General features: G+C 41.3%; 2 protein-coding genes across 2 annotated transcripts in view; both read right to left on the reverse strand.

Moving 5' to 3' along the window:
- The window catches only part of LOC100674257 (ceruloplasmin-like), an 18,482-nt gene extending 16,977 nt beyond the window's left edge, over positions 1-1,505 (reverse strand). Inside the window, 1 exon segment of the mRNA XM_064275384.1 lies at positions 1,406-1,505. Coding sequence (XP_064131454.1) covers positions 1,406-1,505 — 100 coding nt within the window.
- Positions 1,506-26,698: 25,193 nt separating this feature from the next.
- TM4SF18 (transmembrane 4 L six family member 18) lies at positions 26,699-48,042 on the reverse strand. Its single transcript, XM_064275582.1, has 5 exons — positions 46,701-48,042; positions 43,113-43,202; positions 34,026-34,168; positions 28,744-28,924; positions 26,699-27,723 (listed from the first exon to the last, which is right to left on the reverse strand). The coding sequence occupies exons 1-5, from the start codon at positions 46,875-46,877 to the stop codon at positions 27,709-27,711; spliced, it is 606 nt and encodes a 201-aa protein (XP_064131652.1). The 5' UTR covers positions 46,878-48,042; the 3' UTR covers positions 26,699-27,708.
- Positions 48,043-72,089: the final 24,047 nt, after the last annotated feature.

The raw sequence follows: 72,089 nt of genomic DNA on the forward strand, positions 1-72,089 counted from the left end.
ACATCGGAAGGAAAAGCATTGGTTTACACCTTGAATGGCACACAATGCAACATTATAGATGAACCCTGGGAGAATGTGTCATGAGAACAAAAAATAGTGATAATCCAGGGAGGAACAAACTCTTATTTATATAAATATAGTCCTTATACTAAACAAACAAACAAAGTGGCCCTAACAACAAAAGTGTCCTTAGATCAATTGTGGGAAATCCTTTCCCAGCATTTTATCAACAAGTAATAATTAACAACTTCAGCCACTGATAGTAACTTTTTTAATGCAAAAGTATTGCTTACTGATCTTCTGAAAAATATTTTCCATTGAGCACATTTCTACCAGTAGGAGCGTAGTTCCAAGCAGTTTCTCTAATGCCTATGTTGTAGCATCTATCTTTCGCCCGACCTAGAGAACTAATAAAAATCAGAAAGAAGGCCAGCTGGAAAAGGGTCTTCATTTTCAAATCGTAAATCCAAAGAAGCTAACTGAGTAGGGCTTACGTTCCTTTTATAATTAGGGCTTTCTTCCTTTATTTGTGTCTATTTACATAAAGATCAGGGTTACATAAGAGCTCATTAACATATACGACATTTCCATTCCAAATGCATTTAGTTTTCATCTGCCAGGACAGGTGAAATGTTGCACAACTCACAGGGGATACTGGATATTGGCCCAGTGTATACTACCAGTTCAGTGTTTGGTTGGCTTACTGGATAGATGGGTTACCTAGCTCATCCATCATTTCCTGATGACCATTTTCTACCCCTGATAAAGTCTCTGGACGGCACAAATGGTTAAGTGCCCAACTACTAGCCAAAACGTTGGCAGATCAAACCCACCCAGAGGCACTCGGAAGACAAGCCTGGAGATCTGCTTCTGAAAGGCCACAGCCTTGAAAACGCATCGAACAGTTCTACTCTGCACACTGATGGGGTCTCCGTGAGTCAGAATTGGCTCCACAGCAACCAACACTTTCTATCCACACGTTATAGGAATAGTCCACTGACAGTCTCCAGCCTCGGTTTTTTCACTTTTCCAGGTCATTCTACATACCATTCCCGGATTAATCTTTTTTTAAGTATTACTTTTGTTATGCTGTTCCCTAGTTGGTAATTTAAATTCCTTGCCATTTAAGATGTTCTTTAAATTCTTCTCAAATTCCTTGCCATATGACTATCCATAATCTAGCCTCTACCTGGTATTCCAGGCTTGTCTCCATAGTACACTTACAGGATCTCTTCCCTTCGGAAAGGTGTCTTATTAAGGAAACGGTGTGAGTAGGGGAGAACGCACCGAAGTCAGATAGTTCTGAGTTTGAGTCTTGACTTGTCACTTAACAGCTGAGTGACCAGGGTCTAATCGTGGAACTCAATTTCTTCGTTTAGAAACGGTAACAGCATTACTTACCCACTTAGGAAGTTGTGCAAATGAATGAGGCCGCGCACGCTGTGGAGGAGCTGGGGGACACAGTCAGCACTTGACAAGGGTGTTTTTGTCTCCTTTTGCCCCATCGTGATAGCTTTCTAGATGCATCTGACCTCACTCTCCAGCCTGACAGGCTCTCCCTTCTTCCCCTCCTTTCCTTGGCTTATCCAAATTTTCTCCCACTCCTCAAGCCTCAAATGGAGTTCACCTCCTCAGGGAAGCCTTCCGAACCACCTTAGCCTAACAAACATCTTCTTCCTAAAGTCACCAGCTGGAGCCCTGGTGGCACAGTGGTTAAGAGCTCAGCTGCTAACCAGAAGGTCTGCAGTTGAAATCCACCAGTTGCTCCTTGGAAACCCTATGGGGCAGTTCTACTCTGTCCTACAGGTTCACTATGAGGTGCCATGAATCAACTCAATAACAACAGGTGTTTGGTATCACGATCTAGGGGAGTAACGGTGGTTCAGTGGTAGAATGATTGCCTTTCATGCTGGAGACATAGGTTCACTTCCGGGCCTCAATACACCCCATATGTAGCCACCATCCATCTGTCAGTGGAGGACTGCGTGTTGCTATGATGCTGAAGAGGCGTCAGCAGAACTTCCAGACTAAGACAGACCAGGAAGAAAGGACTGTCGATTTACTTTTGAAAATCAACCAGTGAAAACCCCAACGGCAGCATCTGCAACTGACCGTGGAGATGGTGCAGGGCTGGGCAGCGTTTCATTCCGTTACGCATAGGGCCTCCAGGAGTCAGGGTCTGACTCCATGGCAGCTAACAACATCATGGCCTAGCAATTAATCACACACTGCTTTGTATTGTTGCTTAAATTTGCATGTGATGTTTTCTCTGCTCCACTAGATTATAACTCCTAGAGAACAGAGGCCACTTTTTGTCCTAAAGTTTAATGGTTACTCTTTTTTAAAACAAATAAATAGAGTGCCTTGCCCAAGGTTACAATATGTAAGGAAAGGAACTGGAATCTTTATTTCTTCTTGAACTGCCCTGTGTATTATCATATATTAGGGTATCTATTAGTATTATAGGTCCCTAGGTGGCAAAAACACTGTTCATTCAACTGCTAGCCTCAAGGTTGGCAGTTCAAACCCACCCAGTGCTATTGTGGAAGAAAAGTCCTGGTGATCTGCTTCCATTAAGATTATGGCCAAGAGAAACCCTGAGAGTATGCCCCCAGACACCCTTTCAGCTCAGTAATGAGCTCACTCCTGAGGTTCACCCTTCAGCCAAAGATTGAATAGGCCAGTGGACCAAAACAAGACTAAAGGGACATACCAGCCCTGGGGCAGGGACTAGAAGGCAGGAGGAAACAGGAAAGCTGGTAATAGGGAACCCAAGGTGGAGAAGGGCGAGGGTTGACATGTCGTGGGATTGTTAACCAATGTCATAGAACCATGCGTGTACTAACTGTTTGATGAGAAGCTAGTTTGTTCTGTAAACCTTCATCTAAAGTATGATAAAAAAAAAATACACCTAGACAATAATAATTTAAAAAAATAAACAAATAAAATTTAGGGCCAGATTAAAAAAAAAAAAAAGATTAAGGCCAAGAAAACCTTATAGAGCAGTTCTACTCTATAACACATGGGTCACCATGACTCAGAATCAACTCGACGGCAACTAACAACAACAACATTACTATTAGGTGTTAGTATCTAGAAGTCTACTTCTTTCAATTTAATTGCAGCCTAATTTTTCCTATTATGAATTTACCACGGTGTACTTTTTGGGACACCAAATAAAGTCATGTCGTTTTTGTCATCTAGTGCTGCTGCTATAACAGAAATACCACAAGTGGATGGCTTTGGCAAACATTAGTTTATTCTCTCACAGACTAGGAGGCTCAAAGTCCAAATTCAGGGTGCCAGATCCAGGGGAAGGATTTCTGACTGTTGGCTCTGGAGGAAGGTCCTTGTCATCAATCTTCCCCTGGACAAGGAGCTCCTCAGTGTAGAGACTCTAGGTCCAAAAGACAGGCTGTTCTCCTGGCTCTTGTTTCTTGGTGGTATGAGGACCCCATGTTTCTCTGCTAACTTCTCTCTTTTATATGTCAAAAAAGATAGACTTAAAACACAGTCTCATCTTGTAGATTAAGTCCTGCCTTATTATCATAGCTGCTGCTAATCTCACCTCATTAACATCATAGAGGCAGGGTTTACAACGCATAGGAAAATCACATCAGATGACAAAATGGTGGACAATCACACAATACTGGAAATCATGGACCAGCCAAGTTAACACACATTTTGAGGGGACACAATTCAACCTATAACATACATCTTTCCTATGAGTACGTATAGATATTTAAACACACTTAGGAAAATGCCTGGAAGGGTACCTACCAAACTAAAAATAGCTCTAAGAAGGAAAGAACATTATTATATTTTTAAATTTAAAAAAATTACGAAGAAAATACATTTATATATTAAATCAAAATCAAGAAAATGCATTAAAAATAATGATGCAATAATTCTTCCTCCTGGAGCCCTGTTGGTGACGTGGTTAAGAGCTCAACTAATAACCAAAAGGGCAGTAGTTTGAATTCACTAGCTGCTCTTGGAAACCCTATGGGGCAGTTCTACTCTGTCCTATAGGGTCTCTATGAGCAGGGTTTGGTTTTTGGTTTCAAGCAACAGTTGCTAAAGTTTACAAAGGTCAGAAATGCCAGGCTGTCAAAACTTCAGGCTAGTCACATGTGAATCCTTCGGTGCGTTTCAAGAGGAATTTGGGTAAACATTCCACTACTTGGGCGGATTTTAATGTCACCAGCAGATGTTGGATGGAATTCAGAAAAGCTAGGCCTGGAGGGAAACACCCACAGGAGAACTAACAGGAAAAGGGAGAGATTCACAGCCTGTGCTCTTTGGGAAACGGTTGAAAGGGCTCAGAAGAAGACGAGATCAGACATGATGAGTCACACAGGGAGGGATTAGAGACGGCTTCTCTGGTCTCAAGGAGAAGAAACAATTGGGTTGGAAGCTGCCTTAGTTTCTTAGTGCTGCTGTAACAAAAATACCACAAGTGGGTGGCTTTAACAAACAGAAATTTATTTTCTCACAGGTTAGGAGGATAGAAGTCCAAATTCTGGGCACCAGTTCTAGGGGAAGACTCTCTCTCTGTAGGCTCAAGGGGAAGATCTATGTCTCCTTCAGCTTCTGGTCCTTGATTCTTCATTTGGCGATCTTCATGTGGCATCTATCTGCTGAATTTGTCCTTGCTTTTGCTGCTTCTTATATGTCTCAATAATTATTGGCTTGAAACACACCTTACACTGATATGATCTCATTAATATAACAAAGAAAACCCTATTCCCCAAGTGGGATTACGTTCACAGATACGTTGTTGTTGGATGCCGTCTCTTATCAACGCTTGTACAACATAACAAAACACTGCCCATTCCTGCACCATCCTCACAATCATTGTTATTTTTTGAGCCCATCGTTGCAGCCACAGTGTCAGTCCATCTCATTGAGGGTCTTCCTCTTTTTCAATGACCAAGCTTGATGTCCTCCTTTGATCCCTTCTGATAACATGTCCAAAATATGTGAGACGGAGTCTTGCCCTCCTTACTTCCAAGGAGCACTCTGACTATACTTCCTCCAAGACAGATTTGTTTGTTCTTCTGGTAGTCCATGGTATATTCAATATTCTTTGCCAACACCATAATTCAAAGGCATCAATTCTTTGGTCTTCCTTATTCATTGTCCAGCCTTCACATACAAATTAGGTGATTGAAAATATCATGGCTTGGGTCAGGGGTGCCTTAGTCTTCAAAGTGACATCTTTGCTTTTTAACACTTTAGAGAGGTCTTTTGCAGTAGAATTGCCCAGTGCATTATGTCATTTGACTTCCTGACTGTTTCTTCCATGAGCATTGATTGTGGATCTAAGTAAAATGAAATCCTTGATAACTTCAATCTTTTGTTCCTTTATCATGATGTTGCTTATTGTTCCAGTTGTAAGGGTTTGTTTGTTTTTTTATGTTGCGGTACAATCTACACTGAAGGCTGTAGTCTTTGATCTTCATCAGGAAGTGCTTCAAGTCCTCTTCAGTTTCAGCAAGCAAGGTTGTGTCATCTGCATATCACAGGCTACTAATGCGTTTTCCTCCAATCTTGATGCCCCTTCTTCATATAGTCCAGCTTTTTGGATTATTTGCTCAGCATACAGATTAAGTAAGTATGGTGAAAGGGTACAACCCCAACACACACTTTTCATGACTTTAAGCCATGCAGTATCCCCTTGTTCTGTCTGAACGACTGCCCCTGGTCTATATACAGATTCCTCATGAGCACAATTAAGTGTTCTGAAATTTTCATTCTTCGCAATGTTATCCATAATTTGCTTTGATTCACACAGTCGAATGCCTTTGCATAGTTAATAAAACACAGGTAAACGTCTTTCTGGTATTCTCTGCTTTCAGCCGAGATCCATCTAACGCCAGCAATGATATCCCTCGTTCCACTTCTGAATCTGGCTTGAATTTCTGGCAGTTCTCTGTTGATGTACTGCTGCTACTGTTTTTGAATGATCTTGGGCAAAATTTTACTTTTGTGTGATATTAATTATATTGTTTGATAATTTCCTCAATCTGTTGGATCACATTTCTTTGGAATGGACACAAATATGGATCTCTTCCAGTCAGCTGGCCAGGTAGCTGTCTTCCAAATTTCTCGGTATAGATGAGTGAGTGCTTCCAGCATTGCATTCGTTTTCTGAAACATCTCAGTTGGTATTCCGTCAATTCCTGGAGCCTCGTTTTTTGCCTGGACTTTTTTCTTCAATACCATCGGTTCTTGACCATATGCTACCTCCTGAAATGTTTGAAAGTCATCCAGTTCTTTTTGGTACAGTGACGGTGTACCATCTTCTTTTGATGCTTCTTGCATCGTTCAGTATTTTGCCCACAGAATCCTTCAATATTGCAATTTGAGACTTGAATTTTTTCTTCAGTTCTTTCAGCTTGAGAAATGCAGAGCGTGTTCTTTACCTTTGATTTTCTACCTCCAGGTCTTTGCACTTTTCATTATAAAACTTTACTTTCTCTTCGTGAGCTGCCTTTTGAAATTTTCTGTTCAGCTTTTTTACTTCATCATTTCTTCTGTTTGTTTTAGCTACTCAAGAGCAAGTTTCAGAGTCTCTTCTGACATCCCTTTTGGTCTTTTCTTTCTTTCTTCCCTGCCTTTTTAATGACGCTTTTGCTTTCTTCATGTATGATGGTCTTGATGTTCCACAACTCGTCTGGCTTTCAGTCATTAGTTTTCAATGCATCAAATTTTTTCTTGAAATGGTCATTAAATTCAGGTGGAATATACTCAAGGTGGTATTTTGGTTCTTGTTGATTTCTCCAGCTTCAACTTGAACTTGCACATGAGCAATTGATGATCTGTTCTGCAGCTGGGCCCTGGCTTGGTTCCAACTGATGATAATGAGTTTCTTCATTGTCTATTTCTACAAATGTAGTCGATTTAATTCCTGTGTATTCCATCAGGTGAGGTCCACATGTATAGTCGCCGTTTATGTTGTTGAAAAAAGATATTTGCAATGAAGAAGTCATTGGTCTTGCAAAATTCTATCGTGCAATCTCCAGTTTTGTTTCTTTCACTAAGGCTGTATTTTCCAACTTCTGATCCTTCTTCTTTCTTTCCAGCTTTCACATTCTAATTGCCAGTAGTTACCAGTGCATCTTGTTTGCATATTTGATCAATTTCAAACTGCAAAAGTTGGTAAAAATCTTCGATTTCCTCATCTTTGGTACTAGTAGTTGGTGTGTAAATTTGAATAATAGCCATATAACTGGACTTGTAGGCGTACGGATATTATTCTATTATTGACAGCATTGTACTTCAGGACAGTTCATGAAATGTTCTTTTTGGCGGTGAATATGACGCCGTTTCTCTTTGTTATTCTTGGCATAGTAGGCCCTATGATTATCTGATTCAAAATGGGCAATACCAGTCCATTTCAGCTCACTAATGCCTAAGATATTGATCTTTATTTGGTCCATTTCATTTTTGATGACTTCCAGTTTTCCTAGATTCATACTTCATACATTCCGTGCTCTGATTATTAATGACTATTTATAGCTGTTTCTTCTCATTTTGAGTCATGCCACATCATCAAACGAAGGTCCAAAATCTTTACTCCATCCAGGTCATTAAGGTCGACTCTACTTTGAGGAGGCAGCTCTTGCCCAGTTGTATTTTGAGTGCCTTCCAACCCGAGGGGCTCATCCTCTGGCACTATAACAGACAATGTTCCGCTGCTATTCATAAGGCTTTCACTGGCCAATTTTTTCAGAAGCCTATCATCAGCTCCTTCTTCCTAGTCTGTCTTATTCTGGAAGCTCTTCTGAAACCCGTCCACCATGAGTGACCCTGCTGGTATTTGAAGTACCAATGGCATAGCTTCCAGCATCACAGCAACCTGCAGGCCACTACAGTACGACAAACAGACACGTGAGGTTCACAGGCACAGGCGCTAGAATTTACAGCAATATTTTGGGAACACAATTCAATTCATAACAGAAGAGTTAGACTTAGCTCTGCATAGGGAAGAGCATTACAAGCTTCTCTGTCACAATGGCCTGGAAGGTGCTGTAGGAAAGACAGCGAAGGAACTCTTGAAATGGATTTTCAAATCTCTCTTCAACTTGAAATTCTCTAACTTCCTTCTTTATTCTCACAGGAACATTAATTTTCCTTCGGACTGTGCATAATAGAGGACTCATTCAGCTGGCATTTTTTTTCCTCAGTAGGTACCTCAACAAGTGCAAAAAAGAAGCCTGGTGTTCTCAAATCAAACAGATCTACCTCCGTTACAGATCTACCTCTACCACTACTGTCTGCGTGATTTGGGACAAGTTGTATAGTCATCTGAACCCTAACCTTCTTGTCTATAACGTGAGATTAATAATAATTAACATTCAGGACTTCGTAAGAACCTAATTCCAAGCTTGACACAGAGTAGGCGTTAAGAGAAAGTTAGCACCTTCCCCCAGAAGACAAAAATGGTGTTGGTAGGTAGTCGTTGTTGTTGTTGTTTTCCCTCTCAGCAGATGACTAGGAAAACAGGTCATTATTATTGTTATTATTTGTTTTTTGGCAAGCGCTTTTTTTTAGGTCGGGTTATATTTTATACCTTGTCAAGATGAAATGTTTTTTGCAGCCCTCTCCTTGCCTTCCAGCATAGCCTTCAATAGACGAGCCTTTTGCTACAGCAATATTTGGAGTTAGACACTATCGTTTGACTATTTTCTTGGATGGTAGCCCAAGAACATAAGGTGATTTACTCAGCTTTGTTGAATTTGGCTTAAACGTGTGAGCCCAAACACCCTGAATTTGGCTTAAATGTGTGAGCCCAAAATTGGGGTTCCTTCCTGTTTTTTTTTTTTTTTTTGTTGTTGTTGTTCCAGAACTTAAAAAAAGTATAAGGAAAAATAGAGCACGTAAATATGTGTGTAAGACCCTACTGATAACAGCACCTCATGTTTGTAAAAACTTTACAGTGCACGAAATACTTTATAACACAAAAATATTACCCCACGCAATCCTCACAACACTCCTCCCCACCACTCCATATCCCTATTTTATAGATGAGGCATCTAAAGCTTAGAAGTTCAAGTTAACTTGCTGTAGGATGCATACTTACCAAATTATATTGCTGGGGGTCCGACATAAATCACTGGATTCCAAGTCAAATGCTCCATATACTCTCTTGTCAATCACCTTCAATAGTTTAAGTGTGTATACTTGTATATTATCAACAAATACTAAGTTTTGCTCAAAATTTATGTCTCTAATTGCATTGCCCAGTGAGGCAGACCAATGAGATATAAATTATGTGGAAGCAAATGAGTAGCTTAAAGACGATGGGGAAGATGTTGACAATTTTTACATTCATTTCTAGTCTTTGTGTTACTTCTGCTAAAATCCACAAGTACGAAGAAATTTACATCTCCAGCCTGGCTCTCTTTGCCTAACTTCAGACTCAAGTATATACGACGGTCATGTCCACTTAGTTGTTTAATACAGAAGTCCTCAAATGTGTATATGCAGATGAATCATCTGGGGATCTTTTAAAATGCAGGTTCTGATTCAATATGTCTGGGGTGGGTCTTCAAATTCTGCATTAGAAGTTGTTGCTCTCATCCTCACAATAAGAAAAATGGGGCAAAATGAAAATTGATGGCTCACCTCGGAATCATCAGAGAACGGACTTTGGGGGCAAATCTGGAGAGATGGGAATCTCAAGAGTCACAGCTGAGACCTGCTTACAGTGAGCAGAAGCCCCTGGAACCGTAAATTGGTGAGAATTCTTTTCCTTTATTGTACTTCAGATGAAGGTATACAGAACAAACTAGTTTCTCATTAAACAGTACACATAATGTTTTATGATATCGGTTGCCAACACCACAACATGTCAACACTCTCCCTTCTCGACCTTGGGTTCCCTATTACCAGATTTCCTGTCTCCTCCTGCCTTCTAGTTCTTGCTTCTGGGCTGGTGTGCCCCTTTAGTCTTGCTTTGTTTTATGGACCTGTCTAAATTTTGGCTGAAGGGTGAACCTCTGGAGTGATTTCATTATGGAGCTGAAAGGGTGTCCAGGGGCCATACTCTCAGGGCTCTCCAGTCTCTGTCAGGACAGAAGGTGAAAATTCTTAAATGGTAATTTTGACAATTTGCTGGAGGCTGAGTGCAGACTAGTGTGAATGTGAAAAACTTCTGGGGGGCTACAATTTAGGAGCTCACACTTTGGAGGTTTTTATCTACAGAAACCCCACCAGATTTTTACGATGAAGATCAGAAAAACATTCCATCATGGCTCTAATGGGGTAAGGGAAGAGTAAACCTTGTGAAATAGGCCCAGAGCCTTTTTTGTAACAAAAGCCTACTTCTCAGGGGGTAGCCCCTGGATGGTACAAACAGTTAAAGCGCCACTAGGCTGCTAACCAAAAAGATGGAGGTTCAAGTCTATCCCAATGCATCTTGAAAGAAAGACCTGGTGATGTACTTTAAAAAAAAAAAAAAATCATCGGTTGAAAACTCTAGGGGGCAGAGTTCTACCCTGACCCACACGGGGTCACCATGAATTGATCTGAGGGAAATGTGGTTAGTTGGTTTACTTTCCAGGGAGGAAGACTTTATCAGAGCCTTGTCCCAGAGTCACGGAGGAAGGGTATTTCTCTCATCCAGTCCACTCTAGCCCCCCTATGTCACCTATGTGCGGGGAGGGAGAGCTATAAAAGAAAAAAACACTTATGAAGGTCAAGAGCCAGAGACACAAACCAGCTGAAAGACTGAGATTTAATTGGAAGATTATGGCATGCTCGCCCTTCCCCATAATTTACCATCACACCAATAGGGCTTCAGCATAATAACAGTGGATTACAGCTGAAAGAGCCACAAGACACAGACTTGCTCTCAGGAGGAGTACTTAGGGAAGCTGAAAGTCAAGAGGGGAAATGAAAACAAAGACTCCAAAGGAATTAGAAGCCATTGGTACCTATAGTAACAGCAAATGTTAAACAAAATATCAATAAACTTCATCACTATAAATCCATATACCAAATCCATCTGTAAACAAAAAATTATAAGGCAAGCCAAAAGGCAAGAAAAAAAAAAACAACCAACCAACCAAAAAAAAAAACTGCCTGAAGAGACAAAGCAAGTACCATAACCATGAACCATGTTCTGATATGACACAGATATTGGAATTATCAGACAGCAAATTTAAAATAACTGTGACTAACATGTTAAGGGCTATAATGAAAAATGAGACAGCATGTAAGAATAAATGAAAAATGTAAGCAGAAAGATGGAAATTCTAAAAAAGAATCAAAAAGAAATGCTAGAAACAAAAACACCATAACAGGAATGAACTATGCAGCAGAAATGGGCTCATCAGTCTACCTGACATAGCCAAGGAAAGGATTAATGAGCTTGAACATATGCCAGTAGAGACTTCCAAACCAAAATGCAAAAAGAAAGAAAGAATAAATAAATAAAGGTACAGAACATTCAAGAACTCTGGGACAATTCCAAAAAATGTACATACATGTAACTGGAACACCAGAAAGAGAAAAAAGAGAATGGAGCAAGAGAAATATTTCAAGTAAAAATTGGGAAGAACTTACAGGGTTGCTACGACTAGTGACAGACACCAAACTCTAGATCCAGGAAGCTCAGAGAACACCAAGCAAAATAAAAAAAAATTTTTAAAAATTAAATTTTTTTTTTTAATAAATACTAAAAAAAAAAAAAAAGCCTACACCTATGCACATTATATTCAAACTGTAGAACATTAAAGACAAACATAAAATCTTGAAAGAAGCCAGAGGTAGAGGTGGATGGGGTGGAAAGCAGATTGCTAGGCCTGTCTTCTAAGGTGCCTTTGGGTAGATTTGAACCACTGACATTTCAGATCCTTAAAAATAATCTGGCATAACAATTTGTAATAAAGAGGAAAATCCCTGAGGTACAGAAAAAATAATCTGCTTTCCCAGAACAGCTCACTGGTTAGCAACATGGGAAATTTTATTAAGAACATAGGCAATGAATCCAGAATGCCTGGGTGTTCAAATTCTACCCTAGGCTTCTTTCAAGATTTTCAAGAAACATTCTGAAGGGTTGTGACTGTGACACATTGTAACTGTTTTATTAAGAAATACACCAGAATGTGTATACCCAAAGGAATGCAGATGTTTGCAGTCATCTCCCTGGGAAGTTATACAGATGTTTTAGTGATGGGGCCATGGTTCCTGTCCTTTGGTCTCCTCCTTTGGAATTGCCATAAAATTCTGTGGCAATAAATCTTTTTACTGTTCTTGGGGGTGGCAAATACTTATCTACTGAAGATTTCATTGATTTTAGAAATGAAATATGTAAACATGCTGGGTGATATACTTGAAGTAACAGAACTGAACTCTGTGTTCTTGTGTGGCCCTATTTTACTTACGGCTGTACCATCACTTCCTGACCCTCTTCACGCATTTTACTGCCCTATCTTAGATTTCTCATGACATCCTTAGCTCTTGACACAAGGCTAGGCCCATGGAAACCCTCAAGAAGTATTTGCTGAATGTCGAGTACAAGAATCAGGCACAACTCCTTTATGACTGCTATCCGTACACACAGTGAAGTAGAAATGGATCACATTTGAAGAACAAAGAAGATGAAGGAAAAAAAAAAGAAAAACACCAATTTTCCAATAGAGCTTTCTTTGTTGTTGTTGTTGTTAGGTGCTGTCGAGTTGGTTCTGACTCATAGCAACCTGATGTACAATGGAACAAAACACTGCCTGATCCTGTGCCATCCTCACAATCGTTGTTATGCTGGAGCTCATTGTTGCAACCACTGTGTCAATCTCTCTCATTGAGGGTCTTCCTCTTTTTCAGTGCCCCTCTACTTTACCAAGTATGATATCCTTCTCCAGGGTCTGGTCCCTCCTGATAACATGTCTAAAGTGTGTGAGACGTAGTCTCACCATCCTTGCCTCTAAGGAGCATCCTGGTTGTACTTCTTCCAAGACAGATTTGTTCGTTCTTCCGGCAGTCCCTATATATTCGGTATTCTTTGCTAACACCATAATTCAAAGATGTCAGTTCTTTGGTCTTCCTTATTCATTGCCCAGCTTTCACGTGCATATGAAGCAATTGAAAACACCCTGGCTTGGGCCAGGCGCAACTTAGTCCTTATTATTCTTTGTTAGACTTGCCATTTGGTTTCTTCTCAGTATCTCTGGCTGGCTGAGATCTCTAAGCTGTGCCAGGCTCCCCCAGTCCCTCTCCCACAAGAATCCTGATCCACCTTTAACAACAGGAGTGGGGACTGTGCCTAGTTTTGATCAATTTGGCCGTTTAAACTTGTTCTGTTTACTTTGAAGAACTTTGACTTAGAACTTCACTCTTTGCTTAACCGGGACACTATAGGAAACGGGATAGGCAGGGCTAAACTGCACTTCATTGTCATGCCCCTCTCCCCCCTCAAAAAAGAAAGTTTTCTCATCTACAGTTGTATCCTATTTGCATCTGGAAACAGGAGATCGGAGTATATTATGAGGCTCTGCAAGATGAAGTCAGAGCCACTGGTTCCTGGTTCCGTCATGTTACTCTCTGCTGTCTTAGGCTGAAACCATCAGCCAAGATGGCAAAATAGTGAAGCGAAGTGACATATGATTGTGACTGGAATAAAAAAAAAATCTATTGTCATTGTGTCCATTTGGACTCATAGTGACCCTACAGGACCGAGTAGAACTGTTCCATAGGGTTTCCATGGAGCGCCTGGTGGGTTCCAACTCGAACCTTTTGATTAGCAGCCTGAGCTCTTAACCACTGTGCCACCAGGGCTCTGTGACTGGAATATAGCTACTTAAAAGTGGATACATTTGAAACTGGAAACAAAAGCAAAATATTTGTTTGGGACTTTATCATGAGAAATGACACCAATTCAGAAAATAAGCTTATTTTATCTTATATTAGGTCAAGCCTTATGCTCTTGATCTATATCAAGAACATAACATATCATTTTTACATGGTTTAGCCTAAAAATATTAGGCTAAATTTTCATTAGGCCTGCAAGTGTGCACTGAATCTTAGAATGAACCAAGAATAAATTGTTTTTAGATTTGAATGTTATAATTTTTGTTGAAAAAGCTTCAACAGAGCACAGTATAAAATCCTTCATTTCACTTTGTTGCCCATTACCTTCAAAAAACAGGATCATTTGGCCTAAGTATTAGAGGACATTCTAATTGTCCCAAGAGCCTCTCTTTGTCTGTGATGTTCAAAGTATTTTTGGAGGCATATAATCTGTCTTGTTCTTTTTGATTTTCTTTTCCTCAAATGCTTACTGGTCAACCTCGGCCAGATCCTTATTTGTCAAAACTTGGCGTGTGATTTGAGTAGTTCCTCATCATTTTTTTTTTTTAATAATTTTTATTGTGCTTTAAGTGAAAGTTTACAAATCAAGTCAGTCTCTCACACAAAAACCCATATACACCTTGCTAAAAAAAAAAAAAAAAAAACACCTTGCTACACACTCCCAATTACTCTCCCCCTAATGAGACTTTTTTTTAATGAGACAGCCCAGTCTCTACCTCCACTCTCTCTTTTTGTGTACATTTTGCCAGCTTCTAACCCCCTCCACCCTCTCATCTCCCCTCCAGGCAGGAGATGCCAACATAGTCTCAAGTGTCCACCTGACCCAAGAAGCTCACTCCTCACCAGCATCCCTCTCCATTGTCCAGTCCAGTCCATGTCCGAAGAGTTGGCTTCAGGAATGGTTCCTGTCCTGGGCCAACAGAAGGCCTGGGGGCCATGGCCACCGGGGTTCTTCCAGTCTCAGTCAGACCATTAAGTCTGGTCTTATGAGAATTTGGGGTCTGCACCCCACTGCTCTCCTGCTCGCTCAGGGGTTCTCTGTTGTGTTCCCTGTCAGGGCAGTCAAAGGTTGTAGCCGGGCACTGTCTAGTTCTTCTGGTCTCAGGATGATGTAGTCACTGGTTCATGTGGCCCTTTCTGTCTCTTGGGCTCGTAATCACCTTGTGTCCTTGGTGTTGTTCATTCTCCTTTGATCCAGGTGGGTTGAGACCAATTGATGCATCTTAGATGGCTGCTTGCTAGCGTTTAAGACCCCAGATGCCACTCTCCAAAGTGGGATGCAGAATGTTTTGTTAATAGATTTTATTATGCCAATTGACTTAGATGTCCCCTGAAACCATGGTCCACAGACCCCTGCCCCTGCTACGCTGGCCTTTGAAACATTCAGTTTATTCAGGAAAATTCTTTGCTTTTGGTTTAGTCCAACTGTGCTGACCATCCCCTATATTGTGTGCTGTCTTTCCCTTCACCTCAAGTAGTTCTTATCTACTATCTAATTAGTGAATACCCCTCTCCCACCCTCCCCCGCCCCTCGTAACCACAAAAGAATGTTATCTTCTCAGTTTAAACTATTTCCCAAGTTCTTATAATAGTGGTTTTATACAATACTTGTCCTTTTGCAAATGACTAATCTCACTCAGCATAATGCCTTCCAGGTTCCTCCATGTTATGAAATGTTTCACAGATTCCCCACTGTTCTTTATTGATGCGTAGTATTCCATTGTGTGGATATACCATAATTAATTTATCCATTCATCTGTTGATGGGCACCTTGGTTCCGTCCATGTTTTTGCTATTGTAAACAGTGCTGCAATAAACATGGGTGTGCATATATCTGTTCGTGTAAAGGCTCTTATTTCTCTAGGATATATTTCAAGAAGTGGGATTGCTGGATCGTATGGTAGTTCTATTTCTGACTTTTTAAGGAAACGCCAAATCGATTTCCAAAGTGGTTGTACCATTTGACATTCCCACCAGCAGTGCAGAAGTGTTCCAATCTCTCCACAGCCTCTCCAACATTTATTATTTTGTGTTTTTTAGATTAATGCCAGTCATGTTGGAGTGAGATGAAATCTCATTGTAGTTTTGATCTGCATTTCTCTAATGGCTAATGATCGTGAACATTTCCTCATATATCTGTTAGCTACCTGAATGTCTTCTTTAGTGAAGTGTCTATTCATATCTTTTGCCCACTTTTTAATTGGGTTATTTGTCTTTTTACAGTACGATGTAGATTTTAGAGATCAGGCGCTGATCAGAAATGTCATAGCTAAAAACTTTTTCCCAGTCTGTAGGTAGTCTTTTTACTCTTTTGGTGAAGTCTTTGGATGAGCATAGGTGTTTGATTTTTAGGAGCTCCCAGTTACCTAGTTTTTCTTCTACATTCTTTATAGTGTTTTGTATACTGTTTATGCCTCGTATTAGGGCTCCTAGCATTGTCTCTTATTTTTCCTTCCACAATCTTTGTCATTTTAGATTTTATATTTAGGTCTTTGATCCATTTTGAGTTCGTTTTTGTGCATGGAGTGAAGTATGGGTCTTGTTTAATTTTTTGCAGATGGATCTCCAGTTATGCCAGCACCATTTGTTAAAAAAACTGTCTTTTCCCCATTTAACTGTTTTGGGGCCTTTGTCAAATATCAACTGCTCATATGTGGATGGATTCTCAATTCTGTTCCACTGGTCCATGTATCAGTTGTTGTACCAGTACCAGGCTGTTTTGACTACTGTGGCGGTATAATAGGTTCTAAAATCAGGTAAAGTAAGGCCTCCCACTTTATTCTTCTTTTTCAGTGATGCCTTATTTATCCGGGGCCTCTTTCCCTTCCATATGAAATTGGTGATTTGTTTCTCCATCTCATTAAAGAATGTCCTTGGGATTTGGATCGGAATTGCATTAAATGTATAGATCGCTTTTGGTAGAACAGACATTTTTATAATGTTAAGTCTTCCTATCCACAAGTGAAGTATGTTCTGTCACTTATGTAAGTCTCTTTTGGTTTCTTGCAGAAGTGTACTGTAGTTTTCTTTGTATAAGTCTTTTACATCTCTGGTAAGATTTATTCCTAAGTATTTTATCTTCTTGGGGGCTATTGTAAATGGCATTGATTTGGTGATTTCCTCTTCGATGTTCTTGTTGTCGATGTAGAGGAATCCAAGTGATTTTTGTATGTTTATCTTGTATGCTGATACTCTGCCGAACTCTTCTACTAGTTTCAGTAGTTTTCTGGAGGATTCCTAAGGGTTTTCTGTGTATAAGATCATGTCATCTGCAAATAGAGATACTTTTACTTCTTCCTTGTCAGTCTGGATGCCCTTTATTCTTTATCTAGACTGACTGCTCTGGCTAGGACTTCCAGCACAATGTTGAATAAGACTGGTGATAAAGGGCTTCCTTGTCTCGTTCCTGATCTCAATGGGAATGTTTTCAGGCTTTCTCTATTTAGGGTGATGTTGGCTGTTGGCTTTGTATAAATGCCCTTTATTATCTTGAGAAATTTTCCTTCTATTCCTATTTTGCTGAGAGTTTTTTTATCATGAATGAGTGTTGAACTTTGTCAAATGCCTTTTCTGCATCAATTGATGAAATCATGTGATTCTTGTCTTTTGTTTTATTTATGTGGTGGATTACATTGTTTTTCTAATGTTGAACCATCCCTGCATACCTGGTATGAATCCCACTTGGTCATGGTGAATTATTTCTTTGATGTGTTGTTGAATTCTATTGGCTAGAATTTTGTTGAGGATTTTTGCATCTACATTCATGAGGGATATAGGTCTATAACTTTGTTTTCTTGTGGTGTCTTTACCTGGTTTTGGTATCAGGGATATGGTGGCTTCATAGAATGAGCTTGGTAGTATTCCGTCTTTTTCTATGCTCTGAAATACCTTTAGTAGTAGTGGTGTTAACTCTTCTCTGAAAGTTTGGTAGAACTCTGCAGTGAAGCCGTCCAGACCAGGGCTTTTTTTTGGTTGGGAGTTTTTTGATTACCTTTTCAATCTCTTCTTTAGTTATGGGTCTATTTAGTTGTTCTTTGTTGGGACCTCTGTTTGTGTTAGTTTAGGTAGGTAGTGTGTTTCTAGGAATTCATCCATTTCTTCTAGGTTTTCAAATTTGTTTGAGTATAGTTTTTCATAGTAATCTGATATGATTCTTTTAATTTCAGTTGGGTCTGTTGTAATATCTCCCATTTTATTTCTTATTCAGGTTATTTGCTTCCTCTCCTGTTTTTCTTTTGTCAGTTTGTCCAGTGGTTTATCAATTTTGTTGATTTTTAAAAAAAAACAGCTTTTGGTCTTGTTAATTCTTTCAATTGTTTTTCTGTTTTCTATTTCATTTAGTTCAGCTCTAATTTTTATTATTTGTTTTCTTCTGGTGCCTGTGGGTTTCTTTTGTTGCTCTCTTTCTGTTTGTTCAAGTTGTAGGGATAACTCTTTGATTTTGGCCCTTTCTTCTTTTTGGATGTGTGCATTTATTGATATAAATTGACTTCTGAACACCACTTTTGCTGTGTCCCAAAGGTCCTGATAGGAAGTGTTTTCATTCTCATTGGATTCTATGAATTTCTTTATTCCATCCTTAATGTGTTCTATAATCCAGTATTTTTTGAGCAGCATATCGTTCAGTTCCCAAGTGTTTGATATCTTTTCCCTGCTTTTCCTGTTATTGATTTCTACTTTTATGGCCTTATGGTCAGAGAAGATACTTTGTAATATTTCAGTGTTTTGGATTCTGCTAAGGCTTGCTTTATGACCTAATACGTGGTCTATTCTAGAGAATGTTCCATGTGCACTAGAAAAGAAAGTACAGTTGGTTGCCATAGGGTGGAGTGTTCTGTATATGTCTACGAGGTCATATTGGTTGATTGTGGCATTTAGATCTTCCGTGTCTTTATTGAGCTTCTTTCTGGATGTCCTGTCCTTCACCGAAAGTGGTGTGTTGAAACCCCCTACTATTATTGTGGAGCTGTCTATCTCACTTTTCAATGCTGATAGAGTTTATTTTATGTATCTTGCATCCCTGTCATTGGGTGCATAAATATTTAATATGGTTATATCTTCTTGGTGTTGTACCTTTAATCATTATGTAGTGTCCTTTCTTATGCTTTCTGATGGATTTAACTTTAAAGTTTATTTTGTCAGAAATTAATATTGTCACTCCTGCTCTTTTTTAATTGTTGTTTGCTTGATATATTTTTTTCCATCCTTTGAGTTTTAGTTTGTTTGTGTCTCTAAGTCTAAGGTGTGTCTCTTGTAGGCAGCATATAGATGCATCTTGTTTTTTAATCCATTCTGCCACTCTCTGTCTCTTTATTGGTACATTTACTCCATTTACATTCAGGGTAATTATGGATAGGTATGAATTTAGTGCTATCATTTTGATGTCTTTTTTTGTATGTTGACAGTTTCTTTTTCCCACTTGATTTTATGTGCTGAGTAGATTTTCTTTATATATTGTCCTTCCCTCGTATTTGTTGTTGTTGATTTTGTTTCTGCTGAGTCTGTATTTTTCCCTTGTATTTTATTTTGATGAGTAGGGTAGTTTGTCTCCTTTGTGGTTACCTTATTATTTACCCCTGTTTTTCTAAATTTAAAACTAACTTTTATTTCTTTGTGTCGCTGTATCTTCCTCTCCATATGGAAGGTGTATGATTACATTTTTTAGTCCCTCTTTATTATTTTAATGTTGTCTTCTTTTATACAATAACATCGCCGTTACCTGTGTTGGGCTTTTTTTTTTATTTCCCTGTCTGGGTTGACTTCTGGTTGCTCTGCCCAGTGTTGTAGTCTTGGGTCGATACCTGATATTGTTGATTTTCTAGCCAAAGAACTCCCTTTAGTATTTCTTGTAGTTTTGGTTTGGTTTTTACAAATTCCCTCAACTTGTGTTTATCTGGAAATGAGCAGGCTGTGTGGCTGCTGCTTCTCCCTGAGGAAACTGCGACGGAACGCTAGGACCAGCCCGCTGCTGCCACCGCTCGGGCAATGGAGCCTGAGGGCTCCCTGCGATTCAGGTCCGGTAACTCCTCTCTGCTTCTGAACGGCCTCTTCCTCCCCCTGCCCCTCAGTTCCTTGTCTAAGCTTGCCTTTGATGCTCAGGGCTCCCAGCTTGCCACAAATATACTCCTTTCGCTTGTTTTTTCAGGTCTTTGTTGTAAAGAGGGCTCGACAGAAGCGTCTGTCTATTCCACCATCTTGGCTCCGCCTCCTCATCATTTTTAATGACTTTAATATCTTCCATTATTTGCATTTAATTGGCAATCCATTTGCAGCATGAGACTAACAAATACATTGATAAAATGGGTAAACCAAACAAAGCCAAACCCACTGCTGTTGAGTCGATTCCAACTCATAGCAACTCTATAGGACAGAGTAGAACTGCTCCATAGGGCTTCCAAGGCTGTAAATCTTTATGGAAGCAGACTGCCACATCTTTCTCCCAGAGTGGCTCATGGATTTGAACAGTGGACCTTTTGGTAAGCAACTGAGAGTTTCACCATTGCGCCACCAGGGCTCCTGATAAAATGGGTAGGGAAAGATATCTGTGTTACATGGGAAGAAATGTTTGAATGGGGATTAGCATCATAGGTGGTCACAACGAACAACACTGAGCCCTTGTGTGTTTTCCGTATTTACTATATAGTAAAAATGGTGGAAGACAATGCTGATACAAATACAAAAGCTAGAGAAAGTAGAAAACAATTTCATAAAATATGTAATAATGTCTCTAGAAATGTAGAACTGACTGTTCAAGACTCAGGGATGTAAGAAGATGGCACATTGGCAGCAAGAATCTTGGCGATGACTGTCCTTGGCATAGTGATGTCTTAAGTCACACTGCTCCAATGGGCTGGTTGTCCTACACGTGGTATGCAGGCAGCCTGGGACATCCATTCCCTTTTTGCGGATTCCTCTCTTCTCTATCCTGTGTTCTATCTCCTGTTCCCTGTATCTCATTTCTTCCTCTTCGTGAAGGAACAAAAATTCTCTCATTGGTGGAATATATTCTTTGGTATCTTCTTGGGAGGCAGGTCTTTTAGAACTTGCTCATCAGAAAATATCATGCATGATGGAAATAATTTCCTTCAGAATTTTAAAGGCACTGCTGGTTTTTTTGTCCAGTTTAGCTATTCAGAGTCTGAAGTCAGTGTGATACCTGATCTTTATATATATCTGAAAACTTGTAAAATATTCTCTTTAAACTTAGAGTTTTAAAATTTCACTTGGTAAATCATTTCTATCTGGACCCTCACTCCCTTCGGCTTCATGAACTTTTCTTGAATTACAATAGTTTCTGCACTCCTTTTCTGTATTCTCTCTAGAAAGTCCTATTAATTGGTGCTGCACTTCTTAGACTGACGGTCTCTCTAATTTTAACTGTGTGCTCCTTTTTTTTCCTGTCTCAGTATTTTTATTCTAGTCTCTGGGTAACTTCATCTTCTAATCTTTTATTGAGTTTTTAGTTTATGTGCCAAGGTGTCTTTCTACTGGTGGGCATCTTCCTTCATCCCTACCCTTCTGTATGTCTGTGGCATTTCCAGGTCTCAGGCATTCATCTCAGATCTGCTCCAACTGTACCCATGTTCTGCTTTAGGTCACCCTCTTTTAAGAGTTTACATGTACTAAGTCACTTAATCTTTACAATAACCCTATCATTAGTCCTATTTTACAAATCCAGGAACTGAGGCACAGAGAGATGAAGTAAACTTGACCAATATCACACAGCTAATAAGACAGATCCCAGATTTGGGCCCAAGTGATCTGACTCCAGATCTGACTTCAGACTACTATGCTATAGGCCATTTATAAGTCAAACTCCATGTGCCAAGCACTGTTTTCTGAGTTCTCTCTCTCTAAAACATCTCAATAAGACTATATATAAATTAGTGCATATATATGTATACATATATATATACACCCCCTCTTCTCATTTATAGACAGGTAATTTCCAAAGACCAGGTTGTTATGTGAAATCGACGTTGTGCAAAAATGGAAGATGACTACAATAGATCACAAAATGGAGGATGACTACATCATTACAGAACTGACAAATTATATCATTATGTAACTGACAAACCACTGAGACTCATGACCCAGCCAAGCTGACACATAACCTTAACCATCACAGCCAGCATTACTCTTGCCTCACATCTCAGCATTTATTACTGCCGTATGTACATCATTAATAAGCAAAATAGTTGGATAGTAGTTTTTTTTTTTACTACGTCATAAATGGGAAATGTTGACTAAAGAGACAACTGATAAGTGATAAAGAAGCATACATATATATACCACTGGAAACCCTGGTGGGGCAGTGGTTAACGACTACTGCTGCTAACCAAGAGGTTGGCAGTTTGAATCCACCAGGCACTCCTTGGAAATCCTATGGGACAGTTCCTACTGTGTCTGATACAGTTGCTATGAGTCGGAATCAACTCTACAGCAATGGGTTTTATGGGTGTTTGATATATGCCACCAGGGTTTCCATATATATATATATATACACAAAGACTCATTTAATCCTCGTAAGAACCCTAGATCAAGCAAACAAACAAAAAGAAAGATATTGAAAGCTGAACAACACATTAATAACTTGACGTATTGGAAACATATAGAATCCTACACCTAAATATTTGGAAAAAAGTCTTTTTAAACACATAAAAAATTTTACCAAAATTAGCCATAAAACAAGTCTTGACAGCTTTCAAAGACTAACAATCATACAGACCACATTTTATGACCACAGTTAATTAAACTAGAAATCAGTTACTGAAACAACGATGGAAAAAAAAAAAAAAGCTCATATGTTTGGGAATTTAGAAACACATTAAAATATTCATGGACCAAAAATAAATAATAAAGAAAACTAAAAAATACTTATAACTGAACAATAAGGAAAATACAAGGTTTCAAGACTTGTGATATGCAGCCAAAGTAATACTGAAAGAAAAATGCATAGTCTTAAATGCTTATCTTAAGAAAAGAAGAAATGTTGGAAATTAATTAGCTAGCCATTTAATTTAAGAAGTTAGGTAAAGAAACAGTGAAATAGAAGCAAGGAAATTAGCAGTAAAATAACGAAGATAAACGCAGAAAAGCATAAAATAGAAATCATTCTCTGAGAATTAGAAAGTGGCCCTCAACAAGATGGATTGACACAGTGGTTGCAACAGTGGACTCAAACATAGCAATGACTGTGAGGATGGCGCAGGACCTGGCAGTGTTCCCTTCTGTTGTGCATAGGGTTGCTATGAGTTGGAACTGACTAGATGACATCTTAACAACGAACAACAAAAAGGTAACATATCTCTATGTACCTCTGTCATGGATTAAATTATGTCGCCCCAAAAATGTGTGTATCAACTTGGTTAGGCCATGATTCCCAGTATTCTGTGGTTGTCCTCTATTTTGTGACTGTAATTTTATATTAAAAGGATTAGGGTGGGATTGTAACACCATCCTTACCCAGGTCACATCCCTGATCCAATGTAAAGGGAGTTTCCTTGGGGTGTGGCCTGCACCACTTTTTATCTCGCAAGAGATAAAAGGGAAGGGAAGCAAGCAGAGAGTTGGGTACCTCATACCACCAAGAAAGCAGCACCAGGAGCAGAGCGCATCCTTTGGACACGGGGTCCCTGTGCCTGAGAAGTTCCTTGACCAGGGGAAGATTGAGGACAAGGACCTTCTTCCAGAGCTGACAAAGAGAGAAAGCCTTCCCCTGGAGCTGACACCCTGAATTTGGACTTGTAACCTACTAGACTGTGAGAAATTAAATTTCCCTTTGTTAAAGCCATCCACTTGTGGTATTTCTGTTACGGCAGCACTAGATGACTAAGACAACCCCTATGTCTAGTTCTTTCCTAGTTTAAGCTCCTTAAGTGAATTTTTACAGGAAGCATTGGAGATACTTGCTTCCCTGATGACATTCATTTATTTCTAATTATTAAAGTAAGACATTTTCAAAAGAAAAACTGACAATGTCAAATAACGTAGAGAAAAAAATATAACCTTAATCCCCTCGTTTTTATTGCCATTGTTGTGAGTGGCCTTCCAGTGACCTCTGACTCATGATGACCTTATGTAGAACTGAGCAAAATGTTGTCCAGTCCTGTGCCATCTTTACGATTGTTGGTGTGTTCGAGTCCGTTGTTGTGGCTAATGTGTCAATCCATCTCATTAGGTGACGATTGTTAACTATTTCCATTTCGTATTTTTCTAGGCTTCTTCTTCTATGTATCTGAAGGTTTGTATATAGATATACAGTTACTCACAAAATAAACTCAAACTGCACTCATAAAAAATGGAATTTTTGGTGGCTGTATTAGGTCATGGGAGTAGCTTTCAGTCAGCTGCCAACCTATGAGTTGGCGGTTCAAACCCACCCAGCAGCACCATGGAAGAATAGTTCTGCTTCTATAAAGATTGTTGTTGTTGTTAGTTGCCATCGAGTCAATTCTGACTCATGGCAAACCCACGTGTGCAGAACAGAACTGCTCCATACGGTTTTCAAGGCTGTGACATTTCGGAAGCAGATCAACAGGCCTGTCTTCCGAGGCACCTCTGGGTGGGTTCAAACCACCAACCTTGTAGCTAATAGTCAAGTGCTTAATTATTTGCACCACCCAAGGCCCTTCATAAAGATTAGCCGTGAAAACCCTATGCAGCAGCTCTACTCTCTAACACGAGGTCGCGTGAGTCAAAAGCAACTCATAGCGATGAGTTTGGGCTTGTGTGTGTGTATGTTAATTTTTAATTTGACTGACAGAAATATCACACCGCATTTGACTGTTGCCCTGTTGTTAGACAATATTTCCAATTCTGTGGTAGAGTCATTAAGATGACATTTATTCACGGTCCCTTCAGTGATGTTACCATATTGAATCTAAACAAGGTTTAGACAGTCTCGATGTATCGGACAACTCGTGGGGTTGACCTGCCACAAGTCTGTTTGCAAGAGGAGCCTGTGGGGAGAACTAAGGAAAGAGGGTGCTGGATATGTCGAGCTTATGGGCTTGATACAGTGAGGAATGTTTGAGTTGTCAGAGGTGAGGAAATCGGTTGCCGTACAGTAGATTCTGACTCATGTCAGCCTCACGTGAGCAGAGGAAAACTCTTCCACAGGGGTTTCAAGGCTGTGAACTTCTGGAAACAGATTGACAGGCCTTTCTTATGTGGCTTCTCTGGATGATTTCAAAATGCTAACTTGTCGGTCAGTATACCCATTGCCATCGAGTTGATTTTGACTCAGAGCAACTCCACAGGGCAGAGTAGAACTGCCCCATAGAGTTTCCAAGGAGCTGTTGGTGGATTCAAACTGCCAGCCTTTGGGTTAGCAGCCGAGCTCTTAACCATTCTGCTATCAGGTCTCCTGTTGGTTAGTAGCTGAGTATTTAATGCTTTGCGCCACCCAGGGACTCCTAGAGGGGAGGAGACACTTTGAATACAACACAGTGTTTGTAGCTTCGGTTTATATGCTCGTCAGGTCCTACAGAACTCGTGTTTCAGTTGGAAAGTGGAATGATTGTGAGTAGGAGTTTGAAAAGGAAATCAAACCCAGCTCTATAAAACTTGGTGTCTGGGCACCTCTGCCTTGGGATCACTCTAACACTCATCTAGAAAGGAGAGACGGTGGTTGGGTTATTTTGGCCGCAATGCGCAGAGCTTCACTGATTAGTGAGGTTTACTGAAGTGATGCACACGGTAATAAAGGAAAGAGACGATTCGGGAATCTAAGAACAGAAACCCTAGGCAGCCTAGCACTGCTCCCTATGGACAAAGACAGCATTAGGGACCTCAGGGGTAGGAGTTTGTGTGTCTTCCTTTCAAATCTCCACCATTATAACATGAATCAGCTACTCTCATGTGGTGGTTTCCTTTCTGGGTCCTTTAATTTCCTGCCAGCCATGCTCAGGTTGCTTCCTTCTTTGCTTCCTAGTTGAAATTTCCCATTGAGAAGAACCACTGGTTTTGTTTGGACATTGTTTTACACTGGGCCAAGTCAGAACCATTAGCATGAAAATAGACTGCCCTTGGCTTGAATGCCCCTCTGAATTCAACCAGCCAGATCCAGGGCATGGGGTTATAGGGCATGGCTCACTTTCAAGACGCTCCCTTCAACAAAGGCTCTGGACAGGCCAACTTCCCTTGAAGGAGGCTGTAGGCACAGCAGGTACCCAGGAGAGAAGCATGCCCCCCACTCTCCACCAGATTTCTGCCTGTCTTTGGCACAGAGCAGTTGTTGGCAGTGCGTTGTCAGTGTCCATGGTAGAAAGCAATGGGAAGGGGTGGAGGTGTTGAGACCTAGTGGACCAGTAACGGAGACAGGTGCTCAGCAGAGCAATCATAGCGAGCAGAGGGTTTGGCATGAATACTCAGTATTGAGCGCCTACCGTGCCCACTGTGCATGATAGGATGGATGATAGGAAAAGCCTAAGTCATAGATCTTGTCCTCAGGGTAGTCGTGGAATGTGAAGCTATAAGTTTTTAAAATTACACACACACACACACGTATATACCTGTGCCTGTCAAGTTGCTTCCGACTCATAGCAACCCTATAGGTCAGAGTACAACTGCCCCATAGGGTTTCCAAGGATACAAAGTGCTGACCTGGTTCGCAGCTGAGCTCTTAACCACTGTACTACCAGGGGTCCATACACACACACACACACACACACACACGTCTCTGGTTAGTGTAAAAGGCTTGTACTCAACTACTAACTGAAAGGTTGGTGGTCCAAATCCAACCAGCAGTACTGCCGAGGAAAGACCTGGCAATCTAGTTTCTAAGAGCACAGCCATTGAAAACCCTGTATAGTGCAGTTCTACTCTGAAATACATGGGGTCGCCACGAGTTGGACTTGGTGGCAATGGATTTTGTTTGTTTGTTGACAAACACACATATAGTGGTCATCCCCCATAACACAGGTATGGGGAACTAACTGGTCAATGGTCACTTTCTCTAGCCTCTTGAGCATGTCCCCGGCTATGCATTTATTTTAAGTCTACCTTTTCTAATCCCATGTTCACTACCAGGAGAGAGAAAGTGAGGCCAAGAGCTTAATCAGATTATATATATTTATATAAAACTTTCTTGGCCCATCTATATCAAAGTTATTTGAAGGGGCATTTCGTATTTACAGATACTCAAGGGGGGTGTGTGTGGAAAAAGCAGGTGCCATTTAAGGTTAGAAAAGTGGCAATGATTTTTTAATAGTAAAAGTGTGAGTTTTTTAAAATTTTAATAGTAATACATACTCAGTAATGAAAACTTAGAAAATACAGAAAAGTAGAAAGGCCAACCATGGTTTACATTTTGGTGTACTACCCTCTAGATTTTTTATCCTAAATTTTGTTTGTTTTAGATAGTTATGTTTATAAACCAAAAAAAAAAACAAAAAACCAAACCCAGTGCTGTCGAGTTGATTCCGACTCATAGTGACCCCACAGGACAGAGTAGAACTGCCCCACAGAGTTTCCAAGGAGCGCCTGGTGGATTCGAACTGCCGGCCCTTTTGGTTAGCAGCTGTAGCACTTAACCGCTACTCCACCAGAGTTTCCACTTATGTTTATAATATATAAATAACCTTATAACCTGTTTTTTCACCTGGCATTATTCATAATTTTCATAACCATCACTTGCCATGACTGTATAATATTTCAACCAATGTACCACTCTTTACTTAATCACACCTTTAAAGTAAGACTTTCTGGCTATTTCTAGCATTCTGGAATTTATTAAACAGTGTGCAATATATGTATTTGCACGAAGTCTTATCCTGTATTCGTATTTATTTCCATGGGAGAGAGTCTTGGAAATAGATTTGTTTGATCTAATGGCATAAATACTTCTGAAGATCCTGGTAACATATTGCTTGACATTCTTGTCCTTATTCAAATGACTCCAGGCTATAGGAAAAGGAAAAACAAAGTGAGTCAAGCTGTAAATTTGGCTTGATTAATGATTCATAACCCAGGCAGAGAATTAAACATATAGTTCACATTTAAAACATGCTAGAATAGAAAATATCTATTTGAAACTACTAGGAAAGATATTATACATTCAAAAACCCAAACAAAATGGTGTTAAACAAGACACGCATGATCTTGTTCATGATTTGTCTGTACTCTGAACTTTCTGAATAGGTTTAGCAGTTTCAACTGAAACTAAACTAACGTTAGTATTTTAGCAGATTCGGTAGCAGAAGTTGCAGTAGGATAAAGTAAAGACGTAGTTTCATTCTTCCTCAAAATCTCTCGCTAGTGCATTCGGTAGGAAGAAGAATCATTACTGGAACGTAGCAGCACTCAAAACAGGAACTATTTCAATGGGATAAGAATCCAAGCCTTTGATCCTGGTCATGAGATTTAATCATCTTATAAGCAGGGCGATAAAAAAAAAAAAGAAAAAAGAAACCCAAACTTGTTGCCGTTGAGTGAACTCCGACTCATAGTGACCCTACAGGACAGAGAACTGCCCCACAGGGTTTCCAAGAAGTGGCTGGTGGATTCAAACTGCTGACCTTTTGGTTAGCAGCAGAGCTGTTAACCATTTTACCACCAGGGCTCCATAAACAGAGCAGTTCTCAAGAAATGGTAAGGCTTCTTTGTAATTTGGGTTGTTTCTATACAGAACACTGAAATGTTGCTTATTGGAAACACTTGTGCTGTTTCACAATACAAGACAGAGCATAGAGTTTACAAAGATTTAGTTGACTTAGTTCATAAGGCAAGTCAACAGACACATTGGAATGTTAGAAAAAAACCCAAAAAACTGAGATGTTAGAGCTTGAGTAAAGACAAGGGCAGTAGGAATGAAAGCAAGTGATGGATCCTAGAGATTTTTAAAGAAAGCACTCAAAGGTTCATTGAATCCTGGGAAGCGAGGGTAAAAGGAAGGAGATGCAGGTGCCAGTGAGGGTCTGTTACCTGGATGATGACTGAGTAGGTTACACACAGCATCTTGGACAGCTGAATGACTACTCTGATGAGGCAGACAATCACTTGAAGTCCACTGAGGGTTATGAGAATGGAAAATAGAATGAGGTTCCACTCCACTACATGTGCAGGTTCCAGGCACTGAATCCACGTGCTGGAATCTGTAAGGAAACTGTCAGAGAGGAGGAGATGGTAAATAAGAGCCATGGGCATTCTATGCACATGGTCCAAGGAAGATGGCTATGAGTATCTTTACATGTTCATGAGATTAATATATATGATTGAAATATATCAAACAAAGAAACCTGAGATGCAGATCCCAAATCCTCATAAAAAGACCAGACTTAATGGTCTGACTGAGACTAGAGGAATCCCGGCGGTCATGGTCCCCAAACCTTCTGTTGGCCCAGGACAGGAACCATTCCCAAAGACAACTCATCAGACATGGAAGGGACTGGACAATGGGTAGGAGAGAGATGATGATGAAGAGTGAGGTACTTGTATCAGGTGGACACTTGAGACTGTTTTGGCTTCTCCTGTCTGGAGGGCAGATAGGAGGGTAGAGAGGGTTAGAAACTGGCAAAATTGTCACGAAAGGAGAGACTGGAAGGGCTGACTCATTAGGGGGAAAGTAAGTGGGAGTAAGGAGTAAGGTGTATATAAGCTTATATGTGACAGACTGACTTGATCTGTAAAAGTTCACTTAAAGCTCAATAAAAATTATTATATATAAAAAAAAAAGACAAAGAAACCAAACCCATTGCCGTTGAGTCCATTCTGACTCATAGTAACCCTATAGGATAGAGTAGAGATGCCCCCTAAAGTTTCCAAGGAGTAGCTGGTGGATTCGAACTACCGACCTTTCGGTTAGCAGCCGAACACTTAACCACTGTGCCACCAGGGCTCCATCATAATATTAAATATGAATGAATATATTTTAATAATCATTCAGATACATATATTGAATTTGTTGTATGCATAGCACTGAGCAGGCACTCGACTTATTATAAACATGGCACCTGCCCTAGAAACAATTCCTATTTGATAAGGAACTGAGACTTACATCGAAGATTTAAACAACAATGTAAGCCCAGCACATGTCAAGACCAAGAGAGATAAAGACAGCCCCTTCTCTGGGAGAGCTCTGGTGGGGCAGTGGTTAAGAGCTCAGGCTGCTAACCAAAATGTCGGCAGTTGGAATCCACCAACCCCTCCTTGGAAACCCTACAGGGCAGCTGTACTCTGTCCTATAGGGTCACTATGAGTCAGAATCAGCTGGATGGCACACAACATGCAACATTCTCTAGGCGGTCAGAAGTTGGCGTGGGCTGTCAGGGATGGGTTTGAGCGTGTGCTGGATGTGCAGCGAAATAACAAAGAGAAATCCTACTCAAGATTCCTAGATTCTGTCCCAAATCCCTTTAGAACAGTAGTTTTCAAACTTGGACATGCATCAGCATTACCCAGAAGGCTTATTAAAACACACATTGCTGCCCCCACCCCCCCCACCCCCCGCCCCGAGTTTCTGATTCCAGAAGCCTGGCTGGGGCTCAAGGGTCCACCTCTCTACTAAATTCCCAAGTGATGCCGATGTTGCGGACTTGGGGCCCACATTTTGAGAACCTCTGCTTTAGAACATTGCCATTGTGTAGCTGTTGTTGTTGTTAGGTGCCATCCAGTCGGTTCCAACTCATAGCGACCCTGTGCACAACAGAACGAAACACTGCCTGGTCTTGCGCCATCCTTACAATCGTTGCTATGCTTGAGCTCGTTCTTGCAGCTACTGTGTCAATCCACCTCGTTGAGGGCCTTCCTCTTTTCCCTAGCTGTTAGAGTTAGATAACGAGGCGGGAACCAAGCTGGTCAAAAGGGTTTGATCAGAGTACCTAGGAACAGGATTATGAGGGGTGGGGAGCCAGAATGAAGCCACGCCCAGGATGGTCTTTAAGCCATGCTAAATCGACGTGACTGGCTTTTGCTCACTTCCAGGTCTGCAGCAGCCAATAGCATGTTTCCTAAGAGTGAGGCTAAATGAGGATAGAAAAGTGGTCTCCTCAAATCCCCCAAACAAAAGCAGCAAAACCTATTTACAGGGCAGAGTTGTATCTAAATACCTGGAGTCAATAGCCAGATGGTTTTTATTCAGACCTGAGCACTGCCTAGAGATCCTAGAGTGGGGAGGGGTGAATTCTGCATTTTCATGACATCACCATCACCATGATCTTTTTTCTTTCTCATTTTCCTTCTCCCTCTTCCATTTCTCTCCTACTCCCTACTTTGAGCTCTATTTTTCCTCCTTTTTAAATTTCCTTTTATTTATTATGCTCCAAAGGAGCCCTGGTGGCACAACGATTAAGTGCTTGGCTGCTAACTGAAAGATTGGTGGTTCAATCCCACCAGCAGCTCCATGGGAGAAAAGACCTGGCATCTGCTCCAGTAAAGATTTCAGCCTAGGGAACCCCGTGGGGCCATTCTACTCTGCCTTATCGGGTGGCTTTGAGTTGGAATCAACTTGATGGCGCACAACAACAACAAAGACATATGCTCCAGGGCACTCAGAATTTCTTAACATGACTAGTGGCCCTTACACTGAATATGGAGTCAGAACTTCTGGATCTGCGTGATCTTGGGCAAGGGACTTTACCTCTCTGGCCTCAAGAGTCTTATCTGGACAATGGGGATTAGAACACCTAACCCCAGAATTACTGCGAATATTTGGTGAGAGGTATGTAAAAATGCTTTGGAACCCGGAAAGCAGAATATGGATGTGGTTTTCTGTTACAATTTCCCTAGACCTATCTCATGCCCCTAACTCTGTTCCAGCCTCCAGGGAAGCTTGTCCCCAGTCCTCTCCTCTAGACAGTTTCCAGTATATGCTCTGCACAGATCCACAGATAGTCCAAGACTTTAAATCAAGACACAATGCAAGGTTTCTATTTGTTTCCCAGACTACAGTACTATTTACTCTTGTAAACAACAGAGAGTCCTAAGTGCACTAGTGAGGCCGGGTAGGGATCGGAAAGCTGGCCCTGACTCCCACTCCCGCATTCACTGTATCTCTGTCTCTATCTGCTTCCTCATTAGACTGTGTCCTCTGAGAGCACTGATCATGATTTAATCATCTCTGAATGGTCACATCTAAGACCTAAGGCAGTGTCTGGTGTATTCTAAAGATCAACAAATGTTTGTTCAACGAACAACTGAATCGGGATCCATGTCAGTCACCCGCCAACCACCTAGCAGATCGCCACGTGGTATAAAGGCATGTGCAGAGCAATGAGGTTATAATAAAATCTGGCAAGTTCTAGGAGTTTTTTTACTCTCATTTGGTATTAATTCCATTTAATTCTCAACTCTGCGAGATGGAAATGATTATTATCCCCAATTTATAGACCCTCAGAGATTTCAGAGATATTCAGATACTTGTCTAAGATCATACAGCTTATAAGTAGGAGAGGGGGACTTGAACTCAGATCCATAAGCATCTAAGACCTGTGCTCCAAGACAATGGTCACCCTAAGGCTTCCATCTCAGCAGCATGTTTTACCAGGTCTATGTGAGTTCCTAGGGGGCAGGAACCTGCATAACTTCTCTTTGGTTCTCTAACCTAATCCAAGGCCTGGAGATGATAAGTGCCCCATAAATATATGTAGAAGAAATGAACAAATGAATGTCCAATATGCACAACATCAACCTTAACAACAATTCCACCCTGAGTTTGCCAAGCCTCAGAAACTTCTCTAGGAGACCAAAGGTTAAGTTTCCCTGCACCCATGACCTCCAAACAATGTTTCACCTGGAAACAGGTGGAAACATATCATGGGCAGTTTTAAAGGAGTAATGTAGAAGCATGTGGGCAGCCTGTGATTCATGGATCAAAAGGGGAAGCTTCTTTGGTTTTGGGGTGGGAAAAAGTTAAGGGGTTGATGATATTAAAGCTGCACATCTTTTGCATCTAGTGAAGATTCCTGGGTGGTCCAAAAGGTCTGTGTATCTGAAAGGTTGGTATTTCGAAGCTGCCCAGTGGCACTGTGAAAGAAAGACCTGATGATCTGCTCTGTAAGATTATAGCCATTGAAAACTGTAAGGAGAAGGTCTACTCTGAAACGCGTGGAGTTGTCATGAGTTGGAACTGACTCGACGGCAACAGGCTCGCTCGTTTTCCAGTGGGATTTTCCACAGCAGAGTCCTCTTTCTTGAAGCCTTGCCAATTCTACAGGAGTGTGGCACCTCCTCCAATGCTCAGGAGGGCCTGAGGTTACTGTTGAGGTTATCCTGACTTGAGGAGAGCTCTGCTCTCTGATAGAGGTCACACCACATGGCGTCTTGTGGAACCTTCAGAAGGAAGATGGCATGTGCAAGAAGCAGTTGTGCTGTGCAGGCCTAGGTGGTATGTTAAGACCCTAAGTCAACTTGTTTTTTGATCGAGAGAGCCAATTCTGGGGATTTGAGAAGAAAGTGTAACATCCCCAGTGGATGGAACAAACAAACACTCCCTCATTTTATTCCATTCGAATTCTGATCACAGGCTAAAGCAAGGAGAGAGTCAATGGGCCTCTTCTGAGTCTCTCAGAGCTCCGCTCCCCACTGAGCTGCTTCTGCAGGGCTGGTGGCCCAAGAAACCAGCACAAGGCCAGTGTGAGGCATTCTGTGATCCAGGACGGGGTCTCTCCCTCAACATCTGACTCAACTTCCAGCCTTCTGAGCAAGGCTACCTCCTCAGACAATCCTTGGGTATATGCTAGAAAAGCTTTTGGCTCCTTACACAAAATCCTGCATCTAGTCTTGTCTCTGCTCTTGTTTCCTGGTTTTATCCCCGTCGAGCCTTGCTAGTGCAGCCCCCCGTGCCACCAATCAAGGGCACCGTGATTCTCTCCCAGCCAAGCCCTTTCGCAACTGTAACAAACCACATACCCAACCTGGCCACAAAACTAGACTGAGTTGCTGGAACCACTCAGACCCCAGGCTCAGCCATTGTCAGAACACAGTAATCACTGAGCACTAGACTGAAGTGTGGGAGAAATACCTTGTTCACTTAAATAATTTCCATGACAGCCTCAAAATGTTGAGTGGATGTGACATCAAAAGGCTGGAGAGAAAACATCTAAACAAAGATCTGTGTGGGAAAAAAACCAGTCTGGATATTAGTAAACCAACAGGAAAATTCTGCCTGAAGTAGCCACATTGAACCCCAAAGCGATTGTGGGAAACGGAATCTGTGAAAGCCAGTGTCTGACTTTCTGACCTCCTTGATTTGAGAAATTTTTCCTTACCGTCCTGCGGTGCCTTCAAAGGCGTACTCCCAGCCGTTGAGGGTGCGACAGTATGGGCCCTGGACAAGGCCCAAGGCAGATATGACCAGGCAGTATCCAGAGAAAGCAAGTCCAAGGGCAGAAAAGATAATCGACAGCAATGTCTAAATTAAACATGGAAGAAGGTTAATGTCATACAATGGGAGATTGTGGATAAATGATCAAATAGGTACATTTTTCTACTCACCCAAGACTGCTGCAGGCTACATAATACCAAATTCCAGATGAAATTGGGAAAATTTAATCTAAACCCATCTGATCTTAAAAATAATTTCTTCAATGATTTTTTTTGTTTGGCATCATGGAGAAGAAACCAGGCCAAAAAACAAACAAAAAAAACCCAGTGCCGTCGAGTCGATTCCAACTCATAGCGACCCTATAGGACAGAGTGGAATAGCCCTATAGAGTTTCCAAGGAGTGCCTGGTGGATTCAAACTGCTGACCTCTTGGTTAGCAGCTGTAGCACTTAACCACTACTCCACCAGGGTTTCCGAAACTGGGCTATTTACTAAATTTCTTCCCTTTTTCTGGAATTTTTGTATTATCAAAATACAGTCAGCCAATAATGGCCACCTCTTATATAAGCACAGTGAAGAGATGTGATCAATCAATCTACAACTCTTTCTTGAAGACTTGTCTTTTTCTAGGGAGAGCGGATTCTCTATGTATTATAACCTTTGACCTCTGCTTTCTCTTGGGAAGACAAATTTGATATGCCTTAACATGCTACAATATAAGAGGAGATGTGAGGTGTTAGCCTAGGTATTCACACTCATGTTCATGTTCACATTCAAGTGAGGATGGGATTGATGGCGAGGTGTTTTCGTTTGAGTAAAGAGGCTGCGTTCAGAGGCAGAAGGGTGCAGAGCTGTGAGACAGTAAGATGGATCTCATCTAATAAGGACGTCTGTACATGAGTAGAGGAAAGAAGCTTATGAAAACAGAGATGATAAGATACAACCCGGCCCTTCAGGAGCTTACAAGGGGAGTGCTGTTTAGAAGGGGCGTTCAGATCCTGGCAGAAAATGGCCCTGAATGGCAGGTCCAGCAGACTGACCTTCATCCTTCAAGGCAAGGGACTTTTGTCCAATCTTGTATTATAAAAATTTGCAAATTTATTGAAGACTTAAAAGTACAGTGCAATGGATCCCAATATACCCTTTACCTAGACTCACCCATTGTTAATATTTTGAAACATTTGCTCTGCCTCTTTAAAAAAAAAAAATACATATTTATTTATTTATACAGTTTCATTTCTGAACCATTTGAAAGTAAATTGCATGCAGACATCAAGAAATCTGTCCCTGAAAGTAGGAGGGAGCAGGAAAACTGGTAACAGAGAACCTAGGGTTTAGAAGGGAGAGTGTTGACATGTTGTGGGGTTGTTAACCAGTGTCATGCAACAATGTGTGTACCGTTTGATGAGAAACTGGTTTGTTCTATAAACCTTCGTCTAAAGTTCAATGAAAAAAAAGAAATCTTATCCCTGAACACATCAGCACTCATCTTCTAAGAATAAAGACATTCTTCTACATAACCACAATACCATTGTCATATGAAAGGAATTTAACAATAATTTAATTATGTTATCTGACATCTAATATGTAATCTGGAGTTCCTGGGTCATGCAAGCAGTTAACATGTGCTTGGCTGCTAACTAAAAGTTGGAAGGTTCAGGTCCACCCAGAGGCACCTCAGGAAGCCCTGGTGATCTACTTCTGAAAAATCAGCCATTGAAAACCCTGTGGAGCACAGTCCTATCCTGACACACATGGAGTTGCCATGAGTTGGAGTTGACGCAATGGCAACTGGTTGGTTTAATAAGTAATCTATGTATGTTTCCCCAATTATCCCCTAAATGTATTTTATAGCTGTTTTTTACTTTTTGATACAGAATCTGGATTTATATACAAGTTTACATCTCTGTACCCATTGCCGTGGAGTCGATTCTGACTCATAAAGACCCTGTAGGACAGAGTAGAACTGCCCCATAGAGTTTCCAAGGAGCGCCTGGTGGATTCGAACTCCCGACCTTTTGGTTAGCAGCCGTAGCACTTAACCACTACGCCACCAGGGTTTCCTACATCTCTGTAGTCTCTTTTAATCTAGAATAGTCTGCCTGCCCTTTGTTTTTTCATTATATTGAATTTTTTTTTTTTCTTTTAAGAATCTTGGGCAGTTGTCTTGTAGAATGTCCTGCATTCTGGTTTTTCTGATTGTGTCTGCATGATTGGATTCCGGTTAAACATTTTGGAGAGAATACCACATTAGTGAGGAGGTCCATCATGTCAGCTTGTCCAGATATTGGTGGTGCTAAGATTAAGGTGATGTCCTTCATATCTCTCCACTGTAAAAGCCCACTTTCCATTTTGTAACTCGTAAATAGTCTGCGAGGTGATACTTTGAACCTGTGTCATATCCTGCCCCCTAACAACATTTCAACTGATGGACTTAGTATACATTGATGATCCTCATGTCCACTGATCATCAGTTACTACACTGGGGCTGCAACGTGCTGTTTTTTTTAAGTCTACCGTTCTTTCTGAATTTATAAATTATTGTTTTCTGCACAGAAGATTTTCCATTTCACTTCTTTCTCTCCCCCCCCCCACCTGTCTTTGCATCATGTGGACTTATGGATTTTTCTAATTCAGTGTGTTATAATCAGTAACTATTATTGTCCTTTTAGATACCCAGATAGCCCCACATTTCGCCAGTGGGAACAGCCCATCAATTCAGCTCCTGTGCAATGTAGCATGTCCCTCTTGTTCCGTGAGCACTTCCTTGCTGTCTGTCTGTCACAAGATATCCCAGGCTCCCTTTGAACTTACCTTGCTGAGACCTAAATTAAGCTTTTTTTCACTTAGAAACCATGTAATTGGTTTTTGAACAAGGAAGTGACATGAACGATGTGTGTTTTTTTGAAGATTGCTCTAGCAGTGGTGTGCCTACGAACTGGAAGTGAGAGAACCCAAAGGTCAGGATTCCATGTGGAGACAACCTCAAGCTGAGGTGGTAAATACGTGTGCTGGAGTGAAAGAAGTGGTGAAAGAAAAGAAGGAATGGCAGGAAGAGCCATTAAGGGGGAAATGCACAGCTGGAGATGGGCTTAAAAAAAAACAAAACAGAATTTGGGGCCTTGGTAAAAAGGATATAGAAATAGGGAAGACAGGAGGGAGTAGTTTGGTTTTGGAGAAAGATATATTTAGTGTTAGAAATGTTGATGCTAAGGTGAGAGTAGGCCAACTAAACAGAAATGTACAATAGTCAGCTGATGATAAATTCAAGGGCCAAGGTTGGAAAAGAGACAACAAAAAATATGTGATTACAGGATTAAAGATTAATTAAAATTATATTTCTTTTTAAAAAACCCATTTCCTGATTACAAAAGTCATACATGGACATTATGGAAAACTGGAGAACATGTTTTAAAAAACACAACGAAGAAAGAACAGTTCTGCTCCCCTCCCACTTGATATCAATTATTTCATTGACGTTTTTACCTATCATGAAAAGCTCTCTGAAATTATATTTCTCAGGTTGATTTCAACAGAATTTTGCCTCTTCGTGGGATGAGATAAGCAGGGCTACATTATTATTATTACAGTAGATCACTGTTCAAAAAAAAAAAAAATGAAAAACAAACCAGTTGCTGTCAAATGGATTCTGACTCATGGTGACCCCATGTGCTAGTTACATTTTAAAAAGAAAATTTGCCTATTCACCAGTGCCAACTTCCCAAAAGGAAGGAGGATGTTTTGAAAAAGACTACACACCTTGTTTACCAAATGTATCCTGAAGCAATTCGCTAGGAAGAGCAGTGAAGAATTTCTTCACTTGAGGAAATTGACGGAAAACCACAGTATAGTACATAAGTTTGTGTACACACACACACACATTACAATCCAATGAGTGAATACCACTGCGCAATAGAGGCAGCTTCAAGAAAAAGTTGGAAGAAGAACCTCTCTCAGTAACAGTTTCATTTTTTTGTAAAGACATTGATTGAGAATGGAGCCTACTCAATAGGGCCGTTTCGAAAAGCAAAGGAGACAATGGATGTCAAATTTATTTGGAAAGTGTAAAGTATAGTCAAAATATCAGCTATCGTTTTAAGTGTTCTTCTTTGGCCAATATTTGTTTTTCAAGGTTAACAACCCACAAAGTGTTGGGAGAAGACCAGCCCCCAGGGAGGAATAAACAGCAATGAAGAAGTGAATTTTAGGTGGCCTCAACTTCAGTTCTGGAGCTTCAGAATTTGCAAACTGGGACAGAAGCAAATGTAGCCTGCAAGATGTGTGGTATTTGGCACACACAACTTTTAAAATTGGAATTAATTGCCAACATTTTACAACAGAGAGGTTCCATATAAAAATTTACATTTCTACTTTCTCATGAAAATTAAGCATCATTGCTGAATTTTATCATGGTAACAATTGGGAACATTTCCAGATCTATCCTGAAGTCCAGCACTGTCAGTGATAGGATAATATCCATACACCTACAAGGAAGACCAGTTAATATGACTATTATTCAAATTTATGCACCAATCACTAGGGCCAAAGATGAAGAAATAGAAGATCTTTATCAGCTGCTGCAGTCTGAAATTGATCGAACATGCAATCAAGATGCATTGATAATTACGGGTGATTTTAATGCAAAAGTTGGAAACGAAGAAGGATCAGTAGTTGGAAGCTATGGCCTTGGTGATAGAAACAATGCTGGAGATAGAATGATAGAATTTTGCAAGACCAATGACTTCTTCATTGCAAATACCTTCTTTCACCAACATAAACGGTGACTATACACATGGACCTCACCAAATGGAACACACAGAAATCAGATTGACTACATCTGTGGAAAGAGACGATGGAAATGCTCAATATCATCAGTCAGAGCAAGGCCAGGGGGCAAATGTGGAACAGACCATCAATCGCGCATATGCAAGTTCAAGCTGAAATTGAAGAAAATCAGAGCAAGTCCACGAGAGCCAAAATATGACCCTGAGTATATCCCACCTGAATTTAGAGACCATCTGAAGAATAGATTTGACACATTGAACACTAGTGACTGAAGACCAGATGAGTTGTGGAAGGACATCATACCTGAAGAAAGCAAGAGGTCATTGAAAAGACAAGAAAGAAAAAAAAGACCAAGATGGATGTCAGAGGAGACTCTGAAATTTGCTCTTGAACGTCGAGCAGCTAAAGCAAAAGGAAGAATTGATGAAGTAAAAGAACTGAAGATTTCAAAGGGCTTCTCGAGAAGAAAAAGTAAAGTATTACAATAACATGTGCAAAGAGCTGGAGATGGAAAACCAAAAGGGAAGTACACGCTCAGTGTTTCTCAAGCTGAAAGAACTGAAGAAAAAATTCAGCCTCGAGTTGCAATAGTGAAGGATTCTATGGGGAAAGTATTAAATGACTCAGGAAGCATCAAAAGAAGATGGAAGGAGTGCACAGAGTCATTATACCAAAAAGAATTAGTTGACGTTCAACCATTTCAAGAGGTGGCATACGATCAGGAACTGATGATACTGAAGGAATAAGTCCAAGCTGCTCTGAAGGCATTGGCAAAAAACAAGGGTCCAGGAACTGATGGAATATCAATTGAGATGTTTCAACAAACAGATGTGGCACTGGAGGTGCTCACTCGTCTATGCCAAGAAATATGGAAGACAGCTTCCTGGCCAACTCACTGGAAGAGATCCATATTTATGCCTATTCCCAAGAAAGGTGATCCAACTGAATGTGAAAATTATAGAACGATATCATTAATATCACACGCAAGCAAAATTTTCCTGAAGATCATTCAAAAACGGCTGCAGCAGTATACCAACAGGGAACTGCCAGAAATTCAGGCTGGATTCAGAAGAGGGCATGGAACCGGGGATATCATTGCTGATGTCAGATGGATCCTGGCTGAAAGCAGGGAATACCTGAAGGATGTTTACCTGTGTTTTATTGACTATGCAAAGGCATTTGACTGTGTGGATCATAACAAATTATGGATAACACTGCGAAGAACGGGAATTCCAGAACACTTAATTGTGCCCATGAGGAACCTTTACCTAGATCAAGAGGCAGTTGTTCGGATAGAACAAGGGGATACTGATTGGTTTAAAGTCAGGAAAAGCGTGCATCAGAGTTGTATTCTTTCACCATACCTATTCAGTCTGTATGCTGAGCAAATAATCTGAGAAGCTGGACTATATGAAGAAGAACGGGGCATCAGGATTGGAGGAAGACTCATTAACAACCTGCATTATGCAGATGACACAACCTTGCTTGCTGAAAGTGAAGAGGACTTGAAGCATTTACTAATGAAGATCAAAGACCACAGCCTTCAGTATGGACTGCACCTCAACATAAAGAAAACAAAAACCCTAACAACTGGACCAATGAGCAACATCATGATAAATAGTGGAAAGATTGAAATTGTCAAGGATTTCATTTTACTTGGAACTACAATCAACAACCATGGAAGCAGTAGTCAGGAAATCAAAAGATGCATTGCTTTGGGCAAATCTGTTGCAAAGGACCTCTTTATAGTGTTGAAAAGCAAAGATGTCACCTTCAAGACTAAGGTGCGCCTGACCCAAGCCATGGTATTTTCAATCTCATCACATGCATGTGAAAGCTGGACAACGAATAAGGAAGACCGAAGAAGAATTGACACCTTTGACTTGTGGTGTTGGCGAAGAGTATTGAATATACCATGGACTGCCAAAAGAACAAACAAATCTGTCTTAGAAGAAGTACAACCAGAATGCTCCTTAGACGAAAGGATGGCAAGACTGTGTCGTACATACTTTGGACATGTTGTCAGGAGGGATCAGTCCCTGGAGAAGGACATCATGCTTGGCAGAGTACAGGGTCAGCAGAAAAGAGGAAGACCTTCAATGAGATGGACTGACACAGTGGCTGCAACAATGAGCTCAGGCATAACAACGATTGTAAGGGTGGCTCAGGACCGGGCAGTGTTTCCTTCTGTTGTGCATAGGGTCGCTAAGAGTAGGAACCAACTCGACTGCACCTAACAACAACAACAACAACAATTGGCTGGGCCTCAGGACTAACTTCCTTCCCTCCTTAAAAGGAAAATTTGCTCTAATATCTAACAGGGTCTGTTTCATTTGAATGTATTTGGCTCCTGGGGCATCTGTGCTGGGTTCCCTATTCTAGAGCCTACCTTGGAAAAGCCAAGCAAGGAATCCAGCTCATCTCTTTCCCTTCCTCCTGCTCCTCTCATTCAGATGTCAGTCTCGGTCAATGCTGATTATAAGACCCAGTTCAGGCTCTAGACTTTTTCTAGCATACATCTGAGCTGAAGATGCTAATAGTGAGTTAAAGCAAGTTGAACACATTTATTTTTATTTTACACTTGTAATGGCACACACATTTGTTTTCCAGGAATTCCCCCAAGTATCGTAGCTTGTCTGTGTACCTGGATCCTTTGCTTCACCTAGGCAATTTTGAAAGCTTTTCCATAACTATAAGATCAGCAGCTATAGAAGGATGTGTGAGTTAGTAGGTTAAGAAAACACACACACACACACACACACACACACACACACACAGTGTATAGTTTAATTCTTCTGCACCAGGGTTGCTGTGCTAAGTTAAGCAACTAATTTAATTTTCCAAAGGCAACTATCAAAGAAAGCTGGCCATATCATCTTGGCTAAACGTTAAAACCATCTGGGGAGGTTTAAAACATATCTATACCTAGGTTACTCATAGTGACCCTATAGGACAGAGTACAACTCCCCCCACAGAGTTTCCAAGGAGCGCCTGGTGGATTCCAACTGCTGACCTTTTGATTAGCAGCCGTAGCTCTTAACCACCTCGTCACCAGGGACAGCAGTGGGTTTGTTTGGTTTTTTTTTTGGTTGCACCTCAGACCAATCAAATCAGGGACTCTGGAGATGGGACCTAGTCATCACTGGTTTTTCAAGCTTCCCGGGAGATTGCAGTGTGCAGCCAAGGTTTGGATCCACTGCTGTAAAGAACACCTGCCAGCCTCCCAGGAAAGCTCCTCTTAGTTAGTCACATGTCTTCTCTGAGCCACAGGTGCCTCATCTGTATATAGGAGTCACAATGACCTAATTCACTCAGTAAATGTGAAAGAGCTCTAAAAAAAGTACTATGCAAACGTGAGAAACTATGACAGTGAGGAGGAGGAGAAGGAGAAGGAAGATGGCAGAAACGTAGGGACCCCCTGGTTGCCTGTTGAGCACAGGCTGAGGAGGATTGGCTGTGTTATTCTCCCTTGATTCTATTTTAACTTTGTAAAATTTCAATTTAAAAAATGCACACTCTTTACACACAAAAACATGGCTAAATCTAAAAATCATTATGCTGAAAGATGTCGCATAAGAAAGGCAAATACTGTGGGATTCCATTTATATAAAATGCTAACTAATTTGTGATGACAAAAAAAAAAATCGATCAAAGGTTTATCTTTGGGGGCGATGGAAATGTTCTGTATCTTGATTGCGACGGTCATTTCATGGGTGAATTCAACTGTCAAAACTCATGGAATCGTACACTTTCCATGTTTGTCATTTATTGTGGGTGAATTGCTACTCAATGACACTGATGAGGTAAAAAATATTTTCCACAGCAACCCAGCTAGGAAAAACCAAACCCACTGCCATCGAGCCTGTTGGGTTTCCAAGGCTGTAATCTTTATAGGAGCAGACTGCCACATCTTTCTCCTGCAGAACGGCTGGTGGATTTGAACTGAGACCTTTCGATTAGCAGCAGAGTACAGCACCACCAGGGCTCCTGGTCCAGGTAGGAAAAGGTAGTATTATTTCCTAATTCTATGTGTCTTTAAGTCCTGAATTTCTGAAAAAACATCAGCAGAGCAAAGGTGGAGGAAAGGCTGTAAGCAAAATGGAAGACGATTTTTGGAGTCAATTCCTGGGCTCTGCACTGATAGGTCACTGAGAGAATATGATGTTGTCAATATTTTAGTGTTTCTGAGTGAGAGGAAAGAAAGTTGAAGCCCACTCTTCCATCCTCAAAAAAGTGCTGCTCTTACCATGTACTTTTTGCTGCAGTTTTCACTCTGGCAACATTTAGGGTTGTTTTCATTCTCCAGTACAAGAAGGACTGCTGCTACTATAAGCATCTATAGGGAGAAGCGATAAAACGTCAGAAAAAGAATGCTAGTTTACATTCACGTTCATAGTGAGACAGCGATTCCAAAAATCGACTCTGGGGTCACATAGACCTCAGTTCGAATCCCAGATCTCCCACTTTCTAGTTATGTGAGCTTGAGAATCCTTCCCTTTCAAATAACTTTGAGTATTCCCTCATTAGGTTGTTACAAAGTAATACATGTAAAATTTTGAGCACAGCACTCAGGTGATAGTAAGTGATGGATAAATGTTAGCTATTATTATCATACATTTACCAATTGGAGCCCTGGTAGTGCAATGGTTAAGAGCTCGACTGCTAACCCAAAGTTCAGCAGTTCAATTCCACCAGCTGCCCCTTGGAAGATCTATCGAGCGGTTCTACTCTGTCCTATGGGTTTGCTATGATTTGGAATCGACTCAATTGCAATAGATTTTTGGTTTACCAATTACCAAAAGCTAAGGATTAAAAAAGGAGGAGTAAATGGTATGAGGAAACGCTGGTGGCGTAGTGATTAAGAGCTACGGCTGCTAACCAAAAGGTCGGCAGTTCAAATCCACCAGGCGCTCCTTGTCAACTCTATGGGGCAGTTCTACTCTGTTCTATACTGTTGCTATAAGTAGGAATCAACTGGATGGCAATGGGGTAAATGGTATGAACATGGAAAAATCATCCTAGATAGCAAAATCGCATTTCTCCCTAGCTCCATTCTGGAAGACCTGGTTAATATAAAAGTCACCCCCAGTAACTAGGTGCCGTTGAGTTGATTCCGACTCATGGCAGCCCCACGAGCGTCAGAGTAGAACTGTACTCCATAGGGTTTTCAGTGGCTGATTTTTGGAAAGTAGAATGCCAGGCCTTTCTTCTGAGCAGCTCTGGGTGGACTCGAACCTCCAACTTTTCAGTTAGCAGCTGAGTGCCTTAGCCATTTGCATCACCAAGGGAGTCCAAATCTGAAACTACATCTCTCAATTCAACGTAAAGCAAATTCAGTTTCCCCATACGCTGAAATCACCTGAGGTCCAAATTTTCCATCGTGTTTTATCTGTAAGCTAGCAGATTGAAGAAGTCAATGCTTTCTACTTACCTTTCTTGGTAATTTAGGCAAAGGGGTCAAGTTCTGGAAAGAACATAGATATCTTCACTATTGTAATCCCCAATTTGAGCCAATATGGAGTTGCTTTTAGCATATTCTCCGTCTATTTTTTTTTTTTTTACCCTTTACTCTCTCTTTTCAGCACTGAATTCCTAAGCTGAGTTCACTGTTATTTTAATGTTCGTAACCAACCTTTCCAGTTTCCACATTCCTTCAGACTTTGTTTATTTATCTACCCATTTAATTATTTATTTTCCTCTACTTTCTCCTAAAAGGGTTTGAAGCAGTTACAATAATATTTTTTCCAAGAACTGGATAATAAAAAACAGAGAATAGTTTCTTTTTCCAGTGTTAAATTTTTTCGTGGAATTTAAGCTATTCCCACTGCTGTCGAGTCGATTCTGACTCATAGCGACCCTATAGGACAGAGTAGAACTGCCCGATAGAGTTTCCAAGGAGCACCTGGCGGATTCGAACTGCCGACCTCTGGGTTAGCAGCCGTAGCACTTAACCACTATGCCACCAGGGTTTCCAATTTAAGCTAAAGGGTCCCATATTCCTTTCAAAGCCATTAATTATCACAAGTTTTAATAAATTCTGGTTTAACCTTACTTAGGACTTGCAAGTCTTCCATTTATTACAATTACATATTGAGGGAAATAATGAAGAGATATGGCTGAAGTACAATAAAAAACTTCATTGCAGTGTTGGTAGAAATCGAGATTTACAGTCTTGGAAACCCTCTGTGTTCGCTCTGAGTGTGAATCAACTCAAGGGCAGTGGGTCTGGTTTTTTTGAGGGGAGAATTAGGCATATACCCTGGAGTCCTGCTGTTGGAGCATCACCTGTGTTGTAGGAGAAACGACCTTTTGTTTTGTTGTATTTTAAAACATAATTGCAATAAAAGAACTCAAGACGGGTGGAGGAAAATGACCCGTCATTCCACCACCCTGACACATTTTTACATCTTTACTTTCAGAGTTTTCCCACAGAAGTATGTTTTTACATCATTGCGATCATAATTTACCCACCGTTTTGTTGTAGCTTTTTTTTTTCACTTAACAGGAAATAATATACATTTTCCAAGTTATTACAGTTTCGTGATTACAATTTTCATCACGGCATGAAGTGAATGTGCCACACTGATTGGGCCATTTCTCTGCTAGGCTGCTTCTTCTAGTTATTTACTATTGTAAACAATTGCTGTGACAAATATCTGTGTATACAGCTTTTGCTTTGTTTTGGATCTATTTCCTTAGAATGAAGTGTGATATTTAGGATTACCAAGTCAAAGCACATAAGAGTCTTCATGGATCTCTATAGAGCACACGAAGCTTTTCTCCAATAAATAAATATTTATTTATAGTGTTGCCAACATGAGTTACTACCTATGACATAGCAACTTCAATAACGTGGGGTATCAACATTTTAAAGTTTACTAATTTAACAGGCAAAAAACAGTCAGTAAAAGAAAACTGCTCTACAACATAAAAAAAACACTCAAATATTCCACCCATAGAGATGTAGCGGTAGATTATAAAGAATTTTCTTCTACATTGTCGGTGCGATTGTAAGCTTCCAGTGTACAACGTATTGTTTTTAGGAATGATATGATCAGGATAAGTGTCTTTTCCTGAGTTGCCAATGTGATTTACTATCAGTTTATTTTTAAAGAGCACAAATTCATCCCAAAGCATCTGTAGCTTCTTACTTACGGATAAGTTGATTTAGTTTTCAAACCCCCCCTTCTTATGTAGGACCATTTACTGAAGATGCCGTTCATCTTTCAAAGCGTATTTACTTTCACAACAGTTACTGGCCCTGCCCTAAGCAGTTCACATATGATTTTATTTCATTCCCACAATCACCCTGCAAGGGAAATATCACTATCTACATTTTTCAAATGAGGAAACCCGAGGCTCAGAGATAATGAGCCACTGGCTAAAGTTCTCAGAGCATAAAGGACCAAGGTTAGACTTAAATGCAGGTTTGTCTGAAGGTTCCAGTCTGTGTTTTTTCCACACCACCCTGGCCAGCCCCCAAGCTAGAAAAATGATGAGTACAGGCAGAAAGTCTGTTCTGGAAAAAAGCAGTGCCACTGGAGATCAAAAAAAAAAAATTCACAATCAAAATTAATAAAAAAAAGGAGATATACCATTTCTACACTCCACTGTCCAAGAAGTTTTCATCAGGACTCATTTCCTGCACGGCTTAACTGAAAACAAAGCTACTCCTCAAGTTCTAATGAACTCTCGTCCCACCCACCCTCCCTCCAAATCCCGAACCCAGGATTAGTAGAATGACTTTTTCATTATAGATCATTTTTACCAGGAACAAGGCAATTCCTAGTAAAAGCCCCCATATACGATCCCAAATCTCCCAAGTCACACTCACCATGACACCTGAGAAACAGATTCCTTCAAAGAACCACACGTAGTTGGTGAGTTTATGGCTGGATGCATAGGAAGCTTGCCCATTTGGGAAATACAATAATATATTAACAATTATGCTCCAAAGTGCAAGCAGGATCAGTAGACCACTTAAGTAGCCTCCACACTTCCGAGACCCCATTTTGCCCTGCTGAGAACCTGTAGGAATGTTCAAGAGTGTAGAATTACATAGAGCCTCTTTTTCTTTTTTTTTTCTTTTCCTTTCCTACCTGTCTTTTTTTCCTTAAGATTATCTGCCACTTTCTGGGTCACAGCCCTTCACTTCATATTCATGAGGAGCTTGAGAGCTCACTATAAGCGCAGCTGGACAATCTCAGTCTGAAATAGTGGTTTACTGTTTGGAGAACAATAGACAACGATCAACGGCTGAAGAGCTGAGCTGGTATGCATCCTGTGCCAAAGGAATGCAGTGTTTTTCACTGCTTTTTAAAATAAGTCATTTTCCTCTGGATTAGAGCACTAAAGACTCAACCCTGAGCGTGTTTTAAGAAGGAAGTTGCAACAGGAAGGGATAGAATTGAGTTCGGCACATTTTATCCAACAACAGCGGACGGAACTCTTGAAAGCTATCACGGTTGAGGGGGGAGGGAGGTGGTTGTAGTAGAGCATGGTATGTTTATGAAAAGATCCTGACTTTACACCACTTTACAGAGCTACCTCTAAGCATTTATTGAAGCTGCAGGGACCCAAAAAGGACAAAGACAGAGACAGGTGAGTGAGGAAAACAAGACTTCACAGCTGGTGGGTTTATTGTTACAAGATCCGCCTGTAAGTGCTTTCCTTCCAAGAGTTTGCATTTGCCATCTCTTTCAAGGATCCCTGGTGATGAAGTCGTTAAGAGCTCAGGCTGCTAACCAAAAGATCGGCAGTTCAAATTCACCAGGTGCTCCTTGGAACCCCTCTGGGGCATCTCCACTGTGTCGTGTAGGGCAGTAGGAGCCAGAAATGACTCGATGGCACACAACAACATCTCTTTAAAACTCACTACCTCCCTGAAAAATAATAACAGGGGTGAATTCCTATCTATCTTGCTGTTACGGAAAAGGAAGTAAGTGAAGTTGAGTAATTTGATTAAGACTTTCTGAGTCATGAGTTTGCAACAGGGATTTAAGAATTCTCCTTTCCAAATTATAGCTCTAAATTTAAGGAGTCACAGATTCCCTCTAATTATGACGACATGACATAAGGCGAGGGCGACAGGAAGGAGTCTTGGGACTAACATGTGAAAGATGAAATAGAAAGCAGAAGTTAAGGGGAGCTCAAGGTTTTAAACCCCAGCCCCACCCCTTTCCGCTGTTACCCCCTTGACCCTGATGGACTCTTGACCAATTACTTAACTTTCTGAAGCCTCAACCTCCTCAGCTATGAAATGGAGATATAAATAGTTCCCGCCCCAGAATGACAATGTAAGGATAAAACAAGATTATGTGTGCAAAGTGTGCCAGAGGCATACAGAGAGGCAGCGATATATGAGACACCATTAATAATAAAAAGCGCAGTTACAAAAACAAAATAGAACAGACAGCAGAAGTAGCCAAGTCTGCTTCTTTACTCCTGTCTGTACCCCAAACCCAACCCTGTATCATGAACTCTTAAACTGATCCCAGAAGTATTTACATGTGGAAGTGTTAATATGATATAACATATATATTTTTATTTTAGGAGAATACAAATTTATTTTTCTATAAATACTTTTAAATTATGTTACAAAAATACTCTTTAAAAAAAAAATAGTTGGAACCACTTTTGGATGAAAACAAGACAAACCTAGAAACTAGCAGTCTTATTACTTAAAAAACAAAAAAACCCTAATGGGATTCAAAGAGGTTTCGTGGCACCCCCTGGTGGATGTGGTTGTTTTTTTTATTTTTCTGTAGTGTTTTTGATCAAAGTGCATCAACAAAACCTGGGCATTAGATATTTTTCCCAGTGACACAGAAACAGCCTAAAATCGTATCTACTAGAGCCCATGGAATGATTGGGGAGAGCAATACCATTTTTAGTCAAATATTCATTGAACATCTCCTGTGTGCCAGGTACTGTCCTAAGAGTGGGGAGAGATCAGTGAACAAGACTGTTCAAAACCCCTGCCTTCATGGAGCTCGCATTCTACTATAGGGGAGAAAAATAACAAATAAATATCTAAGTAAAACAGCATATCAGGTGGTGATAAAAAAAAAATGTGGCTAAAACACCACAGGATGGGCGTAGGTATGTGATTTCAAACAAGGTGGTCAGGGAAGACCTTACTGAGAGGCAACATTGGAGCGAAGATCTGAAGGAGGTGGAGGGTGTGAGCCACACAAAGAACTTGGGGACAAGTGTTCCAGGTAGAGAGAACGGTAGATGTGCCAAAGTGACCCACAGCAATGAGGCCATTGTGGCTGGAGCCAAGGAAGAAGGTGAAGAGTAGAAATGTTCAAGATGAGTTTTGAGCAGAAAAATGACTTGATATTTTAAGTCTGCTTGTGTTATGAAATGGTTGTAAGGGGTAAAAAAAAAAAAAAAAAAAAGGAGATAAATTCTGAAGCTATTTCAATAATTCAAGTAAAAGGTCATTATGAGTTCTGATGAGTTCTGGAGCCATTTCAGTAATCCAGCTAAGAGATGATGGTGGCTCAGACAATAATAGCAGCAGCAGAGATGATGAGAAGAGGCTGGATTCTGGAGGTATTTTGAAGGTAGGATTTGGTGACTGATGGTGATGGAGATGTTAAAGAAGAGGCAAGGATGACTACATGGGTTGGGGCCTAAACAACTGGAAGGATGGAGCTGTCATTACCTGAAATGGGCAAGACAGCAGGATGAGCAGATTTGGGAAGGGGAAGATTGGGTGGTCAGTTTGGGACATGCGAAGTGCTTAAGAGCTCAGCTGCTAACCAAAAGGCAGGCAGTTCGGATCCACCAGTCGCTCCTATAGAGTCGCTGTGAGTTGGAATTGACTCAACAGCAACGGGTTTTGTTTTGTTTTTGGGTATTAGAAATCTGAGTGGAGATGCCAGTAAGGTAGTTGGGTATACAAATTTGAAGTTCATGGAAGAGGTCTGGGATGGAGTATAAATATGAGAGCTATCAGTGAAAACTGATGAAGATCAAAGAGTCAGTATGGATTACACCTCAACATAAAGAAAACAAAAATCCTCACAACTGGACCAATAAACCACATCATGATAAATGGAGAAAAGATGGGAGCTGTCAAGGATTTCATTTTACTTGGATCCACAATCAACACCCATGGAAGCAGCAGTCAAGAAATCAAAAGATGCATTGCATTGGGCAAAGCTGTTGCAAAGCACCTCTTTAAAGTGTTGAAAAACAAAGATGTCACCTTCAAGACTAAGGTGTGCCTGACCCAAGCCATGGTATTTTCAATCACATCATATGCATGTGAAAGCTGGACAGTGAATACGGAAGACCAAAGAAGAATTGACACCTTTGAATTGTGGTGTTGGCGAAGAACATTGGATATACCATGGACTGCCAAAAGAACAAACAAATCTGTCTTGGAAGAAATACAACCAGAATGCTCCTTAGAAGCAAGAATAGACAGACTGCGTCTTACATACTTTGGAGATGTTGCCTGGAGGAATCAGTCCCTGGAGAAGGACATCATGGTTGGTAAAGTACAGGGTCAGCGGAAAAGAAGAAGACCCTCAACGAGATGGATTGACACAGTGGCTGCAACAATGGGCTCAAGCATAACAACAATTGTAAGGATGGTGCAGGACCTGGAGGTGGTTATCAGGAACTTCTGATTGCTTCTTTTTTTCCCAGTGAAACAGGAAGCAAGGTTACCAGCTGAAAATGAGAATAGGGAAAGGATATTGGGGGTTTAGAGACAGGAGAAGATATGAAACAACTGCCTAGGAAAGTAATGGAACTTACATTACCAAGGGAAACGTGGCGGAAGCGCTTGTGGTTCAGTAGTAGAATCTCGGCTTCCATAAGGGAGATCCAAGTTTGATTCCCAGCAAATTTACTTTGTACGCAACCACCAAACGTCTATCGGTAGATCTTGCTCTGATGCTGAACAGGCTTCAGCAGAGCTTCCAGACTAAGACAGACTAGGAAGAAAGGTCTGGCAATCTACTTTTCAGCCAATGAAAACCCTATGGATCACAAAGGTCCAACTTGCAACTAATCATGGGAATGGCACAGACCAGAGGAGAGTTTTGTTCTGTTGTGCATGGGGTTGCCAAGAGTCAGGGGCTGACTCAATAGTAGTTAACAACAACAGGAAGATGTGGCAGAATGGCTTGCAGACAGTAGGCCAGTTTGATTCTCTGATCTTGAATTTATAGTGAGACTAGACAGCATGATGGGTGATCTTCCTTAGTGAAGCTCAGCTGCCTAGGTGTGGGCACAGAGTAGTAAGAAAACTGGAGTGAACCAGGACTGAGACTTTGCCAGGAAAGCACCATCAGGATAGAGATGGACAAAGGAATCAAGAGTATGTGCAAGAAAGTGGTTATAATGATGGACTGTGGAATTGAAGCTGAGTAAGAGGGAAGGGTGCCCTGATGGTACAGTGGTTAAAAGCTACAGCGAGCTACGGCTGCCAAACAAAAGGTCGGCCGTTTGAATCCAGCAGCCCCTCCTTGGAAGCTCTATGGGACAGTTCTACTCCGTCCCACAGAGTCACTATGAGTCAGAATCTACTCGATAGCAACGGGGTTTTTTCATTTGTTTGTTTTTGTTTAAGTGGGAAGTGGCACAGTGGCTAAGAGCTACGGCTGCTAACCAAAAAGTCAGCAGGTTGAATCCACCAGCTGCTCCTTGGAAACCCTAAGGGGCAGTTCTCCTCTGTCTTATAGGGTTGCTTTGAGTCAGAATTAACTTCACGGCAAAGGGTTTGGTTTTTTTTGGGAAGAGGGAATTGAGGGCATGAGGGAGTGCAAAGAACAGTAAAAAGGGGTCCCAGTGTGGCTGAAGAATTATTGGTTTTGGGTAGCAGAAGGCAGAAGCTGGAAAAATAGGAAGTAGTGATTGAGTGACTGAGGGAGATGCTAGAATTTGAGATTATGGAGATGTTTCAGGAACTGGCCAACACAAGATGTAGGGGTTATGAGTGGCCATGTTTGGTAGATAGACGTCTGGAGAAAGGAACTGAGAGGAAAGGGCATTGTAATGATCATTTCCAATGATATTAAGACCAACAGCAATTATGACAATGATAGTTTTCCAGAGAATGACAGTGAGCGGGAATGAGAGGAGGTGACCCTGAGGGAAGGAGACCTAGTGGTGCAATAGTTAAGCACTTGGGTGCTAACTGAAAGGTCTACCCAATGACGTCATGGAAGAAAATAAAGATTACAGTCTAGGAAACCCTATGGGGCAGTCCTACAGGGCCCCTATGAGTCAGAATCAACTCAAGGACACTCAACAGCAACCCTGAGGGAGAGTGACATGAGGGTGGGAGATGACTGCCATAGCCCCAATGCTAGAAGAGTTAAGCTGCTAACCAAAAGTTTGGCAGTTCAAATCAACCAACCACTCCTTGGAAACCCTATGAGGCAGTTCTATTCTGTCCTATAAGGTTGTTATGAGTAGGAATAGACTAGAAAGCAGTGCACTTGGTTTTTGGTTTTGGGTTACCTGTTAGTCAACCGCTCCCTCCTATCAACTGACATTTTAGCAGAGCAGTTTAAATAAATGAAAATGTTTGATTTGGCTTTCAGTTTACCTCACCTTGAAACCTCCTCTCATGGAAGTTCTAACAGGCACTGAAATGAGGAGTGAGAGTGGAGAAAGGAGGGAGAAAAAGGTAATCGCTGAAGAGGATAATTGGCCACCAAGAAACCCAGAAGCTGTTGCATTTTATCATACATATTTGTAGGGTATCTAAAAGGCTTTAACTTAGTTGAGGAGCCCTGGTGGCATAGTGGTTAAGAGCTTGGCTGCTAGCCAAAAGGCTGGCGGTTCAAACTTACCAGCTGTTCTTGGGAAACCCTATGGGGCAGTTCTACTCTGTCCTATAGGGTTGCTATGAGTCAGAATCGACTCAATGCCACCTAACAACAACAGCAACTTAGATGAGCTTCCAGAAAAGTTTTTATTGCCAATATTTTGATTTGTGAGCGGAGTGACTAAGAATATGTTTTGTTAAAATATAGGGAGAGTGGAATCATTGACTGCTTGTAAAGACGCTGTGACTCAAAGTCAGTGAGGTGAGCTGTCACTCCCAGTTAGGACCTGCCGCTCCCTCTGAATAATCTTGATCAGCGGGCATCTACTAAGTGTCTTCTACGTGCCAGGCACTGTGCTGGCAGCTCTCACATACATTAAACCCCCCCAAAACAAAAAAACGAATTCTCATAACAACCCTAAGGTGAAGGAATTATTAATCTCATTTTGCATGTGAAAAAGAAATCAATCTAAGAAAAAATTTAAAAACTTTTCCAGGAACTAAGCCTTAAACTCAAATCTTTTCCACTCCAAATATATATAGAAATACCAAAAATAAAAACCAAACCCATCGCTGTCAAGTTGATTCTGACTCATAGCGACCCTCTAGGACAGAGTAGAACTGCTCCATAAGGTTTCCAAGGAGTGGCGGGGGGGTTTGAACTGCTGACCTTTTGGTTAGCAGCCATAGCTCTTAACCACTACGCCATCAGGGTTTCCATATATGTATTTATATTTAATGTTCCACCTGTAGGGTTTACCCTTGCCCAGTAAATTTCTATGCATTAGTTCCTTCTTATTCATTGCAAATAGGTTTCAAATTTAGAGATTCTGATTCCTTGATAGTGGCTGCCTGCACAGTGGCTATTTGGAAGCCATATTGGTTTCAGTGGGAAATACAGGGTAGGTAGATCGGTGATGCCTGCCATGGGGATGGGCTCAAGGAAGGGCAACACACATGGTATTCCCAATCTTGGTGAATCACAAAGAGGTGTCTCTACCAATGGCTCCGTGTCACAGATAGTTATGGAGACTCAGGGTTGGGGGTGCAGAAACAATTGTCACTTGACAGGCTGGTCAGTACGAGTAACATAAGCAAATACAGATGATATGACTGGCTAGAACACTTGATAAAATTGTGAAAAGAGGAGCTAAGCAATGTCTTAGGTGTTTGGCTCTTCCATCAGTAGAAACATCTAATGAAGTCTAATTAAGTTACGAAGAAGTGTCTCCTAATTCCATTCCTAAGAAAATTCTTTTTTAACCTGTCTGGGGAGGGGGTGGGTGTGGTATACTCATAAATAACATTCTTGAAGCCATTTGCCTGCAGAAACTCCCAAGTCTCTTGCCAAGGAATTCTTACTGTATCAGGGTTTTCTTGCCGGTCCTCCCTTCCCCGGGAAGAGTCACTGGGCTCCTGTGCTTATTGGCTGTTTAATGGCCTTGGCTTCCTGTTCTCCAGAGCAGAGCTGAGGAAATCCGCAGGATGCCTGCTACCAGGGAACGTAGTGACTCAAGAGGAAACACTCCACCTAAAATAGTGCTGGCATGCAGTCTCTGAGTCAGTTTGGAATCAGGGTTATTGTATGACCCTGGACTTAACCCCGCAGGTGATGGGAAGTAGAGAAGAAGGAAGTATCTGAAAGAAGTTTATCAAAATGAACAGTTTGCAAGGAAGACAAAAGTGAACAGCAGAAAAAGCTAGTGTGCAGAGAGAAATTTCACCGTGGAGATCAAAGTAGAGGAATTCTGAATTCCTTCGTTGACCGTAGGTATAAAGTTTTGGCCTTGGCCCAATTTAGGGACCCGCTGAGAGTGAATATTTTCTTAAAAACGTACTAGGAAAGCAACAGAACAGCTGTGTAAATAGAACTGGACTGTTTGCATGTGGTATCCTTGATTTTTGTGTTTATAACTCTTTCTCTAGAATAATCTAGCCCACAATGTTAGTGGCATGCTGAGGTTTAGAAACTCTGCTAGCCTCTGGGTTTATCCCCAACTAGGGTAAACATCTCCTGGCATTTTGCCCATTGAGGGCGAAGAAGGAGTGTATAATTCCTCTTCAAATTTCCCTGAGCAACGTTCTGCATTTGGAATGTCCTCTCAGATCCTTGTCTTGCCTGCCCTTTATCCCCTTCCACCTGGCTCCTGGCCCTCCAGAGCCCATTTATTTATTCACTCTCTTCACAGTGAGAGAGCCTGAGGCGCTGTGTTCAGTAATTTACTCTATAGGCATGTATTAAGCATCTAACACTTAACAGGGAGACTACTGAAGTGCGGAAGACTCATTCCCTGCTCTCAAGATGTTCAGAGTTTACTTGGGGACCTGTTGTTGTTGGTAGGTGCCATCCAGTTGATTCCAACTCACAATGACCCCTTGTGACAGAATAGAACTGCAACATAGGGTTCTCTAGACTATAATTTTTAGGGGCTGTGGAAAAGGTAAATAAAAAGTTTTGTAATACAAACCGTCCAATTTCAAATGGGTTTAAGCACAGGCTTCTTGAAAGCACAGAAGAGCAGCAACCTTAAATGGAGTGGGGATTTAAGGGTGATGTCTTGGAAGAGTGCGGGACAGAGTCTTCAAGGCCAAGAAGGTACCTGGGCAAACTGAGATTCAATCAGAGTTAAGCATTCGTTAATAGATAAATGCCATGTGTGAAGCTTGATTGGATCCTTGGTTTGAAATAAAACACTGTGAAATATATTGGGAAGAATTAGGAAAATAGGAATATAGACCGAGTATTAGATGACATTCAGGGTTTGTTGTTAATTTATTTTCGGTGTAATAGTGATGTACCTATGAAGGAGGTTGTTCTAATTTTTAGAATACGCAGATACCTTACTTTGAAATGGTTTAGAAAAAAAAAAGAGAAAAAGGAGAAGAAGAATGGATGTACAGCAGATAGATAAATGAAGCAACTGTGATAAAATATTGAATTTGAATCTGGATGTTCATTCTACTTATTTTTCAATTTTCCTGAAGTTTTGAAAGTTTTCACAAAAAATAGTTGGAAAAAAAAAAAAGTACCCTGCTAGACACTCAATTGTAGAAATGGCAATACCACCCTAAATTCAGAGGATGCTCTCATCTCGAGAATTCAGGGTCGGAGCCCAAACGTTAGCATTAGCCTGAACGGAGGCACTGAGTCAGGAAAGAGTGTGGCTCATTCTGCAACTTGGAGCTGGTGGGGCTTGGCTCTGCGTTGAACTATGTGGGCGGGAAGCAAGGGATACGGCTGGGAGGGTGGGTGAGATCAGAGCTCAGAGATGGAAGGGCCTTATAGATGTCAAGCTGAGGAGCTTGGACTTAGTCCTGAGGGAGGCAGAGCCACTAAAGAGTAGAGGGTACTTAAAGACCCATTTGGGCTACAGTTTGAAGAATGGATTAAGCTTTTGGAGGGTCAGTAATTCCATCAAAAATTGTTAGCTGCCATGGAGTCGGTCCACAACTCATGGTGATCCCACGCACAACAGAACCAAACACTGCCCAGTCCTGCGCCATCCTCGTGATGGGTTGTAGATGGGACAATGTTCCAAAACAAAGAGAGCCAGATGCTGGCAAGGATGAAGGGCAATGGGGATTCTCATTTGTTCCTGGTAGGAATGCAGAAGGGTATACTACGGAAGGTAGTTTGGGAGTCTCTTACGAAGTTAAACACATACCATATAACTCAGCAATTCCACTCTGAGGCATGTATTTAAGAAAAATGAAATCATGTCCACACAAAGACATGCACGAGAATGTCTAGAACAGCTTTATTCATAACCACTAAAAACGAGAAACAATCCAAGTGTCTGTCAACTAGTGAATGGATAAATACATCGTGCATTCATAAATGGAGTATTAATCAACAACAAATAAGAACGATCTACTCATATGCATGCGAAAGCTGGGCAATGAATAAGAAAGACCGAAGAAGAATTGATGCCTTTGGATTATGGTGTTGGCAAAGAATATTGAATATACCATGGACTGCCAGAAGAACAAACAAATCTGTCTTGGAAGAGTACAGCCAGAATGCTCCTTAAAAGCAAGGATGGTGAGACTTTGTCTCACATACTCTGGGTGTGTTATCACGAGGGACCAGTCCCAGGAGAAGGACATCATGCTTGGCAGAGTACAGGGTCAGCGGAAAAGAGGAAGACCCTCAATGAGGTAGGTTGACACAGTGGCTGCAACAATGAGCTTGAGCATAACAACGGATTGTGAGGATGGCTCAGGACCGGGCAGTGTTTCGTTCTGTTGTACACACAGGGTCACTATGAGTTGGAACTGACTCGATGGCACCTAACAACAACAACAACAGTAACTGATACATACATAAAACAGCACGGATGAATCTCACAAACCTTAAGTGAAAGAAGCCAGACTACGTACAGTATGACTCCACTTACTTGACATTTGGAAAAAGGCAAAGCTATTGGGACACATGCCAGAGCAGTGGTTACCAGGGGCTGAGGTGAGGGAGGGGAAGTTGACTACAAAGGGGTACAGAAAACTTTTTGGGGTGATGGAAATTCTTTGTACAATATTTTCAGTGTGGTAGTTATTACACAACTATATAGGTTTATCAAAATTGTATACCTGAAAAGAAAATTTTACTAATAGAAATTGTCTCAATATACCCGAGTTTAAAAACAGGGGAAAAAATAATAAGACTTGAGGGCTGATTGGATAGAGAATAGGAAAAGGGACAGATTTTTCGATGCTCAAGCGAACAGACATACTAATAAATTAAGTGAAGATATCAGAGGAATGTACCGATACAAATAGCAAAGTGTTGCAAGAACGAAATGCTAAATCAAGTTACTTCTTGGAGTAATTCAGAATTACTAAACTATTTTCATCTCTTCTTATGCTATTGCTTTAGAAGCTGATTTGGCACAAGAAAATGTGATTAACTTTAAGAAGTATATGACAGATTCTCAAGGAGAAATTACATTTTGAGAACACGGAGAAGGTTTCTGTGTATGTAAGTATGCCTGATAATTTTCCTTAGGGTATATTTTTCATTGATTTTATATGTTCTTTAAATAATTAAAATGTATGCAAATGCTTTCTTATTCTAATTAATGAAAAATATTAAATATTCATTAAAAAATAAAGAATATGTATACTATGGTGGGCAGGAGCCCTGGTGGGGTAGTGGTTAAGCACTTGGGTGCTAACCAAAAGGTCAGCGGTTCAAACCTACCAGCCCATTCCATGGGAGAAAGACGTGGCAGCCTGCTTCCGTAAAGATTGAGAGCTTTGGAAACCCTGTGGGGGTAGTTCTCTGTCCTATAGGGTTGCTGGGAGTTGGAATCGACTTGACGGCAGTGGGTTTGGTTTCGTGGTGGTGGCAGTGGGCATGGAGATGGCCTGGGAGAATTTAAGAAGGCAGACTCTTTCCAGATCTGCTTGCACAAGGACCTACCAGGTAAGGAGTCTACTCTAGTATTTGTGAAGAAGAAAGACTATAAATACTCTAAAAAAAACCAAACCAAACCTGCCGCCATTGAGTTGATTCTGATTCATGGAAATCCCACAAGTTATAGAATAGAACTGCTCCATAGGGTTGGTTTTTTTTTTACTGTGATCTTTATGGAAGCAGATTGCCAGGCCTTTCTTCCGTGGTTCCTCTGAGTGTGTTCAAACCACCGACCTTTAGGGCAGCAGTGGAGCTCAAACCACTTGTACCGCCTAGCGACCACTCAGGAATAATCTACCTCCCAATTAACAGAGAGCTGGTTGAAATGATTAAGGCAAATCTACATAACGGAATACTAGGCAACTACACCTACTCCTCACTTATCAACTATCTCGTTTTCTGACATATTTTGCATTTAGGACAATAGTAAAAAATCTACTATTCGGCTGTCTTGCACATTAATAACGTACGTCTGGTAGTAACGAGGTGAAGGAGTAACACTGGCTGTGATGATTAAAGTTATGTGTCACCTTGGCTGGGCCATGATTCTCAGTGATTTGGCACTTACGTAATGATGTAATTTGGCAGTTATTTAATGATGTAATCTGGCAGTTACGTAATGATGTAGCTCTGCTCAATTTTGTGATCTGTTGTGGTCATCTTCCATTTTTGCGTAACACTGATTTTTGCCTAACAACCTGGTCTTTGGAACCTAACCGTGTCAATAAATGAGGAGAGGATATATTGAAAATGAGATAAATATATATGTACTGATACAGAATGATAGCCTAGTTAATAAACACCATGTAGAGTATAACAAAAGAGGTCTTACACACGTGTGTGCACACACACAGACAGGTTTGCATAGGCATAGAGCACCTCTGAGAAACTATAACAAGAGATGTTGTATCATGTGGGATCCACTCAGGAGACAGAAACCACACAGTGATTTGAACAAGGAGGATTTAATATAAAGAATGATCAATCACAGGGAATTAATTGTTAAGAGGGAATAAGGTAACTCTAAAGAATAACCTAGTGCTGAGAAGGCTATCCAAGGAAGGAATGAAGTGGGAAGGGGAAGCTCTTCAAATCTGGATTCAGACCTTCTTGGAGAGGATGCAGCCCCCAGGATGGTGGAGAATTTTGTTGGGCTATCCTGGGAGCCTTGGTGACACAGTGGTTAAAGAACTTGCATGCTAACCCAAAGGTCAGTGGTTCGATGCCACCAGGCACTCTGTGGGAAAAAGATGTGTCAGTTTGCTTCTATAAAGATTTACAGCCTTGGAAACCCTACAGGGTCACTCAGCGGCAACAGGTTTGGATTTGGTTTTGTCCATGGTCAGAGTCGGCCCAATTCAACAGTTTGAGAGTCATGGACCAGGGCTGGCAAGCTGGAAATCCCCCCACTGCGGTACCGGTAGGCTGAGGTTGGCCAGAAGAAACCAGCTGTTGTGGGTGCTGACGACAGTCATCAGCAAGCTGCCTGTGAGGGTGCTATTGATGAGAAGCTGGGTTGACAACTGTCTGTACTCACTGAGAAGCTGCCAGGAAGCTGCCCTCAGGAGTGTCGCTGAACTGGCCACAGGGAAGCCAACTGGGGCTCCTGCAGAGCTCACTCCATCATTGGGTCTTCCAGCACCACACAAGCAAGAACGAAAGCCCACCAGAGCCAGGAAAGAGTTCCCTTTTCTCTTCAGAGTCCCTCTGATGCCCTCTACTGACCAAGTTCTGCATCGTGCCAGCTGGCAAGGGAGAGATGTTTTAGTATCACACGCAGGAAAATGAAGGGTGAATTCGGGGCTGAAAGGCAGTAAGTGCCTAAATGCCAAGCTGATAACAGTTGTAGCTGAGGAGAAAAACTGGTTAGTGAGGCTCAGATGTGAGACAGAAACTTACTTTTCACTGTAAATCTTTTTACTGTTTGAGACAGGGAAGGAGTATTGGGAAATTTCTTCAAGGCATTACATTGAGTTTCATACTGTAAAATAAAAATGATTTTAAAATCGTTTCTAAACAATGACAGTATTGTGCCTGCCATTGTTCTAAATGTTAAATATATTGACTCATTTAATCTTTCCCAAAACAGCTACTATTATTAGACCCATTTTTCTACACAGGAAGAAACTGAGACACAAAGAGGTGAAACTTAGTTTAGATTAGGTAGTAAGTGGCTCAGCTATGACCCTTATAATTTGGGTCCAAAATCTGTGCTCTTAACCATGGCCCCATATGAATTTACGGCGTGTCTAAATGGTTACTATGACATAAAACATAATGAACAATGTGATAGAAATGAATACTGTTCACCAGATATTTCCAGATCTCTGTCTCCGTTTGGGAGCGAGTTGGGTCATGTGACGAATGAGTTGTGTGTGTCATTTCCAGTCAAGCATTTAATTGTTTGTGAGGGACGCTCCATAGCTCTTTCCTCTCTGGCACCAAGGATAGTAATAAAATTGCAGTATAATGAAGAGACTCCATACGCCAACTGTAACAGAGCGATAGCATGAGCTATAGCTATAAAAATAAACCTTCGTTTCTGTAAGCCCTTGATATTTTGATGTTACTTCTTACTGAAGCATCACCTAGTTATCACAATTTATGTTGTAAATTATGTGTTTCTGATTGGAGTAAGTAGCAAAAGACGTGTTTTGAAAAATGCTGAACAAAATATGTTACTCAATCTAGAATGTTTTATCTTGAAAACTTTTGAACTTCAGCAAAATTGAAAGGATAACTGCCACTATCACTGTTTGGCCTTCAGCTGGATCCCTTGGTTGTTCGTTTGTCCTTTTTCCTTTATCTTTTATACATTTTTGTGTGTGCATGCTGAACCACTTGGAAGGAAGTTGGAGAAAAACTCAGTAGACATCTTCTAAGAGCAAGGACATTCCCCTACATGACTGTATTACTGTTACTGCAATAATAATAATAATAATAACAATAGTTTCATGACATTGTAAAAAATACAGCCCACCTTCAAATTTCCCCAACTGTTTCAAAAGGAAACTTTATACTTTTTCTTTCACTGTTAAATAAAGTGTAAGATTTTTTTTTTTTTTTTATTTGGGATCCAATCAAGAGTCACACATTGCATTTGGTGGCTGTATTTCTTTGGTCTCTCTTGGTATATGTCTGTCCTTTCACTTCTTTATTTTTTCATAAAATCGATTCATTTTGAAAAGTTCTAGTTGTCTTTTAGAATTCTGGATTTGTCTGATTGCTTCGTACTGCTGTCATTTAACTTGTTCTGATAGTTCCTGTATTTCTGATAAACTGGGAGTTAGGTCTAGACACTTGAATAGATTCTGTTACAATATTTTTGGCAAGAACTCATCATAGGTAATGCGTAATTTATTTTGTATCTCCTCAAAAGACACATGATGTCAGGTTGTCTAGCCGCTGATAACGCTAAGTTTGATCACTTGGCTAAGGCAGTGCCTTCCAGATTTCTCAATTGTAAAGATCTTTTTTTCTGTTTGTGTTTTCTTCCTCTTTGAACTAATAAGTAATCTGTGGGTTCCTGTGGTGGCCCAACAGTTTGAGTTCGACTGCTAACCTAAAGGTGCGTGGTTCAATCCCACTTAGCTTTACCATGGAAAAAAGTCCTGACAATCTGCTTCTGTTAAGATTACAGCCATATATATGTACTTTTTTTCTAATTTCTTCTTATATTTTATACAAAGGTAGTATACTAGATGGAGTTCTTTTTATTTTTTTTTTCCCCTCCACTTAACAATAAACCAAAACAGCCAAACCCAGTGCCATCGAGTCGATTCTGACTCATAGCGACCCTATAGGACAGAGTAGAACTGCCCCATAGAGTTTCCAACGAGCGCCTGGTGGACTCTAACTGCTGACCTTTTGGTTCACAGCCGTAGCACTTAACCACTAGGCCACCAGGGTTTCCATCCTGGAAATCACTTCCTATCAGTTTATAGCAATCTTTCATAGTACTTCATCATGTGGGCATACCGCAGCTTGATTTATTATAGTGGCTTTTGGGTTATTTTTGATAATTGTCTATTACAAATAATATTCTGTTGAAAAACAATGTACACGAGCTATTTAATGTTTGTAGAGATTTTCCTTCAAGTGGTTTCCTTCCTAGAAATAGTTTTCTTGGATCCAAATGGAAACACATAAACAATTTTATTAGACATTGCCAAACTCCTTTCATCAGGGACCTTTGGCATTTTGCATTCCCACCAGTACTGTGTGACACTGCTTGTTTCTCCACAGGCTTGCCAGCAGAGTGTGTTGTTCAGCTTTTGAATTTTTGCCCATACGAATACATGAGAAGTGGTAACTCTGTGTGGTTTGGATCTGCACTTAGCGCATTATGGGTAAAGTTGAACATCTTTTTACATATTTAAGGGTCATTTGTATATCTCTTTCTATGAACCATCTGTTCATGATTTTTGTCCATTTTTCCTATCAGGTTTTTAGATATTATGCTTTTTTTTTTTTTTAGGCACTCCTTAAAAATTAAAGAGATTAGTCCTTTGTCTGCAATTTAAGTTGCAAATATTTTCCACTAGTTTGTCTTCTGACATTGCTTATGATGTTTTATACTGTCATAAAAACCTGTATTTTTATGTGGTCAAATTCATCAGAATTTTTCTATTATTGCTTTAGGGGCTTGATTGATAGCGTTGAAAGATTCTTTCCAAGCTCAGGTATATAGAATTCACCCACGTTTTCTTCTAGTACTTGTATGCCTTTTTACGTTTAGATTGCTGATTCATTCAGAATTTATTCTGTATATGGTATGAGGTAGGGATCTATTTTGATCTTTTTGGAGATAGTTATCAGGTTGTCCCTACACCATCTTTAAAAACTTAATATTTTCCCTCATGACCATCTTTATCATTTACTAAGCATCCACATATACTTGAGTCTGTTTTAGAATGCCTAGTTTGTCTATTCATATTCTTAATCATATGTATTACTTTTCCCTCCCTTTCAAAAAATAATTCAAAAAAAAGAATGCAGTGTCCATGAGACATGGTGACTAATTGAATGTGGAGGCTGGAATAGAGAAAGCTGTCTACGTTGAGTCCCAGACTTCTTTCCTGGATGCCTTTGGTGGGTAGTAAGGCTGTTTGCAAGGAACCCAGATGGTGCAGTGATTAAGCACTGGGCTGCTAATCAAAAGGATGGCTGTTAGAACCTACCAGCTGCTCCACCTTCCATAAAGATTACACGTTGCCACCCAATCTATTCTGACTCATAGTGACCCCTGTAGGCCAGAGTAGAACTTCCCCATAGGGTTTCTAAGGCTGTAATCTTTTCTTTACGGAGGCAGATGGCCACCCCTTTCTCCTGCAGACTGCCACATTTTTCCCCCGTAGAATGGCTGGTGGGTTCCAACTGCTGACCTTTCGGTTAGCAGCTGAGCTCTTAACCACTGCACCACCTGGGTTCACCCATAAAGATTACAAATTTGGAAACCATACGAGGCAGTTCTACTCTGTCCTATAGGGTCTCTATGAGTTGGGATTGACTTAAAGGCAACAGGTTTGGTTTTTGGTTTACACCTGTTTGCCAGTAAACCAAAAACCAAACCTGTTGCCTCGAAGTCGATTCCAACTCATAGCGACCCTGTAGGACAGAGTAGAACTGCCCCATAGGGTTTCCAAGGAGCAGCTGGTGGATTTGAACTTCTGACCTTTTTTGGTCAATAGCCAAACTGTTAACCACTGTGCCTCCAGGGCTCCGTTTACCAGTAGGTGAAGAAAGATAAGGGGGAGAAGTAACTTGGATTTGGACATGTTGACTCTGAGATCTCTGTAGGTCACTAAGTTGTCTACTACCAAGAAGCACTTGAAAATGATCTTGGAGACTGTAGAAATGATTGTTTCAGAGCCCTTAGCAAATAGAGAGCAGTTGAATCAACGGGTGTGGGTGAGTCTGACCAGGGGAGGACAGAAGAAGAAGGTACTAATGTGGGATGGAAACCCTGGGTAACACCAAGGGGTATGCAGAGGAGGAGGGAACTGGGAAAAGGACTGAGAACAAATGGTTAAAGAGATGGGGGAGAACCAAAAAGTAGAAAAAACATGGAAATCAAGTGGAGAAAATTCGAAGGTTCAGCAGAGTCCAGGACCTTGGGCAGGGCAGGTGAACCAGGGAATCATGTCCTGTTGGCAGCAGCTTGGAGGCTACTACGAACTTTCGCCAGAGAAGTGGTTTCACTTGAAAAGTGAAGGCAGGAGCCAGAGAGAATGTCATCCAAATGCCCCACACCCCAGGGATGGGGACAGGGATGGATTACCCAATAAGCAAAGTACACCCGGGCTTACACAATTTCACCTGTTTTCCACCACATCTTAGAAACCCATGTGAAATTGTGCACTACAGATTAGTTAGTAATTAAGCCCATGCGTACCTTGCTTACTGTAAGTCTGTGTATCTTGTTTACTGGTTAATTCACCCTTGGATGGGTAAACTCATCCATGAATCCATTTCTTGGAGAATTTAGCTTATAGTGAAGTCAAATCTTACTTAGGGGATTCCTGAAACACAGGGTGAGGGGTACGGGCGTAGGCGTGCCAAAGGGGTGGGTGGAGGCAGGCAAAGGGTGGGGAGAGCTGGTGCCTCAGAGTTAAGCCTTACGCACCATAACGTTCTTGCCCCCGTTCAGGTCTTGCCCCCTAGGCAACCACATGGACAAAAACCCATTGCCGTCGAGTCAATTCTGGCAGAGTAGAACTGCCCCATAGGGTTTCCAAGGAGCAGTGGGTGGATTCGAACTGCCGACCCTTTGGTTAGCAGCCTGAGCTCTTAACCACTGTACCACCAGGGCTCCATGAATGTGGACAAAGGCCATGTAGAGAAAAAAGGCAGACACGTCAGAGGAGATGCAGCAGGAGCTGGTGGTGTGAGCTGCTCAGGTGTTGGAGAAAGAACATAGACCAGGACATTGCAGCTCGTATCAAGGAGTTTTGACAAGAAGCGCAAGTGCACCTGGCACTGCACCCTGGGGAAGTACTTCGGCAGCCACGTGACACGTGAAACCAAGCACAGTTTCTGTCCAAATCTGGTTAAAGTATGGACTGTGTCACACACTCAGGGAACCCTCTAAAAACAAGGGCTGCAGCCTAAATTCCAAATCCAGAGACTGAAATCTTCAGCCTTGCTGAGGGAACACCTCGATCTTTCAATCTGCGTTGTATTGTTTTGTACAGGACAGTCCCTGTGCTAGCTTGCGGTGTATAAAACAATCAGCGAAAGAGCTTACATTTGTGTTCATTTTCTGTTCCATATTTTTCCCCTGGCTCATGCTTTCCTTCCTTTCCTCAAAACCACTTCCTTTCCAAAAAATAAATCTGTTGGAGATGGGAGAAAAAAAAAATCTTATTTAGGGACTAGGCTTTGAAGTCGAGGTATAAAGAGAGATTTGCGAATAGTCAGGGTCACTCTTGAATGTCTCACATAGCTCACCCATGAAGAACTGTTGGCAGATGGATCTTCCGACAGCAAGTCCAATGCGATAGGACTCTAGAGAGATCCATGTATTTTTGTCTCTGGAATCTTAGGAGGCAAGACACTCACGCCAGGAGGAGCCTGTGGTGGTTGAGGTGACCAAGGAAGTGGTGGACTCACATCTATCTCATACTAAGGACACAGTAGAATGGCATTTAAGCTTGTATTGCTCCTCTCCCTCTGCCGGATGCATGGAGTAGGGCTGTGTTAAGTTAAATGCTCGGAGAACGTATTCCATTACGCTCTCAAATATTCCATTTCTGCAACTCTCGGAACATAAAATAGACCGGGACCTGAGAATTTCTTTCACATGTGTGTTTGGAATCTTATTCTCTGCTCCTGGGCATATTGACTGAAAACAGTAGCCAAGTTCATAAAACAATAGCATCCAGGGCTATAAATAGCTTAAGGATTTTTTTTAACACACAAAGGCAGCACGTGAGCTTTAGAAGATTTACACAATGCTGACGTTGATAATGTGGAAAAGAACAGGGGTTCCTGCAGCCCTCCCTAATGCTGCTCTGTACCTCCTGGCACCTTCTCCCATGCCCCGCCTCCTACTCCATTCTCTTGCCCACCACTGTCAGCCACCCATGCAGCCTCTCAGTTACCCAAACCTGCCGAGAGTTTCCTGCAGTCACGACCTGGGCACCTCAGGGGGCTGGGCTCAGGGTGTCCCATGGCCCCTTCATGCAATCTTTCTCTTGTTAGTTGCCATTGAGTCAATTCCCACTCACGGCGATTGCGGGGAGCAGAGTGGAACTGCTCTATAGGGCATTCAAGGCTGTGACTTTTCAGAAGCAGATCGCCAGGCTTGTCTTCTGAGGGGTTTCTGGGTGGGTTCAACCACCAACCTTGAGGCTAATAGTTGAGCGCTTAACTATTTGTGCCACCAGGGACTCCAAGGCAATCTTCCTAACCAGCCAAAGAGCAAATCATTGCTATTAAATATTATGTCTAACATCTAAATATTATTTCTAATTTAGCCATATTGAGGCTCTGCTCTAACCACTCTTGGAGTGTCGACTTTCGAAGTGGGTATTTCAGTGTTAAATTAGCACCACTGAGATGTAGGTTGGAGCCCTGATGGCACAGTGGTTAAGAGCTCAGCCTCTAGCCAAAAGGGTGGTGGTTCAAATCGAACAGCCACTCCTTGGAAACCCTATGGGTCAGTTCTACTCTGTCCTATAGGGTCACTCTAACTCGGAACTGACTCAGCGGCACCTAACAACAAGATGTAGATCAAGTTCATTACACCCCAAGGTCTGTCAATAGTGATGCATCTTTAAGTAGATTGCGGATGACATAACCCTTGGTTAAAAAGTGTATTTTATTTATTTATTTTTATTGTACTCTAGATGAAGGTTTTCAGAGCAAACTAGTTTCTCATTAAACAACTAACACACCTATTGTTTTGTGACATTGGTTGCCAACCGTGCAATGTGTCAACACTCTCTCCCTCCCAACCTTGGGTTCCCCATTTTCATTCGTCCAGCTTTCCCATCCCCTCCTGCTGTCTTGTCCTTGCCCCTGGGCTGCTGTGCCCATTTAGTCTCGTATACATGGTTGAGCTACATGTATTACTGCTTGCTTTATGGGCCTTTCTAATCTTTGGCTGAAGGGTGAACCTCGGGAGTGACCTCAGTACTGAGTTAAAAGGGTGTCTGGGTGCCATACTCTTGGAGTTCCTCTAGTGTCTGTCAGACCGGTAAGTCTGGTCTTTTGTTGTGAGTTTGAATTTTGTTCTACATTTTTCTCCAGCTCCGTCTGGGATCCTCTATTATGATCCCCATCAGAGTAGTCAGTGGTGGTAGCCGGGCACCATCTAACTGTGCCGGACCCAGTCTGGTGGAGGTTGTGGTAGTTGTGGTCTATTAGTCCTTTGGACTAATCTTTCCCTTGTGTCTTTGGTTTTCTTCATTCTCCCTTGCTAAAAGTATATTTTATTTAACACTTACATGGTGTTCCCTATATGTTATATGTTCCAGATACTGTTTTAAGCATTTTACAAACATTAACTCATTTAATCTTTATAACAACCAGTGAAGTAGGCACTATCATTACCTCAATTTGATGAAAACTGAAGCACAGAGGGGTTAAATTACTTGTTCAGCATTACTCATCTTGTAAAAGTTAGGAGCCAGGATTCACACTGGGTGAGGTGGCTCTAGATGGAATCTATGTTCCAGGTAGGGTTTCAAACCAGGTTGACTGAGTTCAAACCCCTGCTGAGAATTTGCCTTTCTCACAAGTTCTTCGCTGAGAATTTGCATTTCCATCCCAGATATACAGAATCAGAATCTACATTTTAACAAGATCCCAAGGTGATTCTTATGTATAACTTCCTGGGAACTTGTTAGAAATGCAAATTATCAACAGAGGTTTGAGCCAGACCAAGCTGGTTCAAGGCCTTAATTTGATTCCATTCATAGAGTATTTTACAGCTTACAAAATGCTTTACTGACATTCTCAACTCCACAAACACACAAGTAACAAAACCAAAACCAGAGAAGCAAAGGGACTTGCCCGTGGTCTCTTGGCCAGGCTATGGCAGAGCTGTTATTGGAGTCTACATTTCTAACGCCAGCTCAAGTTGCCAGCTGAGGGACACACTCTGGGACTGTAAGGAGTCACACAAATGCCTCACAGGGTTAGAATTATAGCAGCCTCTGTCAATTTTTAGCACTAGTTGGTGGAAGTGATTCCCTTTTTCACTGGCTGTTTCCAAGACAACTTGTAGCTCGAATACTGGTGTGGAAGGAGGGCTGTCCTCATCAGTAACTGCCCTGGTTGTGACTTAAGGGCAGATCAGCTTACGTTCTTATTCAGTTAGACCAGTGGGTTTTGACACTCGATGCACACCCAATTCACAACTAAAAATCCTGAAGTTCCGGCAGTACTTTGCACCAATTGCACCAAACTTTTGGGGGGTTGTGTCTGGGCATCTGTTTGTTAAAACTCCTTGGGTAATTCTAGTGTGCAACTGAAGTTGAAAACCAGAGCTTTAGAGAAATAGAGTAAATCTCATCTGATCTAAACCTGCAACTTGTGTTGTATGGATCAGCTCTTATTTGAGCATGGAGCCCAAATAACATAGCTGCTACATGGTGGGACTGGGACTCAAGCTCAGTAGTCCTGACTCTGAAGTCCCTGGGTGGCACCAGTGGTTAGGCACTCAGCAACTAACTGAAAGGGTGGTGGTTTGAATCCACCAGGAAGTACGTTGGAAGAAAGGCCTGGAGATCTGTTTCCAAAAGGTCACAGTCCCGAAAACTCTATGGAGCAGTTCTACTCTGCATACATGGGGTCACCAAGAGCCAGAGATGACATGACAGCAACTACTAAAACTAGTCTTAACTCCAAAAACAAACTTAACTTCGGAGTAGCCTTGCCTCCCATGTGAATTACTGATTCCACAGGCTTGTTCTTTGCTTGGTCATTGACATTTATCTGCTTTATGCCTCTCAAAATCTGTGATGGCACCTGAGACTTTCCTCCTTTCTGAGGAACATCTGCCTTTGAGTTGGTTCCGACTCAAAGTGACCCTATAGGACACAGTAGAACTGCCCCATAGGGTTTCCAAGGCTGTAATTCTTTACTGAAGCAGACTGCCACATCTTTCTTCTGTGGAGTGGCTGGTGGGTTCTAACAGCTGACTTTTCGGTTAGCAACCGAGTGCTTTATCTGATCTTTTAGCATCCTGTAATTCTTTTCTGGCAAACAGACTTCTTACTGCAGGTGTTCTGTTTATTGCTATGTCTTCAATGCCCAGAACTCTGCCTCATACATAATAGGGCTCACACACAACTTATTGTTTGAATGAATGACATACTAATCCATGTGGACTATAGCCATTTGACTAACTTACAAAATGGTCATTTTTTTTTTTGTATATGAATAAATGCTTTGAGAAATCAAAAGTGTGGCGCTCAGCTAGAAGTAAAACAAAACATTTAATCAACTAGAAATCCACAGTGAGTGGTAGCGTTAATAACTTTCCTAGATTTTTGAAAAATCAGTTACGAATTTTCTACTTAAGCTGTAGACAGTTGAGCTGAAAAAATGCCAGTTAGCTCCATTTGCAATTCAAAAACTGGACCTTCCCACTCTTCCCTCTTTCTCCTTTTCATAAAACCAAATTAGCATCCCTTGCAACCAAGGAGGAAGCAAATCTTGTGTTCAGTGGCCTGGAGCAGGCAAAGTGCTCAGAGGCTTCAGCGACCTGCAAGAGTTAGCTGTGTGGTCCCCTCATTTAACTGTCTGCCAAAATTATGTAGATATAAATTTTTGGAAATGTAAGTAAAATCTATAACATTTATTTTGGAATGTATCTAACCAGATGAACCATTCCAACAACTCAAGGTACTAATACTGCCCAAAATCTCTTTAGCCCCACTTGCCCTCACCAGGTCAGTGTCTCTTTCTTGAGGCCAAAACACCAAATCGAACCCACTGCCGTGGAGTCGATTCAACTCATAGTGACCCTATAGGATAGAGTAGAACTGCACCATACCCCATATGGTTTCCAAGGCTGTGAAACTTTATGGAAGTGACTGCCATATCTCTCTCCCGCAGTGCGGCTGATGGCTTTGAACTGCCGACCTTTTGGTTAGCAGCCGAGCACTTTAATAACTGCACCACCAGAGCTTATACACACACATACACATATATGTATACGTATGTGTATATATGTATGGGCAGATTACCCAATAAGCAGGGTATGCATGGGCTTACTTGTTTTTATTTACTAATCTATAGCGAACAATTTCACATTTTTTCACCACATCAGAGATTCTGCTTCTGGGTATGACTGGCACCTGTCTCTCTCTCAACCCACAGTGCCTTCCTACAGAATCAAAGCCTCTTTTCACATTTACAATCCCTGTTGGGGCAGATGACTCAGTAAGCAAGGTAAGCACAGGCTTACTTTCACTTAACTTACTAATCCGTAATTGAACAATTTCACATGAGTTTCACTTTGATGTGGTATGGTGAAACAACCCATGTGAAACAGGATTTGGTTTTTTAGGTTTATATTTATATATAAAACCCGTTGCCTTTGAGTTGATTCAACCATATAGGACAGAGTAGAACTGCCCATAGAGTTTCCAAGGAGCAGTTGGTGGATTTGAATTGTCCACCTTTTGACCAACAGCCAATCTCTTAACTACTGAGACTCCATATATATATATATATATATATATGTAAAAATGTAAATGCCACAATAGTTAAGCACTCAGCTGCTAACTGAAAGGTTGGTAGACCAAATCCACCCAGCATCTCTGTGGAAGAAAGACCTGGCAATCTGCTTCTGTAAAGATTACTGCCAGGAAAACCCTATAGAACAGCTCCACTCTGTCACATGGGGTCACTATGAGTCAAAATGACTCAACCACACCTAACAACAACAGCCACGATGCCATGTTTGTTGAGAATGGAGTGAGCCTGACCAAGTCAGGGGGAAAGAGGGACTGAGGGCCCTGGCTCTGAGCCCAGTGTTCTTCCTGCAAGGCAATGCTGCTGCGTCCCCATCTCTGGAGACAGCACCACGCTGGGAAGGCCAAGGAGTTACCTGGAGGCTGGGTGGGATCTGGGAACGAGTCACGGTGAGGAGTCAAAGCAAGCCCCTGGGCATCTGCTCTGGTTTTCTTCATTCACCACGGAATGCCAATGCCTTCGATCAGGGGAGGCTGAGTTCAGCTCCGTCCTTTCCACATTACTCTCCATCCCAGGAACAAAGTACTCTCGTGTGGGGTTCCCACAAAGTCTGCATACGGCAAACAAGTATTATCGTTTTGGCCACCTGGACTCCCTTTTTTCTTTCCTTTGGGGAACTGCCGTCTAACGTTCCATGTGATCCTGGGGTAGACACATAGCCCATGTCTATGCAGTCAAAATATCCCAAGTCTAGGCCCAGCAGGGAAATTAGGGTCCTTTCATGGAGTTTTATTTTGGACACTGGGAGAGACAAGCCCTCTTTCCTATGGCTTCACTAAGCTGAAATGACAAGTGACTTATGCCAGGAATTGCTTGAGGCTATGTATCCTCTCCATATCCTGCCACAAAGAGGAAGCTCTTCTGCGATAAGAGGAGACTGACAGTCCAGGAAATGAAGAGGCAGGAGATGAGAGAAAGAAAGAAAACAAAAGTGAGTAGACAGCTTTGCTGGAGGCCTGGAGAAGTCCCTTGAACTTCTTAGTGGTGCTGGAGTTGAGATTCTGTCCTATTTAATTGAAAAAGTTCTTTCCGATGTAGCTTTCACTCTATCAAAACATATCTATGCTGGGCTGTGTTTGTTAAAGGCTGCATTCATGAGACAGCTGCACAGCTACCCTGTGCTGGGGGCAAGTGTGAGCGTGTCAAGCCCCCAGCTATCATATTGGCATCATCTGCCTCTCTGGAGACCATGCTAGGTACATAGTAGGTGCTCCCACACGCTTTAAAGTGGGTAACACCCCATCCCAGAAGCCCTCCAACTGCTCTTTTCTATATAACCCACACCTCCTTCCTTCTTCCCTAAGAGT

This window comes from Loxodonta africana, chromosome 23 (genome assembly GCF_030014295.1).
Source record: "Loxodonta africana isolate mLoxAfr1 chromosome 23, mLoxAfr1.hap2, whole genome shotgun sequence".
In the NCBI taxonomy this organism is placed as follows: Eukaryota; Metazoa; Chordata; class Mammalia; order Proboscidea; family Elephantidae; genus Loxodonta; species Loxodonta africana.

What these genes read in the sequence shown, in the direction of transcription:
- TM4SF18 (XM_064275582.1), bottom strand. Translation starts at nt 46,877, where the DNA reads ATGGGGTCTCGGAAGTGTGGAGGCTACTTAAGTGGTCTACTGATCCTG. An exon ending in TCTGTTTCTCAGGTGTCATG is followed by an intron (nt 43,203 to 46,700) that starts GTGAGTGTGACT and finishes TTCTCCCTATAG; the next exon opens with ATGCTTATAGTAGCAGCAGT. An exon ending in ACTGCAGCAAAAAGTACATG is followed by an intron (nt 34,169 to 43,112) that starts GTAAGAGCAGCA and finishes TGTTTAATTTAG; the next exon opens with ACATTGCTGTCGATTATCTT.